Source organism: Armigeres subalbatus, chromosome 2, assembly GCF_024139115.2.
Source record: "Armigeres subalbatus isolate Guangzhou_Male chromosome 2, GZ_Asu_2, whole genome shotgun sequence".
Lineage (NCBI taxonomy): Eukaryota > Metazoa > Arthropoda > Insecta > Diptera > Culicidae > Armigeres > Armigeres subalbatus.
In genome coordinates, this window is record NC_085140.1 from 374045670 (window position 1) to 374117528 (window position 71859).

Below are 71859 nucleotides of genomic sequence, written 5' to 3' on the forward strand. Positions count from 1 at the left end.
TTCAAATATTTTCGAAATGGTCGCTCAGGATCGACTGACATGCCCCCGTGGAATGCCTCTACTATGTTGTTGATGTGTTTGTTATTGTCCAAAGATGGTCTAGTAACCTAAAACTTCGTTCGGACGTTAATTTTCGGGTAACACGATTTTTATTTTATTTTTTCGAAAAACTGGCTGCGATAAAAATACAGTTCAAATAATAGCTTAGCTTTGACTGACTACACATATCTATGGTTGCTACTCTGTGATTGACCAGAATCAGTAAAATTGCACAAATAATCAATTGAATGATAGACTGGGATTTATCAAGCATTCTCAGTGTGCAAGTTTCAGTGACTCAAATATGCTCAAATATTCAAAAGATCACGGTCACGTCCTTGTAGTCAGTTAGGAAGAGGTAAGGAATATTAGTAGGTGATTTTTGCTATTCGAAGTGTGTGTTTACTCTGTGTCTCCACAAAATCCACAGGAAGGATTATCTGTTAGTCGGTAGGCATCGTTAGGTCTGGGTCATTTTGATAAGCTATGCCAGAATGTAATTTTTATTTAACACAATTTTAATTATGATTCGGCCGCACAAAGCAGAACAAACTAACGACCTGCACACCGAGCAGGAACACGATCAACCGCGTATCAATTGATTTACTTCTCGATCGCACAAAGTACACCTAAACCAGAGCGTTCGAAGTATCGATGAACCAAGCAAGAGCAAGCCTCATCATGCATGCCCGGTGGCAAATGCAAAACGTTGAGTATCACGTTCTAAATTATCGAAACGACGCGCAGCACACGATCACAAAATCCTCCAAGCATTAATCATTTACCTATGCTGTCCATCGATGAGAGAAAAAAAATCACAGTATAAATACTCGGTGGCATATCCAAACTGTGGAGGATCGCGCTTTGGACGATCGGAATGACGCGCAGTACTCTGTACTCACTTGCCCGATGGCTACTGAGAACTATTGAAGATCGAGCTGGTTTCGACCGGAGCAAAGAGCAATACAGGCGCATGAGCCACTGAAAACCGCAATTTTCTACAGCGTAATCTCCGTGATTCAATTTTAATGTGAGGCACCTTTTAGGTTTGTAAGTCATTCTTTGTTTATAGTTCATGTTCAGGTGAAGATATTGTACATGATTATACAGTTAATATCATGATTGTAAAAGTATTCGTGGAATTCTGCACGGAACTGTTAGAATCATTTGTATATTTTTTCACCGTTAATTAGCCTCGATAACATCTATTGAACGCCAGGATTAGATCTACGAGGGTAATTATAAAAATCACCAAAATTGTGTCCAGTTCTACAGACATATATTAGACATATATTATAAGGAAATTGACGGCGTACAGCCGAATATGAAGTTGGATGTTTCGAATCTATAGGCAAAAATGGAATTATTATTGAAAATTGCATCATTGAATTTTATAGCTATTTGATTATTATTGTTAGAGCAAGATTACCGGTGGTGAGTATTAGTCGTTTGGCAGCGCAGTATTATTACTTGACACTTTACCGGTTGCTACTAAACGCGCTGCTATAACAGTAGCGCGACTGACAGGTGACCAAATTTGGTAGCGCGATGAGAGCGCTGATGCTATTTGATAAACTGTCAACTGTCAAACGTCACCGGTACGGAATACAGCAACCAAATTGAAAGCCGAAAATAGTGACCGATACGGAAACGAGTGACGAAACTAAAATAAAAGCGCTGCGCGGGTTAAAATGCTTGCGACCGATAATGATGCTCTTATGGCGGTAAGCACCAACGAGGATAATACTCGATTTAATACGGGTTTTCATTAGTCCGGTATTAAAGTTAATACTTCGAACGGTAAGCACCAAGTTCGTATTAAGCACGCAGCCATATTTTACTATGAAGGCTTTTGAGGTGGTGTGCGTATGAGAATGATGGAATCATAAAAAATGCGTGATGACTTCTGTTGTTTGTTTTTATTCATATTTCGCTTCAAAATTTATCAGAACTCCTAAATCATGGTGTAAAATCGATTTCTTTTTCCGGAAAACTTCATGTTATGGCAGTTACCATTAGTTTTGGCATGAATTCCGCAAGTTTATCAAAACAACATCCTTCAGTAATTTCCCTTGAAATTTCTTTAGGTAATTCCACCGGTATTTAATTCAGCAATTCCACCGATGATTCTGTAATTCCAGCGCAAATTCTAACAGTCGAAACAGCATTCTTCCAAGAATTCCAGAAATAATTATATATATAATTCGTCCAAGAATTTCTCTAGCAGCTCCACCAGTGATTTTTCTTTTATAAAATACCACGAATTCCTCCCGGAACTTTATGAGACCTCCACAAGGAATACCTCCCGGATCTTCAAAAGCAATTCCTCCAGAAACTTCACCGGCAATTCCTCCAAGAACTATAATAGGAAATCCTCCAGCAACTTCACCAGGAATTCCTCCAGAAACTTTAAGGACCTCCATTAAAAACTCATCCAGAAACATCACAAGGAAATCGCCCCTGAATCTCCACCAGGAATTCCTTCAACAATTTCTCCAGGAACTTCAACAAAAATGCCTCCAAAAACTCCGCACACGATTGAACAAGGATCTTTACAAGGTTTAATCCAGCATTCCCACCAGGAAGCAGTTCCACCAGCAATTTCTTCAGGAATTTCATCAGCAATTCCTGCGACAGCTTCAACAGAAATTTCCACAGGAACTCCACCAGTAATTCATCAAGGAACTTAACCAGGAATTCCCTCATATGATTCATACTAATTTTTTCAAGGAACACCAGGAATTTCTCCGGCAACTCAACAAGCAGTTCTTCCAGCAGCTGCACCAGCAATTTCCTCTGGAACTCTACCAGGACTTTATCCAGCAGCTTAAACACAGCAGGAACTTCTCTTGCAACTTTGCTACGAAATCTACCAGTAACTCCACCGGAAATTTCTCCGACAAATAAATTAAGGGTTCCTCCATTAACAACTCTTCCAAGAACGCCACAAGAACTTCCTCCAGGATCACCATAAGCAACTCCTGCAGGAACAGCCTAATCAGAAATTTCTCTAGAAGCATCAGCAGGAATTCCTCCATAAACTCCTTCCCCGCCAGGAATTCGTTTTCCCAACAGGAACTTCGTCAGGAATTTCTCCAGTAGCACAGGAAGCATCTCCAGGAACTCCACCTGATAATCTCTCAGAAATTCCATCAGGAAATCCTCCAGGAACACCACCAATAATAATTCCTGTCGGAACTCCAGCAGCACCACCAGAAATTTTTCCATGAGCTCCACTAGAATTTCCTCCAGCCGCTGAAACAGCTATTCTTCCAAGAACTCCACAAGGAATTCTTTCAGTATTCAATCAAGAAATTCTTCACTCATTCCATTAAGAATTCTTTCATTAACTTCACCATCAACTCCTTCAAGAACTGCACAAGGACTTCCTCCACGGACTCCACCAGAAATTCCTACAAGAACACCACCAAGAATTCATGCAGGCACAATAACAGCCCCACAAGCTAATCCTTCAGCAGCTGGAGGAATTCCTGGGGGAAATTCCGGAGGAATTCTTGGATTAACTTCCGGAGGAATTCTTGGCGGAACTCCCGGAGGAATTCTTGGAGGAACTTCCGGAGGAATTCTTGGAGAAACTTCCGGAGGAATTCTAGGAGGAACTTCCGGAAGAATTCCTGGAGAAATTTCCGGAGGAATTCCTGGAGGAACTTCCGGAGGAATCCCTGGAGGAACTCCCGGAGGAATCCCTGAAGGAACTTCCGGAGGAATTCCTGGAGGAACTTCCGGAGAAATTCCTGGAGGAACTTCCGGAGAAATTCCTGGAGGAACTTCAGGAGGAATTCCTGGAGGAACTTCAGGAGGAATTCCTGGAGGAACTTCAGGAGGAATTCCTGGAGGAACTTCAGGAGGAATTCCTGGAGGAACTTCCGGAGGAATTCCTGGAGGAACTTCCGGAGGAATTCCTGGAGGAACTTCCGGAGGAATTCCTGGAGGAACTTCCGGAGGAATTCCTGGAGGAACTTCCGGAGGAATTCCTGGAGGAACTTCCGGAGGAATTCCTGGAGGAACTTCCGGAGGAATTCCTGGAGGAACTTCCGGAGGAATTCCTGGAGGAACTTCCGGAGGAATTCCTGGAGGAACTTCCGGAGGAATTCCTGGAGGAACTTCCGGAGGAATTCCTGGAGGAACTTCCGGAGGAATTCCTGGAGGAACTTCCGGAGGAATTCCTGGAGGAACTTCCGGAGGAATTCCTGGAGGAACTTCCGGAGGAATTCCTGGAGGAACTTCCGGAGGAATTCCTGGAGGAACTTCCGGAGGAATTCCTGGAGGAACTTCCGGAGGAATTCCTGGAGGAACTTCCGGAGGAATTCCTGGAGGAACTTCCGGAGGAATTCCTGGAGGAACTTCCGGAGGAATTCCGGGAGGAACTTCCGGAGGAATTCCGGGAGGAACTTCCGGAGGAATTCCGGGAGGAACTTCCGGAGGAATTCCGGGAGGAATTCCGGGAGGAATTCCGGGAGGAACTTCTGGAGGAATTCCGGGAGGAACTTCCGGAGGAATTCCTGGAGGAACTTCCGGAGGAATTCCTGGAGGAACTTTCGGAGGAATTCCTGGAGGAACTTCCGGAGGAATTCCTGGAGGAACTTCCGGAGGAATTCCTGGAGGAACTTCCGGAGGAATTCCTGGATGAACTTCCGGAGGAATTCCTGGAGGAACTTCCGGAGGAATTCCTGGAGGAACTTCCGGAGGAATTCCTGGAGGAACTTCCGGAGGAATTCCTGGAGGAACTTCAGGAGGAATTCCTGGAGGAGCTTCCAGAGAAATTCCGGGAGGAACTTCCGGAGGAATTCCGGGAGGAGCTTCCGGAGGAATTCCTGGAGGAGCCTCCGGGAAAATTCCTGGAAGAACTTCTGGAGGAATTCCGGGAGGAACTCTCGGTTGAATTCTGGGAGGAACTTTCGGAGGAATTACTGGAGGAGCTTCTGGAGGAATTCCGGGAGGAACTCTCGGTTGAATTCTTGGAGGAACTTTCGGAGGAATTTCTGGAGGAGCTTTCAGAGGAATTCCTGGAGGAACTTCCGGAGGAATTCCTGGAGGAACTTCCGGAGGAATTCCTGGAGGAACTTCCGGAGGAATTCCTGGAGGAACTTCCGGAGGAATTCCTGGAGGAACTTCCGGAGGAATTCCTGGAGGAACTTCCGGAGGAATTCCTGGAGGAACTTCCGGAATAACTCCTGGAGGAACTTCCGGAGGAATTCCTGGAGGAACTTCCGGAGGAACTCCTGGAGGAATTTCCGGAGGAACTTCTGGAGGAATTCCTGGGGGAACTTCCGAGGGAACTCCTCGAGTGATTTTTGAAGGCAGTCGTGGAGGAATTTCAAAAAGAATATCAAGAATAATTCCCAATCGAACTCTTGGTGGAATTCTCGGAGGAACTCCTGCGGTTAATAACTCCTGAAGATTTTTAGAAGAAAGTTCTGGAGGAACGCCAGGAGGAATTCCTGGTGGAACTTCTGAAGGACTTTCTGGAGAAACTCCTGGAAGAACGCAAGGAGGAATTACTTGAGGAACGTCAGAAGAAATGCCAGTTGGAACTCCTGACGGAATTTTAAAAGTAACATTTGGAAGAACGCCAGGAGGAAACTCTTAAGAAAACCATGGTGGAACTTCTATGGGAACTCTTAGTGGAATTCCTGGTAGAACGCCAGTAATAATGTCTGGAGAAACTATTGGAGGAGTTCCCGGAGGAATGCCAGATAAAATTCCAGAAGGAATGCACCATCTCTTGGTGAAATTCTTGGAGGAACTCCTCGGAAATTGCTGGAGGAATTCCATAAGGATCGCCAAGAGAAAATCCTAGGAATAAATATAATATTTAAATTATAATAGAACTCTTGGTGGACTTTTTGGAGGAACTCCTGAAGATTTTTTACAATATTTTTTAAGAAATTCTCCCAAAATTTGCTCATGAGTCCGGAATATTTCTATGGACACCCCAGAAGTCTAAAACTTTCTTACGGGCTTACTAGAATTTTTCATAATTCGCGCACTTTTTTGTCAGTTGCTTCAAAGAAATCCCAAATGACTTCTACAAAATTATCAAATAATTTTTCAGAGCTCCCTAGAATTCTTGAATTAATTTCCTATGATGTGAAATTTCTCCCCGATGGAATTCCAGAAAAAGTGCTCTAGAATTATACAGATCTCTTGAAAGAATTTTCCAAAATTCCCACAGTAATTTTCCATAAATAACTTAAGAATTTCAACAGGAATTCTCACTTGAGTTACCCAGAATTCCTTCACGGGTTCCGGCAATTTATACGCACGGATTCAACAGAATCCGGATTTTTTAGAATTCCCAAACGGTTTTCCCAGAACTCGTATAACTCCCGAAAAGATTCCCTTGAATTGGTGGAGGAATTTTCAATATATCTTGCTCTTTGAAAATCAGTAATTCCCGGTAAAAGTTTAGTTCGGATGTGTGATTATAATCCATTTCTATTTTATAAACACATTCTTCAAGATTTTTATTTTTCTGATTTGAAAACTGTTTCATAAACACATCCCGGATCACTCGGGTTCTTTTCCCCCAAAGTAACATTAAATAATCCCATCAATAATGTACTCGGCTGTGGTTGTGCTGTTTTCCACGTCGTTCCGCTTTACCAGGGTGTGGTCAAAGGTTAAAATGTTCTTGTAGCAATTCTTGCCCTGGTTTTTGCGCGGCTGATCCTACCGCCACGAGCTATGTCGCCATTCCTGCCGCTGTGCAGATATGAACTCCTCCAATAAATTGCTCTTGTCGTAGCAGTGGGTGCCATTTCACGCTGCAATTGCACGATCCGAGCGTGATGCGCATCGCGTTGAACGGTTGCCACAAGTACACCACGGTACCGCACGTCTCCACCATCGGGTTCTGCTTGTAGTACTCGATCAGGTTGCACAGGGTGTTGAATTTAAGACCGAGTGATGACGCCGGTCACTTTGTCCTCTGTTCGCACCGAAAGTATAGTCGCCCGTTTTGCTCTTAGATACGTGGACCCGCACCTTTCAGCCGTTGTTTGTGCTCGATATTTTGTCCGTTCATTTTCTTCCACTGGCCCCCGTTTTCCATATATGATAGTGGACCAACTCCAACAGAGTGGTAAACCCCTTCTTACAGGCCGAAAAGGTCGCAATTGGTCTGGATCTTGAGGGTCACCTCTTTGCCTCCGTGGACGGACAATGTTGAGGCACCCGGACTCGATGACGATAACCGCGGCGAAATTGATCCATCGAATCCACACTCCAGTTAAAGCCGTTCCGCCTCGACACTTGGAACTAATGGATAATCCGAACGGGAAATTATCTCCTTAGTCCAGAAAATCAACAACGTCGGCGGATAGTTGTGAAAATTCCGGCAATAAATCACAAAAAACTTTTTAAAAATTACGATTAGTTGAGAGCGCGACGAAACAAAACTCGTAAAACTCAAATTGAAAACAAAAGCAAAACTGACATTTGCTCCACATACACATGTGTTAGTGAGAGCAAGTTAAGATTTGGCTGCCTACATACAGAAAACCTCGGATTATCTTAATACGCCAAAATCGGGGTATTAAGTGAAAATCCGAGATTAAATATGAGGATAATATGGCTTGAAGCATACCGAAATCGAGGATAATACGAGATTTGCGTATTATCCTCGTTGGATTACTATGCATGGAAGAGAGAACATTTGTTTCTCAGTGTATCACGGTAAGTTCAGAACATCTTTCCGAGCGGGCATTAGAGCATTAAAAAACTTTTTTCTTTTTCTAATTTAATTCTAAATTAATAAATACCCGCTCGGAAATATGTTCTAGACTTCTACCGTGATATCTCTGAGACAAAAAGATGAGTCTCCTAGATATTTTTCTTCGATGTCTAGAACCTGTCAGACCTCAAATCCGCCTCAAATGCAACAACCGTTTAAACCGGTGTCTACCTCAAATTTTAGACGAGTAGACCGATTGAACCGATAAAGATTTGACAGGTGTGGTCTCTTAGATTTTACCTCGATATCTTCTAGACTCGAATACCACGGGTCTTCTAGATTTCTCCTAGATGTGGGTACCAAATTGCTTCTTCTTTTTCTTTTCTCTGTTGATATTTACATAAAAATCCATGAAACACCGCATTTTTAGGAAGATATAAAACATCTCTTTATTTTTGTATATTGATAATTATGGTTAAATATAAATTGGGGAAAACTAGTTATAACTACGGTGCATAGTGGGTAATCGGATAGGAAAGAAACTGGACATGTGCATAAATCCACGGAATATCAACCAGATCCTTATCGTCGGAAAATCGGTTTCTACGTGTGATGACCTCGGTGATGACTCGGAGTGTCGTTCAGTTGTTCGGGTGTCCCCCATGGGACGGAGTGGCATGCGTAGTCAGCGTCATCACGATGGGATGGGGTAACGTTGGAGGTTGTCTCATCCCAACGGAATCGACGTTTCAAAGTCGGCATCGTGCTCTTCACTACATAGTCGCTTCCGCCAAACCGTTGCGATGGGTGTTGTCCGGGGTTTTACGAAAGGAATTACACTGTAATGTGCTGGCGTAGCGTCCAAATGTGTATCTTAAGTATCGTCCCAAGGGTTTTGCTTCCCTTGCCCTGGTTCATCACAACGAAGATCAGCTGCAAAATGAGATATGAGAAAATTAGTTCAATTCGAGTCAAGTACGAGACACTGAAGACGGCCTTACTGTTGAGGTCGAAATACGTATTTGTCAAACAAAAAACAAAATGTAAAACTTCCAAAAATGTTCGAGATGTACGGTCCGCGTGCGAAGCGAATGATAAAAATGAAAAAACATGGCGCGTGGCATTTGATCGACGAGTGCACCGGTAGATACACACACAATTGTAAATAGCCGAATGTACCATTATACGGGCCCGAGTATAAATGAATCTTGACTAAGGTGGTTTGCGTCTTTTCGAGGTAGATTCCTGTTCGCTTTTAGACATCCTTCCATGCGGGTACACTATCCATACACTACGTAATGCAAATGACCCTATTATCCACAGTACTATCTAGAATGTTTGATCATTGATTCTAACTTTGATTGGAAAACAATATAAAACAGTCATCATGTAGGTATGTATGTTCATTTGCAAAGCAAAAATAATGTACTATTGATTGCCTTGGTGTTTTGCCTTTGAAAAGAAATTCTTGCCAGTCCTAAACAAACATTATAAAAAGGATTCCGTTTCTGCAGTATCAATCAGTTCCCAAGAGAACCTCCGTTTGATTGGTTGACATTGTAGTTGGATTAAATCCGAGACTTGCCCTAAACTTTGCTGGTAATCCATGCCCATACCCATCGTCTACACCCATCATCTGAGTCCACCCTCACGAGCGGTGGATCTCTGTGCTGCCGCTTTGGGAATCGATTTGGAACGCAAGGTTTTAAATCTGTTCCAGGGGGATCATTTGAAGCCGCGGTTTCTCCAGGTACGTGAAATATTTGAAACATTGACACGGAATGAGTATGATAATTTGAATCATGTGATCGCTACCAGATGAATCCCCAGCATACGATACCGGTGCTGGACGACGATGGAACAATCGTACGAGACAGCCATGCCATCATGATTTATCTGGTGTCCAAATACGGCAAGGACGATAGCCTTTATCCGAAAGATTTTGCCAAGCAGGCCAAAGTCAATGCCGCATTGTGTTTCAACTGTGGAGTACTGTTCGCTCGTTTCCGGTTCGTAGTTGTAAGTATAGTTATGACACCGTTTTACCCTTTATTTTTTTTTATAGAAAATTGGTCAGATAGGTCATTGCGGTTCGAAGCAATTGCCAAAACACTGGTTGTCCCCAATAGTCCAACCTTAGAAAAAAAAATCTAGATCGAAAATTAAAATAAGGGAGTGCGGTAATGCATGGTAATATAAACAAAATTTAATAGGACAATTCCTGTATATGTCACCCCGGAATTCTCTTTTTATCTTTCTTATGTGCTTTTCTCATTAAACCTAAGTGATAAAATTAAAGTTTCTTTTACAAATCACTTAAATAAAGTAATTTAGAAAAAAATCTCATTGAACATATTCAAGTGCACAAGAGTACCGCTGCACAGAAAGGAAATAATGAAAACGAATCAGCGCGTAAAAAATAAAGACATGAAAATTACTGAATTCTGAACGTACATGGATCTTTTCCAACAAGTTCGCCCTGAATGTATGCAATTTCCAAAGCTTTATGACACTTTTTTGTAAAAAAGTGGAATAAAGCAATATAAATTGCATACATTTAGGCGATAATATCATTTAAATTTACACTTTTTTTGGCATTCCCTGCATGTAAATTACTTTCGTGTAAATTTCAAAAACTTTTTCTATCTGTGTGGGACACGCAGAAAAAAATATTTTAAAAACAACAATTTCTTACATAGATTCAAAAAGAACTTCACATTGTTTTGGCGGTAATAAGAATGATTGTTGTTTCAACAATCCAATATTGTTGTTTTGACAGGAGTCTCAAAAGCTTAAATTAGATGAGCTTTTTTGAAAGTTCAAATCGATAATAAAAGTATTATTGATTCAACAAGATATTTATTATTATTTTAATAAGAGTTTCATGTAGATTTTATTGTCATCTATTATTGAAATAAAAAGCAATATTCATTAGTTTTCAAAATACATTTTTTTTATTGATTTTCTATCTCATTGTTTTTTTTAGAAATACTACTTCATAAATATCATGCGCAGATGGTATCCGGAAGTGTTGACCGAAAACTAGCTATCACTTTTCCGGAAATCATCTAGGTAAACTCCTCCAGAGTAATATTTTTATCTTCAAGCGAAGCCACGGGAAGCAAGAGAACCAAGTTTTAAGGATCTGAAACAAAATAGTTGGATATGTTGTTCTTTCCTGCATTTGTTGAAATATTTTCAGTGACTTACCTTGTTAAATCAATCAGCATCGGTCACGCCTGCTCAATTCCAGCGTTCATACTTCTACGCGAGTTCTGCATTTTCTCGTCTGTTAAGTCCCTATCGATTTGTCTGATGGGACACTGTTTTTTCGGTTTTTCAATACCTAAAATAATCGCCATTAATAGGAATGGTTACAAATAAAAATATAACACAAAATATACCTCGAAATTCATATAATAGGATGATAGAAAAATTATTATGCCCTTCACATTTTGATTCACTGAGCAACTTTGTTTACCTAGTGGATCAATTGCAAATGGTCCAAATTTCTTTTAAACAAAAACCGTTGAAAGATAATATCGTAAAAATGTAAATAAAATTGAAGTTGGACATCAAAATGTCAAAGCAAAAGGATTAGTTTATTAGAACCTGAATGGTCCGTTTGTGACGCTGAACGTTAAAACGGTGTTTCATTGCATTTATCATCAAATAAGAATCATTTGACGCGTAACTTCATGGAAGTTATTGTACAGCAATCGCTAAAGACTCGCAGACGTGTTGCATTTATCAAGCTACTAGTGTTTCATATCGTCAGAACCATAATTAATACACAGAATTGTGTTTTACATGATTTTTTAACGGTCGTGTGACTTTAATGCGCCACCATAATCTACGCAATATATTCTCAAAAATCCTGAAAAGCCCATGAAAATCGTATGGTAATAACTGTATACATTTCAGATGAGCGCAAAACAGAATAATTATTATCTGTATTCAATTACGTCTTCAAAAACCTACTGAGGTTATTTTGAAATGTATTATCATTTTTATTTGAGCTTTTAAAAAAAGCTCAATCTCCATGAGTATTGTTGAAATAATAATACTTTGTCATTGATGTTATTTTAACAAATCTTGTTGAAACAATAAATTTTGTCATATTTTCAATTAAATATGGTGATTTAAAAACAACAATCGAATTTTTTGGTTCAATGTCAACAGTTTTCTGTCCGTGGAGGATTGGTATGGTTTTTGAAATACTTTGTAATGAAACTTGTATCAAAGTTTGCATGCAAGAGTTGAATGTAAAGTTCGAATTAAAAATTTGCATAGCGTTTAATGTCCAAATTTCTAACCTTATACATTGCCCACAAATAGGAACCTATTCTCATGGGTGGAAGCGACATCCCCTTGGAAAAAATTGCTCTCATGGATGCGGCCTATCAACTACTGGAGGATAGTTTAGTGGATGACTATTTAGCGAGCAATTCCCTAACCATTGGGGACCTCGGTTGTGTGGCAACGATTTCGACGGCGATGGGTCTCATTCCGATGGATCGTGACAAGTACCCAAAGATCTACGATTGGTTGGCAAAAATACAGACCCTCCCCTATTATGAGACGGCCAATGGACGTGGAGCTGTAGAGTTTCCAAATATTGTTCGCAACCTGATGGAGACAAATTCTCATGAAGCCTAATGTAACCCATTTTAAGAAGAACTGAAAAGCAATATGATTCATAAATAAATGCATTTATTCGTTGCAATCGTATTACATATTGCTAATTAATTTCCTCCTTTTTCTGCTTGAGAAAAGCCTTGGTCTCCTCCACCGGATCAGCAACCAATTCCTTATAGTACGGTATCACCGATTCCATTCGCTCCAGATAAGCGTTTGCTTTAGGATATTTCGATTCGCACAACGGCAGAGCTCCATTTAATGACATCAAACAAGTCGTAACACTTATGTCGGCTAGAGTCAATGAATCTCCAACAAGATAGTCGCCCCTTAATGCTTCTTCGAACAACTCATATGCCTGTTCGATCGCCTCAAGCCGATCGCGTGGGATCTCCTTCATACCAAGATGGTACACTGTGCTCATAGCTCCACGCAAACGTGGAAACAAAACACCCGAATCGAAGTGAAACCATGCTTGGATGCGAGCTTGAGAGATTAGGTCCTTCGGATAAAGAGCGTCATCTTTTGCGTACTTGGACACTAGATAGACCAGAATTGCATGACTCTCGTACACCGGAACACCATCGTCCACAATGGTTGGGATCGTATGAAAAGGATTCAACTTGAAAAGATAAGATTTTAGAATGAGTTTCAATGCTATGTATTGGATGATATTGGACACAACTTACATTCAGAAACTCCTCGCTCAGCTGTTCCTTCTTGAAGAGATCGACATATTTAAGTTCCAAATCTAGTCCCAGAATTTTGGACGTAATCTGGATCGCTCGGCCTCCTGGTGTACGTCGGGTTGTGTGAAGGATTATTTTGGAAGACATTTTGCTTCTGTGCTCTTCAACTGCTAACAGTGAACTAAACTTACTGGTAATGACATTGAATTGGAATAAATCATAGATAACAAATGCAAAGTTTTATTTGTGCAGAGATAAGGTAGCAGTATTATGTGTGACTATACCTTCACTTGCAGATATGTGTTAATCAAAATAATTAGAGAGTATTATGTGTAGAGTCTACGCGATAAGTTCACTAAAATCAGAGTTCCAGTTCTAGCTTCTACTTATTCCTCTACATTGTACTGACACAGTGGGCGGAAGCTACGAAAATAAGGCAGCGTTTGATTCTGAAAGAAGTTGCCTTCGAAAAAATATTCAAACGAGGTATTAAGGTGATGCTTGGTAACGACTTGGCGAGCGTGGGGCGCATTCGAGGATGGAGAGATGCAGTCTCGAACCGTGTATTGTGGCGTCAAATTGTTGATTCAGTGTTATCTATTTAGATGTAAACTAAATAAATGAATGAAGGTGATGCTATATTTACTTATTTGTAAATATGTCACTATGCAGCAAATCTAACCACTTTTTATCGGCGAAAAAATACACACGCCCCCTAGCAAAGCTTAGAACAGGTTTGGCGGCTTATCTATATTACTGAACAAAGTTATGTTCTATGATGCAGCGCAGACCAAGACCAAATAATATACACTAGGATCGCTGAATCGTAATGAAGTTAGTTAGCAGTGGTATCAGTTTTTAATGTATTGTGAATACGCGAGGAGAAGTGGATGAACGCTGTCATCAGAGGAAAAGTAGAATCACTGAAATTTAACACAGCAAGGTATAGGCAATGGAATTGAAAACAATTTTAAAAATGATAAACAGAGATTTTTTTGAAAATTATTCATTAGGCGGGATTAGAAATTTAATGAAGATTAAAAGTAGTACCATCTCCGGAATCATTTCAAGAAAAAACTTCATTGTCATTAACAATCAAATTAATTTATGTATAAAGTAGATAATCAAAATTCTAGCCTCATGCTATAAATTATTTGTAAATAAATTTCATTTTGAAATTTTGAAAATTATTTTGAAAGTTGCATCCTATACCTCGGCAGAATTCATTCTTCTGCTAGCGTATGCATTACTGAAAAATATTGAAGACAAATGAGTTATCCCATCTTCATCCTATCATAATGAATTGAGTGGAAGACAAATGAACTTATTTCTCTTATCTGAGAAAGTTTCCTGTGTAGCAGTGAAATTGCACTTGGTGTTAATTATGAAAAGGCAATATCTAATTGATTTAAAAGCTTCAAAGTCAGCTTGATATGAACAAGAACGGGGAGCTGACAAAATATCAATCAAAGCAATCATGGTATTTTGTCAGCAGTCAAAGACATGTGGTCAACCATCACGGACTGGAGTGACAGTTATCCAGCAGACTTCCACTTGCCTAGCAGCATGATAATCTCCACAATTCCCATCAGCATTCGAGAAGGATTCTCATCAGAATCCGAGAGGAATTTCCATCAGAATCCGAGAAGAATTCTCATTGGAATCTCTAAAGAATTCCTTTCAGAATCATCGAAGTATTCCATTTGGAATCCAGAAGAATTTACATTGGATTCCTTTCTTTGAAGGATACCCTTGCGAATCTGTGGAGAATTTGCTTCAGAATCTCTTGTTAATTTGCTTCGGAATTCCTCCGGAGTCATTCGAAGATTTATTTCGAAATCATTTGAAGATTCGGAATCGTTCGGAGATTTGCTTGGAATTTGTTGAAGTTTTGATTCAGAACACTTCGACGATATGCTTCAGAATCCCTTGAATATTTAATTCGGAGTCTCTCAACGTTTTGCCTCGGAATCCCTCAATGATTTGCTTCGGAATCCCTTGACGATCGGAATCTTTCTGACGATTTGCTTCGAAATCTCTTTTTTTATAGAGGGATGAAGGCAAATCTGCAAACAGACACCTGAAATTAGACTCACTAAACCCACCCAAGCAACGGAAGGTTACTTGAGTTACCCTCTTTACTAATACCCTGGTTCCCCCAGGAACTGCCTCCCAGCACCTCCCAGCATAACTTCTGGGGGATAGGCAGTACTTGATGAGGTATGAGGCTTACTTGGGTGCTTTCTCTAACATACCCTCACACCCTGACACGCTTTCTGACGCACCATATGAGTCTTACTTGGATGCTAACCACTGACATACCATGTGAGTCTAACTTGGGTGCTCAATCCCTCGACAGAATCATTCGACGATTTGCATCCGAATTCCTCGAAGATTTAGTTCGGACTCTCTCGACGATTTACTTCTGAATCATTCGACGAATTACTTTGGAATCATCCGACAATTTTCTTCGAAAGTCTTCGATAATTTGCTTCGGAATCCCTCAAAGATTTGTTTCAGAATCCCGCAACGAGTTACTTCAACATCCCTGGAGGATTCCCTCCAGAATCGTTGCAGGATTCTTTACGGAATCCCTGGAGGATCAATTTGGAGTCTTTCGACGATTTGCTTCGGGATCTCTCGACAGATGGAATCCTTCGACGATTTGCTTCTACATCCCGGAAATATTCACGTCGGATTTCCTGGAGGATTCTATTTGGAATCTCTAGAAGATTTTCATTGGAATCTCTGGAACATTCCCGTTGGAATCACTGGAACATTCCCGTAGACATCCCGGGAGGAGTTGGAATGCCTGGAGCATTTTCTTCGGACTCCCTGCAACATTCCTGTCGAAATCCATAGTGGATTTTTGAAAAGAAGTTCAAAATAAAGAAAATAGATGAAGAGGTTATAGCCCCCCTAAGCATTGGATAGTTACGCCAATGGATACACCTCAAGGAATGTCGGCTGAGAATACCGGTTGGGCTGTACAACATTCTGGGTAACTATTTCCAGAATCGAGTACTTATCTACGAAACAAAGGAAGACTTGGCTAGCGTCCCCATAACGGCAAATGCCCTTCAGATATCAATCGTGGGTCCACTACTGTGGACTTCGCCGATGACGTAACGATGACCATGTACGGAGAGTCCGTCGAAGGAATGGTTGCAATGGTTGCTGAGCTTCAAAAGTCATGTCGACTACACCTGAAAGCGCGTGTCGACGACAATAGCGGGACTATCGAGGATGATGGCGAACAGCTCTATAGGCTGTTGGCAAGCGAGGCAGTTTCAATACTGCGGTACGGAGGTCCAGTCTGGGCGTCGGTTTGAGCGCAAACTGCAACACCCGGCCCAAAAGCTGTACTCATAGGTTAATGTGCCTGAGAGTCATCAGCGCATACCGCACCGTATCTCGCCAAGCGACATGCGTTCTCACCGGTATGATGTCTATCAAACTGGTGGGCAAAGAAGACAAGAAGTGTTACGCCTTCAGAGGACCGATAATGACCGAAGGAGTATCAAGGCTGCAACAGTAGTCAAATGGCAGAGGGAGTAGGACAACTCGACTAAAGGCAAGTGGATCAACCGCCTAGTCCCAAGTGTATCGGCCTGGATTAGGAGAACTCTTGAAGAGCGGTGGTACCTGCATAGCATCAGACATGCTGCTTATCCCGCCTGTCCACGATGTCCAGATATGATAGAAACGGCTGGGCACATTCTGTTCACATGTCCCCGGTGGAAGAATGTGTCAGAACGCAGAACAGTGTAGTGCTGTCGCAAGAGTGACGAACAGGATAGAAAAAATAACTCAGAATTTGTAACGGTTTATTCCGGTGGAGTCATCATAAAATTATCAAAATAGTGAAGACGAACAAATCCCGCTAAAAACTTGGCTTTTGCGCCAATTCCTCGAAAGGAATTGCCAAGATTCATTTTAATTTGCCCAGCTTGCTAGTCGGCCACGTCGTGGTCCGAAAACCGTTATTGCGGAATCTGTTCTCCACACTTTTCAATTTAACAATCGAGCCACAATCACTTTATTCATTCCTCAAAACTATTCCGATTCAAACTATCTCACGACATTTATACACGAAATTGAGTTGACTCAGCAACTCCAAAGAACCGACCGCATTGCGCTGCGAATCAATAACAAACACTAATTTTCCGATCGCATTTACACAATTTCACTTTAACTTACGACGCCTATCGACGGGAACTTTCTGACCTCGATGTGACGAACGGCGGCTCTTTTATAGTGCATAGGTAGAGAAAATGCGCTCTACATTGCTCGGTGGCAACGTTTGAATCGTATGTATTTTTTATTTACTTGAATGAGGATGGGCAAAATTGCACTGTGGCTTAAAATTGAAATTTCTTGAAACAAAACTATTACATTCATTTTTTCCCGGGGTAAAAAAGAGAAAATTTGCTTTAGGAAATTTTATATTATTCAGTAATACTAAACCTAATCAAAAAAATTAATGCTACGAAATGGTGCTCCAAGCAAATGCCGAAGACTTTTATGCATCTGTTCCTTCGCAGAAGACTTTTTAAACTACAAAAATGCTCCAAACTAACTGTCGAAGACTTGAGTACTTCTGGTCTTTCACAGAAGATTTTTTTTGTACTGAATGCTCCGAAACTTACATCGAAGACTTTTAATGACCTGAGAATGCTTCTGATCTTTCGCAGAAGACTTTATTTTACACAAAAACCATGTTTCACCACTTTGTGAAAACTAAAAATTTCCTAAAATAACATTATTCAAAATTACACAACACTCCACCAGATGACCTTATTTAGCCTATTATGCCCCACGTTGGGCGCCAAATGTAACGGTTTATTCCGGTGGAGTCATCATAAAATTATCAAAATAGTGAAGACGAACAAATCCCGCTTAAAAACTTGGCTTTTGCGCCAATTCCTCGAAAGGAATTGCCAAGATTCATTTTAATTTGCCCAGCTTGCTAGTCGGCCACGTCGTGGTCCGAAAACCGTTATTGCGGAATCTGTTCTCCACACTTTTCAATTTAACAATCGAGCCACAATCACTTTATTCATTCCTCAAAACTATTCCGATTCAAACTATCTCACGACATTTATACACGAAATTGAGTTGACTCAGCAACTCCAAAGAACCGACCGCATTGCGCTGCGAATCAATAACAAACACTAATTTTCCGATCGCATTTACACAATTTCACTTTAACTTACGTCGGTTCCAGTTGTGCGTATGATACCACTCGCCCCTCTCAGTCACACCACATGTTGCAAAATTATTTAATTACTCTTAAAATTTCGGTTGTAGTGACAACTACAAGTCCCAACCGACTTTTGCTGACCGTTGGTGGTGGGCGGGTATGCGGTACGATGCCGAGAGCACGGCCTGCTGCGAGCTGCGATCAGCCAGATGATCAACGGCAAACGATGAGATGATCGCCCGATGCGAATCCATCCTACCCAGGCTTGGGTTTTCGGCTGCAGCTGCTGCTGGTCGATATTTGCCTATCGACGGGAACTTTCTGACCTCGATGTGACGAACGGCGGCTCTTTTATAGTGCATAGGTAGAGAAAATGCGCTCTACATTGCTCGGTGGCAACGTTTGAATCGTATGTATTTTTTATTTACTTGAATGAGGATGGGCAAAATTGCACTGTGGCTTAAAATTGAAATTTCTTGAAACAAAACTATTACAAAGTAAGAGAAAGAGGTCCTGAATACTCGCATGAGTGTTAAGCCAGCATGAGTTAACCACCAGAAATTTATATGAAGAAAAGCATCTAACGCGGGATTACTCAAAAGTAAGAACATTTCACGAAAAACTATTTGGTACCAGTTATGTAGGAAGATGTACGCAACCACGTCACCAAATATTTTTTGATGAAGGTGCTTACTTTTGAGAAATCGAACCTTAGATGCTTTTCGCCAAACTGATTTCAGAAAGTTAACTCATAGTGTATCGCTGTAAGCACGCTCAAAGTGGGTGATTCATTGGTCGTACTTGTTCCTTTACAGTGGCACAATCCCTAACGCTTATGTGGTAGCATCTACATTGTAGATTCTAGAACTGTTATTGCACAAGAAACGTGAAGGTTTCGAAATAACAACATAATTACAAAACAAAAGTGAACAATTATAACCGAACGGTCACACAATTATCCTGAACAAATTTCTCCAACGTCACAAAAGAACAGTATGATTGAAAAAAATTACGTTGAGGTAAAAAAATATATTTATTTGTTTAAACTAGAGACAAACTTTTTGCCGTATTAAAAACGCGTTATTTTAATAGATACCGCCCACTGTGCCCCATTATGTGTGCAGCAGGGCAATATGTTCTAACTATAGATTTGAATCTAAAGATGAGCAAAGGCTGAGTCGTTTTTTTTTGCCCGTGCACACGCGCATATGACGTCACAGCCCTTAACGTCAGAAGAAGATTTACCTTCGCTCATCTATATATTCCACTATCTATAGTCCTCAGAGCACCTCCACGGGAGTCCTCATCGCTATTCTAATTATAGCGCTCCCTCCCGAGTGCTATTTTAGGATAGCGCCCCATCTTCCCAATGGTGGTTTTAGGTATAGCAACTTCGTAAACATTTTGAGTTCTCACCGGGCGTTGCTAAAAGTAGTCAACATCTTGTTCAATGGCTCTACATTTCAACTGGAACTTGGCTAGCTGCTGAAATTAGTATTCTATTAGCATTTTATCAGTTATTAATTTAAAGCTTTTCTGTGCTCGCCATTGCACGAGTATGTATTTTGTGTGACAACTGACAACTATGCCCATGGAGCCTGCTGGGAGAACTGCTAAAGATTCTTAAAAGAACACAAATATTGCTGGGGAACTCCCGGAGGGATCCAAGAAGAATTTCCAAAACAAATCATTTTGATGAACGACAAAAAAGATAAAATTGCGGGAGCTTTTCTGGAGGAACTACTTGAAGAACTGAACAATTACTAAAGGAACCTTCTGAGGCATTCCTGGAAGACCTTCCCTTGGAATAACTATAATAACAAAAAAAAACATTGGAATTTTCTTTCGAGATAAATCCATGAATATTTCGGGCTCTAGCGGGCGCCGGTGCGCATCGCTCCTCATTATAGCTGATCCATTATTGTAATTATTTCTTCGCGGAGTTGAACTGGGACACTATAGTTAAAAAAATGAATATTCTCCTTGTTTTTTAATTTACGTCGAAATTGTTCTGAAAAAGAAAAAAACAGATTTTCTGCTATTTTTTATCAATACCAAAGTGACGTTTCACAAAATAGCAACCCTGTATGGAAATTTAGCAACCCAGTATTGGGCGCTAAATTTGGAGACTCACTGCTAATTATGAGTTGCGTTCTTATTTTACATTCCCGTTTATATACCTCCGGTGTAAAAGTGGGTCCCTATTAGGGGCCCGGAAATAGCGATAGGGACCCAGATGGGGACTCCCGTGGAGGTGCTCTAAATATGCGTAGTATGTCTCAGTTGTAATGATTTTCATGGGTATTTTCATCTCATGCAACAGTTAAACAACATAGCTAACTGATGCCTTCTAAAAATAGTAGGAAATCTCAATCATTTTGGTATTATTCACATTTCAAAAAAAGTTGTGATATTCTGTTGCCGGAAAATTTATGAGGCCGCCTTTTAGCCGGCAGCTCCTATGCTAAAGTTTAGACAAAGCAAGTGAATTGAACATGTCGCTTGAATTGAACGCCTAAAACACTTTCATTCAATTCACTTGAACGAAAAGTAAGTTGAACAAGTTCAACTTTTGGCAAGTCAATTAAATTCTGAGTTGTTCAATTCACTTGCCCTGTCAAAATGTAGCATTTGGGAACAACGTACCAAGCGTCTGCCAATAAGTAATTCTGGTATGGACAGTGCGTGTATACATTCTCCTTCGGAGATTTCTTTGAGGAATTCCTTTGGAAGTTTCTTTAGCAATTCCAGCGGAAATTTCTTAAGAAATTCCTTAAAAAATTCCATTCGGTTTTTTGAGAATTTCTTCTGACATTTTTTTGAGGATTTCTTTGGAAATTTTTCCTTTTGAAATTGTTTGGGCAATTATTTCATGAATCTCTGGAAAAAGGAATTCATTCAAAATTTGCCTAAGGAATTTCTTCAGAACTTCTTCCAGCAATTCCTTTAAAACATTCTCCGGGAATAATTCCGGAACTTCCTGCAGAAATTTCTTCGAAAATGCCTTCATCTTTCCGAAAGTCTTTTAGTGTTTGTTGTTTATTTTTGGATTTTTTTTAAATCCAGTAAGTAACATCGCAAACAACTTCATTTTCAATAAAATTCAAAGGATCTTCCGAAAAGAAAATCTGGAGAAATCTTTGAAGGAAATCTCGGAGGTTGTTCGAATAATCTTTTAAGGAAGTCTCTGGAGGAATATCCGAAGGAATTCAGGGCGGCATTTTTTTGATTATAAGAAATAAAATTCTGGAGGAGTTCCCAAAAAATTTTTGGAGGCGTTTTTGGAGAAATTTGTGTTGGGTTTAGTGCAGGAATCTCCAAATAAATTGTTGAAGGCATTCCCAAAAGAGAACCTGAATGGATTTTCGAAAATAATTCCTTTAAACTTTAAAAGAGTTTTTGAAGGTAAAACACTTCCCTAAAAAATTCCTAAAGGAATTTCCAGAGAAATCCATAAAGGTATTTTTGAAGAATTTCATGATGGAATTTCCGAAGGAATTCTCAAAAGAAATTACGAAGAAATTCCTAATAGAATTTCAGAGAAAATGCCTACTGATATTTCTGATGTAATTCCTAGATTTCTTCAAGAAATCTTTTTCCTTTGGAATTTTTCCCAGTAATTTATTCGCATTTCCTCCAGAGATTCCTTTGAAGATTCGTCCAGGAATTCCCTAGGAAATTGCCCAAAAAGTTCTACAAAAACTCCTCCGGAAACGAATTCCAGAAAGTTCTTCGGAAGTTCTTTCGGATATTCCTTAAAATTTACCTCAGAAATTACGTCAGAATTTTCTTCCACTTATTCCTTTGTTTAATAAAACCATAGGAAATTTGTTAAGGTTCGTTCTTTTGGGAATTCATTTGAAAATTTCGTAGGAAAATGCTTTAGGAATTTCTTCTTAGAATCCATTAGGAATTCTTTCGTAATTTCCTTAGAAATTCTTTCGGATGGACCTTCCGAAAAGCATGCGCAAATTGCTTTTGATACACGCCAAAGTTGTTTCAATTTTAAAGCCGAACAAAAATTTAGCAGTAGTTATCGCCCAATCAATTATTTTGAATGTTGAATGAATTTTGATGGCCCTTTAATGAGAATTCAATTGTTGCTGATGAGCAATTCGGTTTTCGTCATGGGCATTCAATCACTCATCAGTTATTAAAAGTATAATCCATTCGACGTTCTTACTATGCAAACTAAGGACTGCAAATGTTATTTGCCTCTACCTAATGGGATACTTCTCTTATCCCTACTGCCGTTTCATGCTGCACGTGTTTAACGGTGCTAAAGAATGCATGCATTTTTGACCATGTCTATCCATTATATGAAAATTCATATAAAATATTTCTGTAATAGAACACAACATTCAAACATGCTTAACTGCCTGTTGAAACTAACATTTCAATAGCTCACTGAATGACACAATTATTTGCGGTATCGATAGTTATCAAATATCAACAATCACTCTTTGGTAATGTGCACAGGTGAACCTTCCGGTTTCAGAATAAAAAGTCATTACTATATTATTCATGTATTAACACGATCCAATGTAACGTGTCTTCTCTTTATTCGCGATATTTACTACATCTATATCGAACAGGCGATGGAAACACACAAACATAACAATATCTCATAAATAGCCATTCTCGCTAAAAGCGCACCAGACCAGAGTAGTACGAATCAAGCACTCGCCAAGTGAGCTTCGCCGCCTTCATCGCTTCGCAAATAGTCACCATCAGCGGTCAGAATGGGTAAAGTTCAGCTCTACACCGCCAAGCTGAGTCCTCCGGGTCGTGCAGTTGAGATGACCGCCAAGGCTCTCGGGTTGGAGTTGGACATTCATCCGATAAATCTGATCGCTGGCGATCATCTGAAACCGGAGTTTGTCAAGGTACTAACCGCTTCCACCATTACTGTTGAGATGATTAACTTCACTAATTGGTTTATAAATATGACAGATGAACCCCCAGCACACGATCCCACTGATTGTCGATGGGGATGGTACGATCGTTTACGACAGTCACGCTATTATCATCTACCTGGTGAGCAAATACGGCAAGGATGATTCGCTATACCCACAGGACGCTGCAACACGCGCGAAGATCAATGCGGCACTTCACTTCGATTCGGGGGTATTGTTCGCTCGTTTTCGATTCTACTTGGTGAGTGTGATAACCTTTTGGTTCGTACTTGGGGATGAATATGTTATCAATTCTTTTTTCGCAGGAGCCAATTCTGTACTACGGAAGTCCCGATACACCGCAGGACAAGATCGACTATTTGAAGATAGGCTACCAACTGTTGAACGATACGATCGTGGATGACTACATCGTTGGCAATCAGCTGACCTTGGCGGATCTCAGCTGCATCACTAGCATTGCCTCTTACCATGCCATTTTCCCTATCGATTCGGCCCAGTTTCCTAAACTGGCCGCTTGGGTGGAACGCATGAAGAAGCTACCGTACTACAAGGGAATCAATCAGGACGGTGCTGAAGAATTGGCCGCGGTTTATCAAGATAAACTCGCTCAGAATCGTGCTGCGAAGAAGTGAGTATTGATAACTGTCTGCGCGAATAATAAATTTGTACTATGATTACATTTTGAATTGCTATTTATTTTTTCCGAATGCCGTCTGTGCAATGCACTATCATTTGCATACTAAACAATCATGACTATGTTGGTAGTAAGCCGGCATACACCAATGGTGCTAGTGCTCACAAACACCAATTGCTATAATGTTATAAACAAGTTCGGTACCACACCCACTTCTAGTAACAATAACTACAGACGATGTAAATATACATAGAACATAACGATTAAATAACGATTATATAACGATTCCGTTAGAACATAACGGAAATGAAACGATTACTTTTTTATCCAACTAATAAGTAACTTTTGTGTAATTGAAATAATATCTTACCAAAACATTACCATTGTAGTAAACTTGCCGTTGTCCGTCATTTTATAGTAAATAAGTAAGTCGTTCTAATGTTTATTTATATAGCTATTTATAGTTATATATGCTCTATCAAAGTGATTTTTAAACAAATGTAAATTCTTCGCTTAATGATCGTTTTGTTTCTTGACAAAAAATCAACTTAATTCGAATGTGTAACAATGGTTGTGTTTTCAAAACATTATAGGAAATGCAATATGTAAACTGACGAGTTAAGTATGAGACAATGAAGAATAGCTTTAGAATATGGTAATGTTGATAACGGCCAAACTAAAAACTCCCCCCAAAGAATTAGAAATTTTCCATAAAAATTGGAATATTATAAATAAATAAATAAAATAAATAAAAAATAAATAAATCAGGGTATGAACAATAAAAACCTAAATATAAAATTTGCACAAATAATGCGAAATTTCCATAAAAAATTAAGAATTTTCCACAAAACAAAAATCTAGTTCTTCATGCAAATGTTATGTTTCTGCCTATTAATAACAGATGTTCATTCTAATTGCTTATTATCGAATATGTATGATAACAATTATATGTGCACATTAAAATATGTTATCCCACCGAACTGAATCATGTTCGATGATATCGGGTGAAAATGGTAAAAGAGCCTTCAGTTGTTACCTGTTGCTACGCTCAGCTACGCTCCATCTCTGCAAATATCGAGCAAACGCATACGAATGAAATCAGGCGACGCATGTGTCGGTCGTCAAATCTCACTTGAATGAGTCTGTCGGCAGTAACCACAATCAGTCTCAGTTCATTGGTCGAAGGGTTTGTTCAACTGTCGACGTGCGCCGAATTTGTTCAGTATTCAGAGTTTGTGTGTTGATAACAGCCCAATAAATTTCGACTGTTGACTTTTGCTGGCTTAAGTAAGTAGACAACATAAACCCATGAATAAGAGTGGCATTGGGATCTCAGTTATTGTGCATCTCGTCTGCATATTCGTAAAAAAGGATTGCATGTCCGCTAAACTGATGTTGTATGCAATTTGATAATACAAATCGCATATCCTAAAAAAAAGTATAATTAAACATGCATTTTTAAAATTCAAATTGTTCAAATATATTCTAATTGAGTGGATTGGAAGCTACGGAACATTTTTTTTGGTAAAAAATGCAGTCAAATAAAGCTTACAGTACAAAAGTCTTTATTTTTTTAGATTTGCATCAATAAATTGAAATAAAGATAATCAAGTCACAAAGAACAGACAAGGATGCTCGAACAAAATTTTGTTAAAACCGTTTGTAAAGATTCAAATTGCACCTCAACAGCTTCGCCAACGCAGGCTGCCCGACATACAAACTCAATCTCACTAAGCGATGGTGTTGCTTACATTACATAAACAAGATGGGCAATTCAGAATTAAACTATCGCTAAAAAATAAAACACGTCAAATTTTTACCATATTTATCAGCATACTAGCACCGTACAACGAGGGTATAACGACATACATCAAAATGACCAGTGAAAAGTGCGTAAACGTACGAATAAAGATAAACGTCTGTTCTCTGTAATCAAATGGAAAATTGGCGAGATTTTTTTATTATTCATAAAACTAAACTCTTTTTTTTTTAAAAGATGTTCAATTTTGATAGACATAGTTAAGTTTGCCATTTTAAGGTGTTTCCAAGAGAAATTGCGAAAAACGATTCGGCTGCCGGTGGGACTTGAACCCACACTATTCCATTGAGTACACGGACGTATTGCCAATATACAACATCTGCCCTTGCGAGAAGTTGTTCCATAACCAGGTAATAATTAATGGAATAGTGTGGGAATACAAAATTTTTAACGTAAATTACGTCTAACTCGCCTACTGTTTTCACGTGAATAGTTTTCATATGAAAATTTCAATATCGTCTGAAAATGATTCAGAAAACACTGATTTAGATTTTTTTTCTAATTTTATTTGCTAATTATCTTATACATGCATTCATCTCTTTGACTAGGTGTTCCGTGTTTTCTTAACACTATCATCCTTATTTGCTATGTGTTGCGATGTTATTTTGCAACATTTGGTTCAACCAAATTTAGTTAATGTTGAAACTACCTTCCCTTGCTACGCTTTGGTAATATCTGGATAGACTGGCAATGAGAGTAGAATTGGAAACATGAGTGGTTCAAAGATTAAAAGTCCAACGACAATACAAGTTGCTTTGTGTGAACCGGAATAAAGAAGAGTTAAGAAGTTCATCATAAATTACAAATAAACCTGTAACAAACCGATCCGGCGTAGCCGAAGCCATACAAGATTGCTGATTAGGAGTAGGAGCTAAAGTAGTGATTGCACTGAAAAATTGTACTAGGTAAGATAATGTGTCATGAATTTATTGTAACTGAAATATATTTCAGCTTTAACTGGTCAATATCATACCGGATTTCTACCCTGCTGAAAGAAGTTCAGCACCCGATCACAGCTCTAAACCCTATTCGCAACACTATGTTACATTTTTAGTTATTATTAATACATTTCAATTGCCTCTGGCAGTAGGATTTTTCCTCTGGTTGAATTGAACCATGTAGAAATTATAATGTTTTCAACCTAAACTAAACTTAACCTAATGGTACATAGAGCTAATCGTTGCAATAGAAGATTGCAACGATTTTTGTCCAAAATTGAAAATTTTCTGTTGGACATTTGTTGCAATGTCTCAATATTAGAAATTCTATGAAGTTCATTGGTACTATACCACGGAGGCAGCTTCAAAATCATTTTCAAAATTTTATTTCGAATCCTCTGAAGTGCCTTCTTTCTGGTATTGCAGCAACTAGTTCATATTGGCACAGCATACAACATGGCTGGTCTAAAAATTTGTTTGTAAATCACAAGTTTATTCTTAAGACAAAGTTTTTATTTTGACGTAAACTACGTCTAAGGGGAAGACTCAGATACAGGGTGCAAAACCGAAATTTCCAAATTCGAGACCGTCACGAAATTAGGATAGATTTCAAACGCTAATAGCGTCTTTATCTTTCGATGGATTTTCGACATTTGCTTATCAATCGATTCAGAAACTCTCCAGCAATTTGCCAATTCTATTGATACTATTGATTATCAACGTTAAACTATTGAAAATGTTATTTCTTTCCAAACCGGGTGAAAAATTCAATTCCGTTCATAAATCCCCAACACGGACATCAGATTGCAGTAAGGTACGGGCCTTTTGATACACTGCTTCGTTTTCCCTGTGTATAAAAAGCCCCTTGTTTCGCGTGCGCGCGTCATTTTCATTCTGGATGTCATGGCGAGCAGACCAGGGCGTCCAGAAGCGGTCTCAGTGACAACGGCTGTCTCAGCGGTGGTGGTGCGGATGAAATTTTTTCGGTCGGTGGTGGTGGCGGTCGTGGAAGCAGCAGCACATCATTTTCATCCGTGTCCCATCTTCGGCGAATCTGGCAATCGACGGCGTTCGTTGAGCCGAATCATCGGATGGCGGTCGCGCAGCCCAGTGGCTGCTGTTAATAAGGCACATAAGTGGCAATTAATCGGTTCTTTTCAGGACCATCATTATATTTGGGAGGAAGGTTAAGTTGAAATAATTTTCCTAAAGTGCAACCGTTAGGAACTGGAAAATTCTTCGATGAAATTTTCTGGCGTAATTCGGAGTTGTATGATTTTAGTGATTGAGAATGTTGATATTAGACGAACTTTATTCATAGAACAAAGCATAATTGTTTGGCATCGGTAGCGGAATCATAGCATTAGTGCCGGTCCGAGCATAGGCTGTCATCGGAAGATTGCTACAGCAATTTATTCACTAATGTGGCGTTTGCAACGATTTGGATGTTGTCGGCACAACATGAAATTTTCCCGCGAGACTTTAACTTTGTATTTTTCCTGTTGATGATTGAAAAAGAAATCGGTTCCGAGATGAACTTTATTCAAAGCGCAACCCTAACGTCGGTAGTTGAATCCCAAGCAAGTATCGGAAAGAGACCATGCAAACAATTGATTCGCATTATGACTGAAGAAAACTGTATGGCTTGTATGGCAGTATTGATGTTTGCTACAGATTTTTTGACGTAAACTTCGTCTAAGGGGAAGACTCAGATACAGGGTTTAAAATGGAAATTTCCAAATTCGAGACTGTCACAAAAATTAGGATTTCAAACGCTAACAGCGTCTTTATCTTTCGATGGATTTTCGACATTTGCTTATCAATCGATTCGGAAACCCTTCAGCAATTTGCCAATTCTATTGATACTATTGATTATCATTAATGCTTAATTTTTTTCTACAACAAATATGATTTTGAAAAAGTATCACCGGCGCGTACTTACTCACAATCTACATGCTGATACACTTCCAGTTACATCAAACAACTGAAAACCGAAATACGCCACTCCAAAATTACGAGGTGACAATGTTAGAAAGAGACAAAAGATAGGAAAAATAACACAGTGTGTAGTGCCTCCCCGAGTCACCTTAAGGGAAGATCCTTTAATTACGTAACGCAAAAATTAAGCATTTCAAAATAACCCCCCCCCCTTCCCCCCTATATCACACTTTTTGTATGAAGCATCTAAAAATTATGTATGGGTCGTCACACTTCACCCAACCCCCCTCCCCCTCTAAGCGTTATGTAATTTGTGGACGCTCCCAAGAGCCACTTTCATTGATGGTAGCCGATCGTTAGTACTTCATATCAAATATATCATACAGGGTTCGGATTTCTCACTCACTCACGCGACAACTGATCACTCCACCATGCATTTTATCCGGATAAATTACAGTGCGATAAACTCCGGCACAAGCGATGGTGCGAAAAATTGTTATCCTCCTTCCCATGCTTCGCGAAAATCAAATGCAGCTTACTTTGCCTCTCCAAGCTGATTGAATCTGATGATGCGCCACGATAAGCAGAAGGTTCAATACAGCACTATTTCCCCTCGCTTTCAATCAATTCTTGTGGTGCCGTGGTTTTAGTGGGCGCTCTGAACATTTTATAATTGTTTCGGGTTCGAATCCCGTTGCGGTCCTAAATTTTTGTAAATATGCTTGTAAAATTTATCTGGTGAGGCGACGAGAAGGAAAAATTGTGGATTAAAATTAAATTATCCGGCGATCCGGCGCTCACGAATTTATCACCCGCCATTCTATCCGGATAAAAATGTTGTGTGAGACCTACTTCCTCACAGGGGGACCATGAAAAATCACTCTCCGTTTAACGGATTAATCGCAGGTTTTTATTCATATGAGTGAGAATTCCGAAGCCTGATATCATATCATATCATAGCATATCAAAGAATATTGTGGCCAAATTCCATAAAATTTGGTCAACAAAAACCCCCCTGACAATAATAGAACAAAACCTGCCAAAGCCGTCATTCCCCCTATTTCAGACAAGAAAATTCAATCTGAGCGCTGCTAATGTTGATGACGATGACCGCGCGACCCACACCATCGCCGGGAATAAAATTTCCGGTAGGAGCTCCGACGATGCCGAACCACTGGTAGTGGTATCACTACCACGGTCTGCTCTCCGCGACATCTCGAACGAAATGGCTCGCGCGCGCGGAAGGGCTGCTTTCTTGTAATCAATAAAGTTGAACCTGTAGCCACGCCCCTTTGGGGGGTGTGTGATGGTTACACAATATTTGCAGTCATACCGGACAACAAAGAGGCGGAACTAATGAGCCATCTTTATTGATTATAAGAAAACTGCTCTCCCGCGCGCGCGTGGCATTTCAGCACCTAAAAACCATGGATGAGTTGAATCATCGTATGTTTTCTGTATGTATGTAGAATCACTGTATGTATGGAGACTCACTGTATGTATGTAGAATCACGAGCGCGCATCAAACGGAGAAGCTGCAAAAATGTTTTCGCATGGATGACTATCTACCAATATTATAAGTCTTTCTCTGAATCGTGCTCTCGTGATTCTACTACCGACGGAAAACAATCTGCCATCACCAAGCAATTAAGTTTTACTTTGATCAAAATTCATCTCGCCTCAAGTTGTGACATAAGAGCTACTTTCATTGATGGTAGCCAATCGTTAGTAGGGGAAATTACGGCTTTGGCAGGCTTTGTTCTATTATTGTCAGTGGGTTTTCTGTAACTAATTATGCTCAAATTTGGCCAAAACATTCTTTGCATATAAAAAAATATTGTGGCCAAATTTCATAAAATTTGGCCAACAAAAACCCCCTGACAATAGAACAAATCCTGCCAAAGCCGTCATTCCCCCTACTTCATACAATGAAATTTAATCTGAGCGCTGCTAATGTTAATGACGACGACCGCGCGACCCACACCATCGCCGGGAACAAAACTTCTGGTAGGTGCTCCGCCGATGCCAAAGGTGGTACCACGGTCTGCTCTTCGCGACATCTCAAACGAAATGGCTCGCGCGCGCGAAAGAGCTGCTTTCTTGTAATCAATAAAGTTGAACCTGTAGCCACGCCCCTTTGGTGAGTGTGTGACGGTTGCACAATTTTTGCATTCATACCGGATAACAAAGAGGCGGGACTAATGAGCCATCTTGAGCCCGCGCGCGAGTTAACACATAGCGACGAACGACATTAAACTCTACAAGCAGCATCAGCACTTCTCAAGTGGGTCACGAACGCCGGGACAACGAACGCCGATAAAAACAATCACAACATTGTCGAGGGCACCGATCGATCTATGCTGAGTGGGCTCAACCGCCGCGGGACCGTCATCGCTGAAATTACATTTTGAGTTTTGAACCTTGAATAAAGTCTGTTCTGTTTTTACCATCGACCGACTCGGATCATTCTTTTAAACGAACCTCCCCGGGTAAAAAAGTTAACTGGCGCCCGAATAGGGACCTTGCCAAAAGTGGGAATTGTATAAGTTACAAGTGGTGAAAATCGTTAATTGTTAACAAGTGGAAAAAATCCTAAGTGGATATCACAAAATCCGAAAGTGGTTCAAGGAGCCAGTTCACCTGTTACAATCCGGTTCAACGAGCCCCATCACGACAACGAAAGCGAGAGCCAGGACACCGAAGCTGAGAAGCTCGATCGCTACTAGGACCCCGAGTAGCAGCACTGCAGCGGCAAAAAGGAATCACCCTGAAGTAGCTGCCTGGTTTTCCCCACCGAGCGAGGCCGCCCTAAGTTACAACCCAAAAAGTCCAGGAATTTCATCATGGTACTGGCATTAATGTAAGTAATTTTTATCATTATTATCTAAAAGTGTAAGTGACAAACCAATTGAAACCAAGAAAAAAAACATTTTTCTCCATCGTCATTACCCATAAGTGAATATCTTTATCCGATCAAGTGTGATAAAATTTTGTTCTACCGAGTGGAAACAAAACAGTGCGACGGTAGAAAACAGGGCGACGGTTTTTGATTTTTTACCTTTTGCTTTCATATGAGCAAGAAAATCCAAGTAGAAGCATAAAAGTGTTACTGTGACGAGTAGATTTTATTTCACTCTTCCTAATTGCTAGCCTCACTAATTGATTAACCATCAGTGAATACAGCTAATTTGCTTTTCAAAATATAATTGATTAAAGATCATACAGAATTCCTTCAAAAACCTAGGGTGGACATTTACTTCAGAAACATAATGGCCACCAACAACGTAGTAAATAATAACATGACTGCAGACGACTTTATCGCTATTGGTAGAGTCCCTGAATTTGTACGGTCAGTCAACTCATTCAGCGGTAATCCTACTGAATTAGTGGACTGGTTGGCCGATGTAGATTCCATTTTTCGCACTTATAATGCCAGGAACGCTACAGCTGATCAAATCAATCTCCTTCAGAGAGTGATACGGCGAAAAATTACAGGCGAAGCAGCCGACATCCTAAACGCAAATAATATTACGTGTGATTGGGATGAAATTAAAACGACACTTGTTCTCTATTATAGAGACAAACATGACGTAAAAACTCTAGATTTTGAAATGACTACAATTAAAAAACTTCCCAACGAAAACATCAGTACTTATTATAGCAGAGTAAATGATGTTTTGACCCACATAATTGCTCAAATTCATACTGATGATAAATTGAAACTTAATGCAGCAGTACACATAACATACTTTCGGGACAAAGCTCTCGACGCTTTTATTAGAGGATTGGAAAATCCTTTGAATATTTTATTAAAAAGTACAAATCCGACATCGCTCGGACAAGCATACCAATTTTGCATGGACTATTATAATATGAACTTTAGGTCTGCACCTTTCAGAAACGAGTTGGGCAACCAACCAACACCTAAACCTAATGAGCCACCAAAGATAAATATTTCCAACGCCCGATCAGGTTTACCACCTCCGCTCCCGCCAAAGTATTTCTTCAAACCAAACCAGCCTCAACCAAATCGTTTCAGATTCATGCCACCGCCGCAAAGAACATTTACTTTCGCCCCACCGCAAAGACCATTTCCCTTTGCTTCACAGCAAAGAACATACCCTTTTGCTCCGCCACAAAGAACATTTCCCCCACCGGAACCAATGGAAGTCGATCAAAGCCTACGATCGCGAAATTTAAATTATGGAAATCGCCCTCCAATGAACATGAAACGTCCTCACCCTCCTTCCCAACAACATACAAATTTCAAAAGACAAGCATATCCACTTGAGGATACATACCAAACGTTTGAAGAACAGTATGACTACTACGATTACGACCCATACTATAATTATGACACTGGATACGACTCATATTACAACGAAGAAACACAGCAAGAAACAGAAACCCAAAACATACTCGACGCCAACGTTCCGTTAAGTGACGAAAATAGTGCTGTTCAAAATGATAGTAACCTTGCATGTACCAATTTTTAGAATGGACCCCAGAGTGGTAAGTATGCCATATATAATGCTGAAAACCACTATCGGAAATTTTCCTTTTTTAATTGATACAGGCGCTAATATTAATATTATTAGTCCCAAATTAGCTTACACTTTCAAAAATGCGAAACCATATAAACTACATGCAAGAAATATTTCTAGTGCAAATGGCAACTTCAATACTTCTTCAGCAATTAATATTAATTTTTTTTCACCAAAAATTGACCATACGGCACAATTCATACTTCACAATTTTCATAACTTTTTCGAAGGAATCATCGGAACCGGCATACTAAATACATTAGGTGCAATTGTTGACTTGGCAAACAAAAATTTAACATTACAATTAGGTGAACAAAACTGACCATACCCTCCTGTCCTACATTCCCCAACGACAAGCATCGAATAGCTTAACTGTGACGACACCCGACATCTTTTACGGCGACAAAATTGAACTCGAACGTACTGACTGCAACGCGGATATACAAAGCAATAATGCATTAGACCCAACTTCATTCAGAACAGCTCATCTTTCAGAGAACCAAAACAAAGCATTGCTAAATGTACTCCAAAAGCATGACTACGCTTTTCATAAGCCTGATAATAAACTTACATGCAGCACGGTAGTTGAATGCTCTATCAACACCATCGACGATATCGCGGTTCACCAAAAGGTTTATCCATATCCAGCAGCGTATGTTGACGAAGTCAATATACAAATAAATAAACTTTTAAATGATGGGATCATTCGTCCCTCACGCTCTTCTTGGACGTCACCCGTTTGGATTGTTCCAAAGAAAACGGATGCATCGGGGATAAAAAAATTTCGTATGGTAATCGATTATCGTAAGTTAAACGAAAAAACCATATCAGACCGTTATCCCATGCCGGAAATTAATTATGTATTGGACCAATTGAAAGGCCAAAAATTTTTTACAACTCTTGATTTGGCATCTGGTTTCCACCAGATCAGAATGAAAGAGAGCGACATCGAAAAACAGCGTTTTCAATCAACAATGGCAAATATGAATTCACAAGAATGCCATTTGGATTAAAAAATGCGCCGGCTATTTTTCAACGAGCCATTGATGATGTGCTCCGTAAACACATTGGAAAAATCTGCTACGTATACATGGATGATGTAATTGTATTTGGCAGAAATTTTGAAGAAGCCTTGACTAACCTTGAAACTATTGTCAAAGCATTGAACGATGCAAATCTAAAAATTCAGCTAGATAAGTCTGAATTTTTGCATCAAGAAATCGAATTTTTGGGATATGTGATTGGATCCACAGGAATCAAGGCCAATCCCCAAAAAATCGAAGTAATTCGAAGATACCCAATTCCTAATTCGATAAAGGAATTGAGATCTTTCCTTGGCATGATGAGTTACTACAGAAGATTCGTAAAGGATTTTGCAATTGCTAAACCCCTCACGAACCTTCTAAGGGAGAGAAGAACATGAGTTCAACAAAAAAATCAAACTCGACGAAGCTGAGACAAAATGCTTCGAAAAATGAAATCAATACTATCATCTTCTGATGTGTTGGCATATCCAGACCATTCAAAGCCCTATATATTGACCACAGATGCATCAGACTTTGCGATAGGCGCTGTACTTTCACAAGGTGAAATTGGGAAAGACAGACCGATCCATTTCGCGTCACGGTCTTTAACAAGAGCAGAAGAAAAACATTCTGTTCCTGAGAAAGAAATGTTGGCCATATTTTGGGCTCTTAAAGTATTCCGATACTATTTATACGGAGCCAAATTTAAAATTTTTACAGATCATCAGCCTTTGACATTTGCATTATCACCTAAAAATACAAACACCAAATTAAAAAATATGAAATCTTATCTTGAGGAACACGATTACGAGATTGCCTATAAACCAGGTAAATCGAATGTCGTTGCGGATGCTCTTAGTCGCATCGCATGCTCTATGACTTGTACCCAACATTCAGCTGACGATAGTGATGATATGTTCATCATATCTACGGAAGCACCCATTAATGCCTTTAAACACCAGGTAATAATAAAAGAGGTCCAGACAAAATAGAAACTACTCATCCTTTCCCTAACTATACACGAATTTTAATTCATATAAACGATATTAATGAAAACTCTATATTTCAGGTTCTGAAAGAATACGTTGATCCGACCAAGTTAAACGGATTATTAACTGAGGAAAAATCATGGGTCAAATACAAGAAGTGTATAAAAACACTTTACTCAAGAAAACATGTTAAAAATCCGTTTTTCTCAAAAATTCCTCATCGACGTACCGGAAGAAGATGTTCAATGGAGAATTATTGAAAAAGAGCACTATAGAGCACACCGCGGTTTAGAGGAAAACAAAGCCCAAATCCTCAGGAAATATTATTTTCCACAATTGAATAGTAAGCTTCGAGAATTCACGAAGAACTGTCAATTGTGTCAAGAAAATAAATATGACCGTAATCCTATTCATTATCCACTTCAAAGAACCCCTATCCCGAATACACCTTTCCAAATTGTACACATTGACATAATGTTTTAGAAAAATTAATGTTCCTAACGTGCGTCGATAAATTTTCCAAGTTCGCTCAAGTCCAGCTAGTAGAATCAAGAGCAACCGTTGACATAATGCCTGCTGTAAAAGAAGTTCTCACAAAATTTAAATTACCGGAAATTGTCGTAATGGACAATGAAAAATCGTTTATTTCTGGCGAATTAACAAATTTCTTTAATGAAAACAAAATCGCTTCTTATATAGCAGCAACTGGACGAAGTGAGATGAATGGAGTAGTCGAAAGATTTCACTCCACTTTACAAGAAATTTACCGAATCACGAAGGCAGAAAATCCACGAAAAAACCAAAACAGCTTGTCGAAATGTCTTTGATTAAGTACAATTCCACTATCCATTCTTGTACTAAATTCACACCCTTTGAAATCATTATTCCAAGCTCCCAAAGTTCCAAAATTATCGAAAACGTTTACCAAAATCTGCAGAAAAAACAAAATCGAGACCTAGAATACCATAACAAAAAGCTGACTCCAAAACACATAAACGAAAACCAGGAAGCCTTTGAAAAGACAAGAAGACGGATAAAAACCGTCCCACGTTATAAAAAAATAAAAATCAAAAATGTTCACAATAGCACTATAACAACTTCTGATAACAGACGAGTCCACAAAATGACCTAAAAATTCGATACACTTAATTTCGTTTTAGATTTTTACTGTTACAACTCTTTGGAGGCGGTACTCAACAGACGATCGCCATACATAAAACGGACAAATTACCTCTTTTCCTATATGATAAAGGCCCTGGACGTATTCAAATAAGTTCTCATTACTACATCCACCACTTTAATTTGGAGTCATTCAAAATTCACATACAAGATTTAAAATTAAAATTCAAACAAATAGAAGAAAATCAGTTTACTAGTCTCATATTAGATGAATTTAACGAGTTAGATACCAACTTAAAAAATTTGTTACCAATCAGAAGAAGAAAAGATGGAATCAGTTAGGAACAGTATGGAAGTATATCGCAGGAAGCCCTGATGCTACAGATCTTAAAATTATCAATAGTTCGATTAATGGCCTTGTTAGCAACAATAATGAACAGATTAGAATAAATAGGAAATTTCATTGCAAATGAAGGAAATAGTGTATAAAACAAAAGAATCCATTGACTTGCTTAACTCAAAATCATCTGAACTATATTCTGTAAACATATTTTTGAATCTTAAATTCCTGAATGATAAATTAGATCACATTATTCAAACAATTGCTTTAGCCAAAGTAGGGATACTTAATGAAAAGGTATTGAGTCAGACAGAAGTCGAATTACTTGTTAAAGATTTAAGCAAAGAAAACTTGACTGTTTCGAACACCGCCGAAGCACTTACCTACGTCACCACATCAATAGTCACCAACGAACTCGACATCGCCCTTCTACTTAAATTACCCAAACTAGACCCGAGAGTTTTAAAAAAATCTTCGTTCTACCAACTTGGTTTAATCGTCAACAAATCCATATTTCCAACCACAATTATCTACACCATGGAACTCAATACTACATCGTAAACAGCCTACAGCCAAAGATCTTTGACGCTAAGGACGCTACACTAGATTCTACAGCCTGTGTGTCCAACTTGTTAGATGGGAAACCAGCCAAATGCGATTATCTAGCCAACCCGACGGAAGAAATCGTAGCAATCGACAACCAACATCTTATCACCAATGTGTTAGGAAATTTTACCCTACACACCAACTGTGGTTTGTCTGAAAGGAACCTGTCTGGAACTTATCTGATTTCGTTCAACAACTGTGAGGTAACGATCAACAATCAAACATTTTCGAACTACAACCAGAATATAACAGGTAAACCGATCCATGTACCGATGTATGGCATTCCCATCGAAAAACAACGTATTGTTGTTAATTTGAGCCTACATCACCTGCACAACCTGCATCTAGAAGCTAGGAAGGAGATGGAGCAAATCCGTTTGAACACTACAAGTATTCAATGGCCACATTGGACAATCTTTGGGGGATTATCATTCTCTCCCGTCATCATATGTGCTGTTCTCTTTTTGTATATCTTTCGTAACAGAAAACCAGAGGTGGAAATTCAAATGAACCAACAGAAGACGACGCCGGAGGAAACAAGGACATTTCAAATTTTGCCGCTGAGTGAAATTGTTCGTACGGAGCCTCACACTGAAGGGGACAAGTTAACACATAGCGACGAACGACATTAAACTCTACAAGCAGCATCAGCACTTCTCAAGTGGGTCACGAACGCCGGGACAACGAACGCCGATAAAACAATCACAACATTGTCGAGGGCACCGATCGATCTATGCTGAGTGGGCTCAACCGCCTCGGGACCGTCATCGCTGAAATTACATTTTGAGTTTTGAACCTTGAATAAAGTCTGTTCTGTTTTTACCATCGACCGACTCGGATCATTCTTTTAAAAGAACCTCCCCGGTAAAAAAGTTAACTCGCGCGAGGCATTTCATTTGAAATGTCGTGGAGAGCGGTTCCAGCATCGGCGGAGTTGCTGAGAGAATTAATCGGTTCTTCTCAGGGCCACCATTCTATACAAAGGAAGAGGCGAGGCGAATATTATTCAAAGAGCAAATTAGCCACTTGGCGACGCCATAATGTTGCCGTCCGTAGCAGAATCACGATTGCGCCCCGGGGGGAGATTCTATATAATATGAATTCGTATGAATGGCATCAGTGGCAGCCAAGTGAAAAATGTCGGAAGTGAATCACAAGCGTGCGTCGGAGGGAGTTGCTGGAGTAAATATATTCAACTTCTTCTTCTTCTTCTTATTGGCATTACATCTCCACACTGGGACAGAGCCGCCTCGCAGCTTAGTGTTCATTCAGCACTTCCACAGTTATTAACTGCGAGGTTTCTAAGCCAAGTTACCATTTTGCATTCGTATATCATGAGGCTAGCACGACGATACTTTTATGCCCAGGGATGTCGAGACAATTTCCAATCCGAAAATTGCCTAGACCGGCATCGGGAATCGAACCCAGCCACCCTCAGCTTTGGTCTTGCTCTGTAGCCGCGCGTCTTACCGCACGGCTAAAGAGGGCCCCTCATATGAATGGTAAATTGGTAATGTGATCGCATTTTGACGTGAACTACGGGGGAGACTCTGATACAGGGTATAAGATGAAAATTTCAAAATTGGGGACCGTCACGTAGTCATGTAAGATTTTAAAAGAAAATCTTTATCTTTTGATGGATTTTTGATATTTATATATCAAATGAATTGGAAACTCTCCACCAATTTGCAAATGTTATTGAAATTTTTGATTATCAACGTTAAACTAGTGGAAATTTCAATTCCTTCCAAACCCAGTAAAAATTCAGACCCAATCAATAATCCTGCAACCCCAACACGGACATGAGGTTGTTATAAGTTACGGTCCTTTTCGCCCATCGCTCCATTTTTTTATGCATAAAAGACTCGTGTCTCATACGCGCACGTCATTTTCGTTCGAGCATTCTCAGAGAGCGGACACGATACTTCATTTGTAGCCTTGAGCCAGCATTGGAGGCGATTGTCGGGCGGAGACAAAGGCATCCCAGCGATAGGCGGCAGTCAACGATGGTGGAGCGACGGTCGGAACGGCAGCCTCACTGGAGTGAAAATTTTGCCCGGTTGCGGTCCAAGCGACAACGGCTGCCGCGTTGATGTTGGTCGCGTCGTCAATGGTGGAGCTGCGGTATTTGCTGATAGTGAATGGAGTCATTTAAAGTAAATCAATTCTTTGGATTACCATCATTACCGTGGAAAAATGGTGTTAAGCTGAGAGGATTTTCCAAAGTGCAACAACTTGTGACCAGCACACTCTTGGCGTTCAGTAAAATCTTCTAGCAAGATTCTGAATTTGGTTATGTGCTGTCAGGGATTTCCAATGCGTACCATTGAGAAAAATAACAATGAAAAATTGGTCAATTGGAGACAAACTTCGGTTAGTTACGCAGAACTTCGGTTAGTTAGGAAATTTAAATGCAAGGATGATATCAGTAGCAGTCAGCTAAAATTTTCATTTTCTGTTAGGGATTGAATTGCACATTATCGAAGGTTAATCGGTTCTTTTTAGAACCAAAATTTTATACAAAAGAATATTAACCGAAACTAATTTTATTCAAAGTGCAAATTATTATTTGCAATAGAAATACCCAAATTAAATTAAGCTCATTCAGAATATTTTTCGAAAAATAAGAAAAAACAACAATTTAATTGATTTTTTTCAAGTGAAACCCCTAACAAATTAAACAAACAAAACTAAACTTCTCATATTATATAAAACTCGAGAATTAAAATTTGACTCAATTACATCAATATATCTGCTACTTTCAAAATGTAAATTTTAATTGTCGTATCCAACAAATTTTAAGTTTTGAATATTGCTCGACACCAGTGTTGTCTCAAAAGTAATCAAAAGAACAATTTTGTAATATTCATGAATTATGGGTCTTGCTAGGTTCTTCATTTCACCAAACGGTTTTACGTAGTTTACGTCGGGCGGTCGTGTCTTGTACACAACCCTTATGATTTTTTTGTTTATAAATGGATATAGACCCTTAATATATTTGTTACATTTAGCATGAATGCCTAGCAGAAGTCCTAAATATTTAGCTTCGCTAGACTAACTAATTGGAACCCCATTCATAGTGACGGTATGTCTACTAGAAGGTTTCAAATAAGAAGCTCTCGGCTTATGTGGGATAATTATAAGAGTTTTGGAAGAATTCGGGGAAATTTTCCATTTTTGCAAGTGAGTGGAGAAAATATCCAAACTTTTTTGCAATCTACTACAAATGACACGAAGTCTTCGCCCTTTAGCTGAGAGGCCCAAATGTGTCATGTACAAGCTCAGCCAACAAATTGGTTCACATAACCAACTTTCAGTTCTGTTTAATGTACTCTTATATGATGCAATTTGATTGCATAAAATGCATAGATTCCTTCTATGTGAACAAAAGTGGAGGCCATATACGTACAAATCAGTGTTATGGCATATAACAAGATATACGACGTATTCCGATTTCAATTTAATCAATATACAATCATGTTGGTTTTTATCAGAGATCGCATATGTTCAGTTATAAAGTTGCATAATTGGACTGTTACAACTTTAAATCTAGAATAGTAAAAAACAGTTCAAACATACATCATAATACATACATTATATTATCATAAAAAACATATTGTATTTGCAACAAAAATATTTCTTAGGTCGAAACGTAATCATTATGTGACATGCTGTTAGTTGATTATTAGTTAATGTATATATTTATGTTATAAATTTAGCCTCCAGCTTCCAGTTTCGATCCTTTGACCTTCTAGTTCACAGTCCAGAAGCTACCTGGTTCCTCCATGTGTACGCAGTTGTTAAGCAATCATTTATACCTAATGATAATATTGCGTCTGCGAATACAATCTGGAAAAGACATTCCATTACATCTTATACAACATTGTCGACAATGATTGCATAAACCAGTATATGCGATTTAATTGAACACATATATAATTTCATATTGACGTGTATAATATCATCATAATATTATCATCTATAAGAGGAGAAATACAACGTTGTCAATATAACAAAATGGCCCTCAAAGTTTGTTTTCCCTAAAACCGTGTTTATTGTATTTCTTAAGTGTTCTATAGATCGCAGTGATGTTGTGAATTTATTGTTGAGAACAAAATATAGAATAAAACGACTAATAGTACTCTCTTTCTGGTTGCTAAATTTCTATCCATTTAGTGAGTACTTAAAAACAACACCAGGCTGTTTACTATGCCTAATGACAAATAACAGTAAGTATTTATTAAGAATCTACCTTTGAAGGTTTAGTTATACATAGCTAGTACAGATGTACGAAAAAAACACAGTTCATGGAGAATGGGTGCGAAAAGGTTCCCTTAGAATTCTGGCCAATAGTACAGAAATAACTGAATGATCATTTTCATGTAGTTCTATTTCACAGACATTGACTGGGTGATTACCGATTGTTTAATGTTGAGGGATGTATTTGTATAAATCAACTACCGCTTTTGATATTTGTCTTCGAATTGTATTTGATTACAATGACAAATGTGTTCTTTTTAATATTCTTGAAAAAGAATATTTTATTGAACATTCAAGGATCAACAGAGTAAGTATATTTGAAATCATTTAAACAGAGGACTTTCACCATCAAATCTTAACGACATTGTAATCTCAGATGCACATATATGCAATTTTTCAAATATTTGCGATATATGATTCCGTTTTGAGTTTAAATTTACATATTTACAGCTTATGACATAGATTGTAATTAGATTGTACATTTGCATTATATGTAACCTTTCTTCAATTTTCCACAACTTCTGCTGGATCTATATATGATTACGATCTGATCTGCGAATATATATAATTTAATTTGTACATTCTTATACGATTGCTGGTTTGCTGGGAGACGGTCATAAGACCGGTAGTCCTCTACGGACATGAAACTTGGACCATGCTCGAGGAGGATTTGCAAGCACTCGGAGTTTTCGAGAGACGGGTACTTAAGACCATCTTTGGCGGTGAGCAAGAAGACGGTGTGTGGCGGTGAAGAATGAACCACGAGGAAGGGTACGATGGGCAGGACATGTTGCAAGAATGCCGGACAGCAATCCTGCAAAAATGGTGTTCGCTTCCGATCCGGCAGGTACGAGACGGCGTGGAACACAGCGAGCAAGGTGGGCAGACCAGGTGCAAAACGACTTGGCGAGCGTGGGGCGCATTCGAGGATGGAGAGATGCAGCCTCGAACCGTGTATTGTGGCGTCAAATTGTTGATTCAGTGTTATCTGTTTAGATGTAAACTAAATAAATGAAAATAAATGATTTTGAAAGAGTATCATCGGTGCGTGCTTACTCGCAATCTACATGCTGATACATTTACAGTTATATCTCTAAATGACTTTCTTCCGACTACCTTTTGCATAGAAAACAAACCCTAGTAAAAATCCCTACTTTCTTTGAAGTTTTGTGTGCACTAATAATACATACAATTGATAACCCTATCGTGTAGCAATCATTTTATTGATTCACCTTGATTTCTCAAAATATTATAATGCAAAAAGTATCCCTCACGTATTGGCGTTTCATTCAGCTCCAGAGACTGCTGACCGCTTTGAGAACTCGTGGGGCTTTTCTTCATAGAAATCTGCATATCCTTTCTCTTGGCATATCTTGATACATCCATAGATTATAATTCCAGAGAAAAATGTATCGTATCTGTTGATTCTGGTAAGGTGGGGTTTCAAATTGTGCCGAAACAAAACTCATCGATGTCCATTCATCGGATGCAGGTGTTTTTCCTCATATGCCTGCAACATTGAGAAACTATCTTTTTTTATCATACAAACAAAGTTTGAAAATACTTACTAATTGATACGTACGAATTATTTAAAGATATTTTTATTTGATTTTGCATGGTTACTGGGAAACAGAACTAACCGGTTTGACAAGTAAAATTCGAATAATGATCAAAACAAATCTGGGAAATGTTAATTGATCAAAGTACGCACGTGGTTTCAAGAAAACTGAGAGATCGTGGTTGAGCGAATAAATTGCGCTCAGGAGTCCATAAAGGTGCAAATTACTCAATAAAATGATCTTCCTATGCTGCGCTGTAGGATCTGTCAAAGTTAACACCGTCGTGTGTCTTCTTATTTTTACTTGGATTCGTCTATTGCAATAATAAATAGCCATTCTTCTCATAAATAATTCCATTCTTCTCATAAATAGCCATTCTCGCTGAAAGCGCACCAGACCAGAGTAGTAGGAATCAAGCACTCGCCAAGTGAGCTTCGTCGCCTTCCTCGCTTCGCAAATAGTCACCATCAACGGTCAGAATGGGTAAAGTTCAGCTCTACACCGCCAAGCTGAGTCCTCCGGGTCGTGCAGTTGAGATGACCGCCAAGTATCTTGGGTTGGAGTTGGACATTCACCCGATAAATCTGCTCGCTGGCGATCATCTGAAACCGGAGTTTGTCAAGGTACTAATCGCTTCCATCATTACTGTTACGATAATTAACTTCACCAATTGGTTTATAAATATGACAGATGAACCCCCAGCACACGATCCCACTGATTGTCGATGGGGATGGTACGATCGTTTACGACAGTCACGCTATTATCATCTACCTGGTGAGCAAATACGGCAAGGACGATTCGCTATACCCACAGGACGCTGCAACACGCGCGAAGATCAATGCGGCACTTCACTTCGATTCGGGGGTATTGTTCGCTCGTTTTCGATTCTACTTCGTGAGTGTGATAACCTTTTGGTTCGTGCTTGGAAAAGATATTTTAGTTACTAGATAAATATTGTCGCTGTCGTCGCTGTCCGGAACATCTTTTGTTGGCGAGGATATTAGAGCTAAATGTCAAAGAAGGAAAATCCATACGATTTGACAGGTATGTACCACACATGTTTCGGACAGCAGAACAAAGGGAACCGAAGCGACAATCTTTATCTAGTAACTAAAATATCTTTTGTGCTTGGGGATGAATATGTTATCAATTCTTTTTTCGCAGGAGCCAATTCTGTACTTCGGAAGTACCGATATACCGCAGGACAGGATCGACTATTTGAAGATAGGCTACCAACTGTTGAACGATATGATCGTGGATGACTACATCGTTGGTAATCAGCTGACCTTGGCGGATCTCAGCTGCATCACTAGCATTGCCTCTTACCATGCCTTTTTTCCATGCCTTTTCGATTCGGCACAGTTCCCTAAACTGGCCGCTTGGGTGGAACGCATGAAGAAGCTACCGTACTACAAGGAAATCAATCAGGACGGTGCTGAAGAATTTGCCACGGTTTGTCAAGATAAACTCGCTCAGAATCGTGCTGCGAAGAAGTGAGTATTTATAACTGTCTGCGCGAATAATAAAGTTGTACTATGATTACAATTTGAATTGCTATTTATTTTTTTCGAATGCCGTCTGTGCAATGCACTATCATTTGTATACTAAACAATCATGACTATGCCGGTAGTATAGTAAGCCGGCATACAGCAATGGTACTACCCGAATAAAAAATACAGTAGAATAACAGTACAATTTATTGTAACACTACTATTAATAACATTGAATTGGCGATAAATTATATTGTAGATGAAACCATAGAAATACATTAGAATGCATTGTTATGAACCATTTACTCAAATGTAAATGAAGTTTTCGCAATAGAATGTACGGGTTGTTAAGTATCGTAACTATACAAAATCTGAGATTTTTCCATACATTTTTCGTAAAACAATAGAGTGTATGGTTAATATATTGTTGAAATATACGAACAAAACTGTTCAAAATACAATGGATTGTATTGTATTTGTATAGTAAAACAATACGATTTTTGATTTCTCAGTTGTGACAGCTTTACTGTTCAACAATGCAATTTAAAGGGAAAAAATGCATATTAGGCGCTATGAGGCAAATATTGTTAAATAGTTTATATGCAATGTAATGAAACATTTCAAAAGTTATCAATGTATGAATCTTATGTACGAAAACGTTTCAAAAACAATTGCAAGTATTGTTACATTAGAGAAATATGTTGATGTATTGTATCCTCAGTGCATCTTCTATCAGATTGTATCTGTGCAACCATCAAGAAACAATGTATCCTATTGTATACCGTACATTGTAAGGTAATTCAATTGTTTACTCTATTGAACCAATAGTACATTTTTATCCGGGTAGTGCTCACAAACACCAATTACTATAATGTTATAAACAAGTTCGGTACCACACCCACTTCTAGTAACAACAGCTACAGATGATGTAAATCTACATCGCATTTTTAAATCAATCTGAACCTAACTGTATTGATCGGGCGCGTAGACTATGGGTAGTCGTTCAGCTACGTAATTAGGTGGTGGTTTATTTTATTTTATTTTATTTTATTGATGTATAAGGGGGCCGGGGGCCAAGTCACCGATGTGAATTTGAAATTCACATCGTCCATGATACACCAGGGACTAAAGGATAAGGCTTCACAACATCTTTACCCACGGGGTTTTAAGTTTTGCGGGATATACTGCTAGTATATCACTGCCTAAGGAGTATGGGCAGGTTGGGGATATTTTATGATGAATATTAAAGCTGTGGAGAGATGTCGGTTATAGTATTTGATTATATGATTCCAATTATAAATCACAAAGAGCTTCCCTTATATTTAGGCGGTTAAACAAATGTGTTTGTTAGTATGTCGTGTTGTATCTGAATTCTTCCAGTTAGAGTTATGTCTGATGTTACAAATTTTAGTTGTCCAGTAAGGAAACCCTTACAAATCCTTAGTCACAGAGAAACAGACGTCTCACTTAGAACAAAATCCAATCAAAATCATCGTCACGGAAACATTACCGCCCAATGCTAAATGCACTGTAGGTGGACCAGCGGCAACCAGGTGGGGGTAGTGAGCAAACGTCAAACACAAGCAAAACCGATGGAAGCGCCATCGGTAGCCGATCGACCACCTACAAAAAATTGAATCCACAGTTCAAAAGATCAACGATGGAACATGTGTAGAGTGAGACGTTTGTTTCTCTGTGCCTTAGTCCTAAATGATCAGTCTATTCGTCATTACAGTCTGCTGTTAAGGCCTGATCCAAATAGTTCTTATAAAAAGTCTCTTTCAATATTGTTCAGAGTATTCAGTGTGAGTGGTATTGTTTCGAAGTAGTTTTCTCATCAGTAACGTTTAAGTAATGTCCCCATCAAACAAAAGAAACTCAAAAAGTTTGCTCAAAATCTTAATTTTCAATCGCAAGTCAGTGTTAATACAATTATGTTGATGTGTATAGTATAGGAATTGCGATACATCTAGATAAATTTGATTGCTGACTATACTGCTGTCATACGCATATCTGTTCCATATTTGCTGGGATTCCCTATATACATGGGACAGTTATGCGTATAACGGCAGTATATTTCAAAAACACCTTTAATTAAAACGTATTTTGAATCTATTTTGAATAAACGTATTTTGAATCGTATTACAATTTGATGAACATCAATAATCGTCCAAAGTTTTGAAAATCATGTAGAAACTGAATCGAAAAGCCAAAATGGGCCACAGTTCAGAACCGTTCACCAAACAATCTTGAACAATTTGAGCCTGCAATTTTAACAACTACATATTTTGAACCTTGTTCCAAGAAAACGCCTAATACTATCTTTGTGGACTTATGACTTGCATAGCATAATCCCGTAACGCTGGTAGATCTACCACGGTTACATTGCCAGCTACAGGCAAATCCTGACCCAACGAATACCTTCCTCATTATCCAACTCCGTGGTATTTATGAGGGTGTCGCTAAGTCGGGGGCCTCTCGTTAAGTAAGTATCACATCAACACTTCCTTCCTCTCCCTAGTTACGGTGAAGATGGGCGTGGCCAGGAGTAGTAATCCTCATACTTTTGTTATTTTTGTGTAAGACTGGAATCAAGGATCACTCCCCTTCTTGATTTCTGATAGCATTCTAGATAAGGATCTCAAAAGTAAAACATGAGTATCACTAGTGTCCAATCTACGAATTACACCGTAACAATGCTAATGCTAATGTTATGACAGCCTTGCATAGCATCATCATCATCAGTAGGTAATGTTTTCAAACCATTTCGTGAGCTTCCATTTGATGATGGGCTTAAAAAGACATTGGTTGATCCTCCGCACGACCTTAGGTGGTCAAACCATTAGTCATGTAGAGAAAAGGATAGTGGATGAAAGAATCATATGGTCTATTCTCATGTACAAAGGTGGCTATGGTCTCAGTTAAACGTGACTCTATCTCTTGTTTTACTATCTAGCGCTGATCATGAATTCATTTCCTATCGGTCATTTAATGTGTTATAAGGTTATCTGTCTTTCAGAATACACTTAGTCACGTCTTTTATGTCCTTCAATCTTTCTCTACATACTCTAGTCTTATTTTTTCCTAACCCGAAAAAATTAAAAGAAAAACAGGTTTGTTTATACGTTGATCCATGCAATAAAAGTCAGAGTAAAAAAAAGATTACAGAAAAGAAATAACAAATACATTCACCGTATATAATGCAAAATAAGTAAATCTACAGTATCTACTTTTACTACTTACTGTATACTGAACTATGAACTACAATTGGTGCAATGGATGATCGTTTGCTTCCCAGTCTTTTGTGTTAGTATTTTGTTAGTTAAGACTGGTACTAGACCCTGCCGGAACCTCCGCAGCATATACTCAAGCATATGTTGTTAGATCATGCGACACCTTCTCTAAGTATTTGCATGGAGGTATGATATATCAAGTATTTAATTATTTTCTATATATTGGCAAAAATACTCGACGCGTTTCTGTTAAATTGAAATGTTACCGGGTTTAAAGTACTTACTTCAGTACTGCTTAATAGTGTAACCATACTCGGATGCAATTAAATTCATCTCGTTATCGTCTAACGGTAATGTGTTGGGTACTAATAATACTTCTATACTAGCAATGTGTACTATAAAAGAACAAATTATTTCACAATTTTAACAATATGCAGACACTTGACTTTATCAACGTTGACCCCATCATCCGTGGACAGGGTGCTACGTAATTAGGTGGTGGTTTAAACTTAATCAATTGAACATAACCAACTACAAAGCGAAATACCGGAATTGAAAAGATTACTTTTTTATCCAACAAGATTGACAGTTCGTAACATTGTATCATGTATGCACATGCTTGATAATGAAAAGAAAATCATGAGCATTGTTCTAAGTTCTACGATTCGGTATGGTATAAAGACTAACTCTTCCAGTCAATAAGTAACTTTTGTGTAATTGAAATAATACCTTACCAAAACATTACCATTGTTGTTTCGGTAAAATTAGTAAACTTGCCGTTGTCCGTTATTTTATAATAAGTAAGTACAACAGAATATAATAGTCATTTTAATGCTAATTTATATAGGGTCGCCATAGTTAAGAACAACTATTCTTTTAAATATAAATAAAAGGCATATGGGAGGTGTTCAGATGGTGGGAGGTGTATATATGTCATGCGGAAGGTTTCGATTCCTGCTCCTTAGAACCAATAATGTGTAAACCCAAGGGGCAACCAACTCTAAACTTTGCGATAGTATTACTCATTGTTCCGCAATAGTATTTCTTGGTATTTCTAGTATCCATATTTTTCCTCAAACAAAGATACGGGTGCTAGTTCGGTTGTTATGGCGTTTCCCAACTAGGAGGGCAAAACAAGATTATAACATGATTGTAACAACATCAGATATTTATAACAACCTTTGATATAATCGTGTTATGATAAATTATTATCACATTTTTTCTTAACAAAATTATAACAGAATTAGTTATGTTTCATTGTTTAACAACATCCTGAACCAAGTTTATAACAGCCTATGTTAGAAAAACTGTTGAACTCAGTAACACAATATGATAAAAATTTGTTATTCTCTCCTGTTTGGGTTGTTAGTTAAATGAAACACAGTGCTCCTCCGTTTTGGAAACGCCTCATTCCTACCTCACACAAATTCTTGAAAAGTTTCAAACCGTATTTTATATTTCTAATGCCATGAAACCAGACCGGGAGGCTCAAAGATAGTCCAAAAAATATTAGTAAAGAAACAGTTGCTCAGGGAGACGGAAAGGAGACGGAAATCATGTGTTGCATAAAACAGGGTGGACTGTTCTGACTGGGTGGCGATGTGTTTCATGCTTTCCCAACCAGACTCCTTCGATCATTTTAACATAGATGCGACGTAGTTTTTCGCTAGTATTTGTTAATATATCTGGATACTGTCAAAAGAGTTGGTTACCCCTTGTGTAAACCGCTTTAAAATTCATGATAGTACCCTAAATTGCTTAATCCATAATAGTAACGCATGTACCAGTTGTGGCACTATTCTTAATTTTGGTTCCTATTATGGAAATCATTTTTTATAATTATGGTTTGTTCGATTTGGAGAAGATAAAAGGTGTTATCGTGTCATATGAATGTGATGGACCACTTGGTGTATAATGCACTAGTGCAGCAGCCCTCAACTATAGCCACAACTGGTACATCTAGTTTATAGTTCGATATGGCTATCTGCACTTAGTTTTCAATCGATCATGTGGCCCTTATAAAGCAAGCTTCTGCATATCAAATCAATGTTAACGATTCGTATACTCTTCCTATATGTTACCCAGTGTGAAATTATTGTAATTTGCTTTAGTAGATCCCTTATTGCAAGACATGTTCAAAACGCACTCTTACCCCACCGGTGGGGTAAGAGTGCGCATCGGGTGGGGTAAGAGTACGCATTTTTCCAATCATGTATTTTAAGTATATATTAACAAAAATAAGAGTAAATAACATTTAATTGATGTTTATTGAAAGTATATTATAGAATGTTTAAAGATTACGTAACTCTGAAAGGGGGAGGGGTCCTAGAAATATGAACTTTCATACGAAAAAACTTTGTTTTTTATTATATACAAAAAAAAAAACTACAGAAGTAAAAATACACGAGGTTTCTCGTAGCTTGAAGAAAGGAATTTTCTCTAAAGAAAGATCACTAAAATTTGAGCATTTCATATCCCCTCCTACACTTTTTGTATGAATCCTCTAAAAATTCCATGAATCGTTATACATCTCCCAACCCTCCCAGCTCAGCGTTGCGTCATTTAGATGAAATTGTGTTTTCGGACTATGTTGAGGTGTAAAACAATACCAAATACAATTTTATTATTTCGTTTCAGTGCTTTGTTCGCTAAGTCCTTTCTAACACCAAATTACTTATCTTTAAAGGGAAAATTTGTGATAATTTTCGATTTCTGTCCCTTTTTTCTTTGTTGTGGACCTTTACGCTGTGGAACTAGTCTTATTTCGGCCGGAGATACGGGTTTGACAACAGAACTTAAAGGTTCACATGCGTACCCCACCCGTTACTGCGTACTTTTACCCCACAGCTCCAAAATGTATTCAGTTAATGGTTTTGACTTCTTGGAAAACCAACTGAATTAATGTTCTGCACCACAAAGTACTCTATATAATAGGTTATCGAAATGGTACCATGTTCACCTGATTATACGTATAGATGGTATTGGAATACTAGTTGCGAAAACACAATTATTTTTAGCAAAATGACCAGAAAATTAACTATCTTCATATCTCCCTTGTTGTTTATTCAAATCGTTTACAATTACACATGAAAATAGTTGGTCAGAATACATATCAAACTGATGCAGTGCTGCTGGTATATCTTTTTTTTTATAACTTCAAAAAATCGAAAACGTACTCTTGCCCCACGCGCACTCTTGCCCCACTCTACTCTATGCTTTATTAAAGTGATTTACAAACAAATGTATGTTCTTTGCTGAATGATCGTTTTGTTTCTTGACAAAAAATCAACTAACTTCGAATGTGTAACAATGGTTGTATTTTCAAAACATTATAGGAAATGTAATATTTAAACTGTCGAGTTAAATATGAGACAATGAAGAATAGGTTTAGAATATGATAATATGTATTGATAACGACTAAAATAAAAACTTCCCCTAAAGAATTACCAATTATTATTAACCACAAAATAATGCAAAATTTCCATAAACAATTCAAAATTTTCCACAAAACAAAAATAAATTCGCACTTTTAAAAGTAAAATTTGCAATTATATAAGAAGAATTTTCCATAAAGAAATCAAAATGTTCCAGCTAAAGAAATACAAAGTTTTCTTAAATAAATCAATATTAGCAATAAACAATTACAAAATTTTACACAAAAAAAATATTTTTTCCCATAAAAAATTTAAAAAATTCCAACTAAATTATCAATAAAGAGCAATAAAAATATGATAATTTCCTTTAAAAAATATAAAAAGCTACAAAACAGCATTTTTCTATAGAAATTTTATGAAAATTTCTTATTGTTTTATTGCTCTTTATTGAGTATTTTGTGGAAATTTTTGAATTGTTTATGGAAAAAAATATTTATTTCCTGGAACATTTGTAATTATTTATTGCTGATATTGATTTATTTATGGAAATTTTGTATATTCTCCATGGAACATTTTTATTTCATTATGGAAAAAAATCTTTGAAAAGTGCTAATTTATCTATGTTCTGTGGAAAATTCTCAATTGCTTATGGAAATTTTGCATTATTTGTGAAAATGTTATAGTTATTCGTTGCTCACACCCTGATTTATTTATTGGCAACTTCCTAACTTTTTATGGAAAATATCCAATTCCTTTTGGAAATTTTATTGTGCTGCCTATTGATAACAGATGTTCATTCTAATTGTTTATCGTCGAATATGTATGATAACAATTATATGTACATATTAAAATATTTGATCCCACTCCCACCGAACCGAATCATGCTCGATGATATCGGGGAGAGCATTCAGTTGTTACCGTTCCCGCATAGAAATAAAGTGTAGACTGAATGGGTAAAATTATAAGTTTTCCATTCGGCATGTGATCATTATAAGCTGTACGATTCATGTACAATAATATCATTAATATTTTATCGACCTAATCATATATAATTATTGACAGATCATACATGTGATAGTGATGATTACCAGAATGGGAAATGAAAAATAATCTGTGGGAAAAAATCATACATGATATAATTTCATTACCCGACTGCATACAATGAAGTTTTTCCGAGGTTTTTGATTTTCAGTGTAATAAATTTGTGTGACATTTTGCCAAAACAGTTTTCTTTCGATGCCGGTGAAGATCTTGCAGGGGAACCCAAAACTTAAACAGCCAATGCATGTAAGTAGTAGCTTTATTATATCTATATAAAAGGAAAGGGAATCTTTTATTAAATTTCTCCCATTTATGTTTATTTCCAGAATCATCGAGTTTCATCGAATACGCGGGAAGACTTAACAGTAATTTCACCGCCTAGTATGCCGGTAATACACCACTTCGAAGAGCGCTTGTGAATCTTGGGAAGGTAAGAATCTGTAACAACCTTCGGTGTTCCGCGTGTAGAACTTTAAGACTCAGAAACGGCAAGCAGAACGGAAACGTCTGCGTACGTTTTGACTGTTTTCGCATGGAAATACTTTCTAAACATACGCAAACGTATCCATTTTACTTGGTTCTTATCGTCGATCTAAAGCATTGATTGAACAGTATGCTAAAGATTGTGTCAGGATGCCGGATGGAGATTTCCGCACGAAGGATACGAGTTGCGTTGCGTTTGACAGAAATCTATCAAACGCATCCTTGCATTGCGGCATGACCTATCGCTTCCAATTATTGGACCGATGTCAGTTGGTAGTGATTGGTCCCTTAGATGTTATCCATACCTCCATTCTGCTAATAATCTTTAGTATATCTTAAATAACTTTTTAGTAGGTACTTCACGTGAGAGCAAGAGTGGTGCATATCTTGAAAAACAAAAGAATGTTAAGAATAGATATCCATCAGCTGCGCCCCAGACTGCGACTAAACAGACCAATTGAAATTTATGTACAGTATTATTTCATCTGCCACTAAATCAGTCGAATTTGTACTCCTATTATGGTAGAACAAGAAGAAAGCATTATCGCGAATATATCATGATTCATGATTCCCATTATATTCCCACTAAATGGATTAATTCTTTAAATATAATTCACAGGTAAAGTTGTTAACTGTACATCCGTACACTAAAATGATCCTGAAAACGCGTATCAAAGTATCCCACCTTCCACCTTCGATAATGGAGGAGACCGTGACAAGATCATCCGTTCACTGTAGGTACTATTAGACGAATATTGTTCTTGACTGCTATTAATGAATTCCTCAATTATTTTGAGAAAATATATAAATAATCTTAAAAGATCGTACACTCAGGAAAATCGACACATACTTTATGGCAAAAATCCATGTATTTTGAAATATGCATATCATGTGTCGGCACATACTTAATTGCATTTAAATTCACACATGGATACTATGACCCACATGGATAGTATGTGTAAACACTCATGCAATGCATGTGGGCGCATGGAATATATGTGTCGAAACTATGGAATCCATTTCGCTACCCCATTGCAAAAATCCATGTGAACTCATGAATATAATGCGGACTTTTCTGTGAGTGTAGAGAAGCTATATAAGGCAATAAACGAAAATAAATGAAAATAATAGAACATATTTATAGTGTTGGCTTATTATTGACTTTTTAACTGAAAAAGAACGCAAATGTAAAATTTACACCATAGAGAGTGGTTAAATAATATACATAGTATAATACAGTAATCGTATAATTAAATGATTATCGTACAGCGTTTGATTTGGATTAACAGTCGAATCGTCAAAAATCGTACTATTGATCGTTTTTGTAGAATATTATCAAACACCGAATGATCGCATGAAACAAAATTGAAGATAAACTAATTATTCATGGTAAAATTGCTTTGCAAAAATACATGGAAAAGTTGATGCTTTTGAATGGTAACGATACTTAACAACCCATTCAATGTATCATCCAAAACCCAAATCTTATAAGGGCTATCGTAAATATCATTCATGCTATAATTAACGTACGGTTTTTCGTATGATTGCATAAGACATTCAACAATAATTTTCTATACTTCAAAAACGATAAGTTGAAAAATAGTTGTATAATTTCATTTTATTCGGGTTGTTACCTGTTGCTACACTGAGAGCAGCTTTACAGTTAAAAATACTATATTGTAGGGTTAAATTGAAAACACAACGCCACTAAATTTGTGCAGACTACTTGTTCTGCTCATCCTAAAATCATAATGCTGTCAATTTTACCATGGGCAAAAACCAAAATATAGGAGTAGAAATAACTATGTTTCATGGTGTTTTCAAAATTATTTTTATTGTGGTAAACAGATAAGTGTAGTTATTTTATCAAGAATTTTGTAGTAATTTTGAAAACATTAAATTTTTGTCTCAACAAAGAATGCATGGTGAGATTATTCATTTCAATATTGTTTCACAATAAATAAAAATATTAAAAGATTGATTGATATTTTTTTTATTTCATCGAAAAACTTCAACTTAATGATATTTACATAAAGTATTTCTTAAGCCTAATGTAACTATGCCCTTGCTGTTCGTAGATGTGAATTGGGGGTCCATCAAAACAGTTTACATTGAATATGTAAAATACCGGCTCATCATTGATCACTTTAAAGGAGGCCAAATGCTGTGAGTATGATTCAACACTCCATTGCTGACATGTAACAAATAATTCATTCTTATGAACTAGTAAATCTTTAATTTCAAACAACATGACTGATTTCATATTCATTGATGATTTAGTTAGAACTGACCGACTTTGTATTCCACGCCTTTGCTGGTAATAGTACATGAAGCTTCGAAATTTGCGGTTAATAATTCATTTGTTATTGCAAGATGTGAAAAATATGGTAAATTTATCAACCTTAGCCTTACTGCATTTTTGTAGCAAAGTGCGTCTTTGAAATTGTTCAAACTTTTGATGTCGTTCATGAAAATCAATCTGGCTTTGGTACAAAGCGTTAAACATATATTGCGCCTAGATGTTATATTCCTGCAGTATTTCTTGAAAACCTGATGGAATGCTTCGAAACGAAAACTCCAGGTATACCGGGGTGGTCCAATTTTCCTTATTATGTCTGGGTAGTGAAGCAGTATGTGATACTTTGGTTTTAAATGTGTTGCAAATATTTTTTTGTACAAAGTATGATGGTAAACTATTTGCTCTTGTAAAGTAGTGAGAATTTGTTCGTTGAACTGAGGAAGCAAAATTATATCTATTAATTCAACCAAAGACAAAACGAAATCCCAAACTTCGTTATTTTCAGGCATTAGATCACCGAAAATCAAAGGGAAATAGTGTACGAAATATAGCATTTCTCTTGCTGTCATTTTAAAATTGGTTGATTTAATCTGTTCTTTGGTGATATACTTGAACGTGTTCCTTTTCTCTGTTTCTTTGCAATCAAACTTCTGTATCTTATAGTTAATTGTTTGCAATGGGATGTGCATTTTCTCCATCATGTGCAATAGAACTAATGACATGTCGTAGTTACAAATACCGTGTGAAAAAAAGTCGTGCATTAAATCGACACTAGTGAATTTCGCTACATGATAATATTCCAACTTATTGAAAGCAGATTCTTCTTTTATACCAGATTCTTTGAAATTCAACTGAACATCAGTTTCATACTTTTCTATAGTTCGATAACAATTTGGATCAAGTTTTAGCATTTTTTGGCAATCATATTTATTCATAGTGCAAAACCTACAGAACAGCATAGAATTAAATGATGTTGCGTACCCCATTAAAGTGTTGATCCCTGTTGTCTCCTAGTATAGCCATTAGTACAAAATACGCACGAATAGTTTTTCCATCTATATTCAATTCAATGCCGTTTTGCTCCAGGTCAATTAGTACATCAATCAATTCTTTCAAAGCAACAGATGGACCCAACTTTGCCATATCAGATGCTTTAACAAAACCAGCAACGAATAAATTTTCTAATCGTGCTAAGAAGTGAGGAGGTATTGTTGGAAAGTTATAGTATAGTCCTGTAACTTTGTGGGTTCCGGAGTGAGCACCAATAGCATCATTCATCTCTACTTCATCAGAGTATAGGAAATACGGTATAACACATCTGTCTTTAAATGATTGTTTCACATGTCTCCATAAAGTACCGTTGACAATATTTGTAATATTTTCTCTGTCTTCTAGCAACCTAATATGATTAATCGTGTCATTAAAAATATTCCCACTCTCGAAAAACAGTTTGAACTGATGCTTAATTGGCATAAGGCAGCCTTTCGAAGTAATGTTTCCATCACTATTTTTGTAATTGACAGTTTGTAATGAATCGTTTAATTGGATATTTTGCAATGTCGTATTTAGTTTTTGCTCGGAGCTTATGAACTGAAATGGTTGATAAATATCCTCGATTAGCTCATTGATGTCTTTGTTATTAACTAAAGGACATATTTTAATTAGAGTATCGCAAATCGGTCTCACGATTTGTTCGGTAATACTTTTTTGTAGATCTATAACATCTTTTCTCGTGAAATTTGGCTTACTGTGTAAACTTAGCGAAAAGTTTAAAAACGTGTCTCTTAACTTATTTCTTAAATCTAAAATATCTGTGTCTTCTAAGCTAATTTTCTCCATCTCTTCATTTTCATTTACGTTATGATCAGCTTCTGCCCTGATTGGAATTTGCACTTGGGTCACATTTTCTTCTGTGATGTCTGGAGCGGTCATATTTTCGACATGAGGCGTGGCGTTACCAAGATCGCTGTCACCATCGGGGTCATTGGACTCGAATAAACCGGCGTGGTTGGAAATGACATGTCGCTTAAAACGATGTAGATTCTGGTACGAAGTCGAGGGCACACATGCTGTACAGGTATACTTGAAGATGGTAGGTGTGCCATGATGAATTGTTAAGTGTTTGAAGAAACTTTGCAGAGAGTTGGACGTAATATGGCACAGATGACAGTTCATGTTGATGATTCTCAGCCTTCCAAATATGCGAGAAGCTACAGCAGTTGACTATTTCTCGACTTTCGCGAGCTGTCGATGTTGTAGAATTGTTTAGCAACGAAGTACCAGAATAGTTCGCAACTTTCGTGAAAGTTGTAGTTCAGAACAAACTTCAGCTTAACTACCAAATCGATACAGCGGAGGAATGAAGGTAACTTGAACTGCAAACGCGATGTTACAACATAGAAGGCAACATTTTTTTCCGCATTACCGATCACGAACATGCGTGGAGAAAATTCAGCTTCTTCTTCTTTCAGCTCGTTACGTAGCTCTTCCACTATTTCCTGAAACTCTCGTTCGGTTTTGCATCTCTGTTTGTGCTTGCAGAATCGATGGTAACTTCCGACCCGATGTTCGCACCGACTTAACGATTGCGTGAAATATTGTGCAGCAAATGAAGTTTTTAGTATCTGAAATATATATTAAAAAAAAAGTTTTGTATATAACATAATTGATTTTATTATCTTTATTGGAGAAAACAAAATTGATTTGTTTAAACGCTTTATCAATTCAATATGGATATATTTAACGCACGACTGACTATCATATGAAAGTACCATCACTTCCATCTATATTTATTTAGAATTCATCACTATCTCTTAAATAGAAGCAAGACATTATTCAACAGTCGCGATATATCGTGGCCCCGTTTTCACGAATGCTGTTGAAGTTAAAGCATGGTTAGTCAAATACTTATTTTAGTTCAGACATGTTAAGTATGCATACTTAAGAAAATGTAGAGAAGCCTACACTGAGATAAATGATGCGGTAATGATAAACATAAACTTGTATTAGATAATACTATATTCGAATTCAGTGGAAATAAATACTAATTTAGTTAAAATCACTGAAAATGTTGTGAAAAATACTATGTACTAAAGAAATTTGTCATAGTATTTTTTAGAGTGCACTCGTGTCAAAATAAAAACAAACAGTTCATGTATTTTACTACGGTGAATTTGCTTTTTTGTTATGATAAATATGGTTGTAGTAAAAACAAATTAGAATCTATAGTAATTTAAAAAACATTGTGTTTTCCGTCGGAAACAGTCGAAACAGTAGATACAAGACACTTTTGTTTAGTCACCATTTTGTGTTTTGAATCAGTCAGTCCTGTTTATTCGTGTGCTCCTGTTTGCTTCAAAATATGGCCGAAAAGAACAAATCTGCAGAAATAATCGTCGATAAAGCTTTGAATGAAGCTCTGGAGGATTCGGAAGAGCTGATTGAAGGTAATTGCATAGCTCAAAAACAATAAACGGCCTAAAACATGACTAAACATTTTAGAGGACGACGAAAACCCAGAGCTTGAAGAGCTCATCGTGAAAAAATGGGGATTGGATGTTTCGGTGTATTCCATTTTGATCGGTAAGTCATCGTTTGATTTCGGACGTATATGCCCAAAAAAAATTTTAAATCATTAGTGTTATTAGCTAAAGAAACTGCATATTTCATTATCTTAGAAGTTTTGTGTGAGCTTATGTTAAGTCCCAAGCCAAAATAGCGAAAGGGCGGTGAAAACAGCTTAATTTTACAAAAATATACGGGCTTAAGCCCCAAAAGCAAATCAGCGGAACACTTTAACCGAGACCTAAAACCCCCTACGCAATCCAGTGGAACGGCAACGAAAACATCAGAATTTGACAATAAAGGCTCCCACGCAATACAGCAGAACGACGATGGAAACGTAAAAATTGTCGAATCTGCCGTTTCCGTCGTCGTTCCGCTGTATTGCGCGGGGGCAATCTTTATTGTCAAATTCTGCTGTTTCCGTTGTCGTTTCACTCGATTGTGTGTGGGGGGGTTACTGCCGCTAACCGCAAGTCGAGCACATCTGTATATGGCCGCCCATATACAGATGTGCTCGACTTGCGGTTAGCGGCAGTTTAGATCTCGGTTAAAGTGTCTCCATGTTTGTGCAGGATAGGAAGAAACAGAGCTGATACGTTGAAAATTCTGTTTGTTTGCATTATGCAAACAAGTGAACAGTGTTTCAAAAAACTTTGCAGCAATGAAGAAATTTGGTGCAAAAACAATTTAAAACATTTATACGTAAAGTTTAAAAACATCATAACTGCCATCATCTTCTTCTATGACTTTACATTCCAACTGGAAGTTGGCCTGCTTTTCATTCCCTTCATTCCCTCAGTTATTATTTAAAAACATTTCTATACCCATGATTGCATGAGTATGTATCTTGTGCGACGAGTTCGATGGATACACGCACAGGGTTTCGAGAATATTTCCCACCCGAAAACATCCTTGAACGGAACTAGAATCTAACTCATAGTAATGAACTGCTTTTTAATTTTTTATACGGGCTTAATTCTTCCCCATTAATTTGATCATTAATAAAACTCATGCACACAGGTGCATACCTACCTGTCGTATTTTGAAATTATAAACACCGCTGCATGTGCGCCTTACTGTCAAAAAAATTGTTGTCATTCTCAGTTCATTCCAATCTTCAACATTTGGAGTAAGTTTCCTTCGTTCTCTAGTTATTCTGCTGTAGTCGAATAATTGTAAGTACAAACACTGATAGTTAATAATACTACTAATATCTACCTACAGTTTACATATTTTTAACATTTTAGTGGTTCGGAAAGATATCTTGTGCGAGACGGATTTTTAGCAACGAGATCAGCTCTACAAAATCCTCTGTTTTCTTCACCATAACAAATCAACAATTAGAGGATTTTTTGATGCAACATTGCAGTCGCCAAACCACTCGTGCCGATCTTTCTTTGGAGCCAACATCCTAGCCACTAAATGTAAGCTGATTACTAAAATATTTCCGCAAGGGCTTTTTTTTATATAAAGCTATCCATTGGGGAAGACGTAGGGTGAAGCCAGAGTAAACGCAACGGCGCGATGCGACGCGACGCGACAGTGCAATTTAACAGTTCATTGTGGTTCATTGTTAATAATTGACGTGAGTCGCGTCGCATCGCACGTCGCGTTTACTCTGGCGGGCACTGTATAGGTCATTTGATGGAAGTTTCATTCACAGCGGAACATACAATCCAGCAATCTGAAAATGAGCGTAACGTGTATCTGTTTTGCCGCAATCGTCTGATACGGTATTTATGCAGTTTCAAGTCTAGCTAAGACGTACCCTTCAGTAATTCTTGCATGATAGATTGAACTTAATATAGTTTTAGTAAGATTGTTTGCAGGGCAGAAGATAAGACCATTTTTGTACTGCTTTGAGTGAGGGAATTTTCAACCTTTCAACTAGAATCGTATAGCATCTATTAACATCTTCCACATCCCCTAGAACAATAGGTACATAAATAAAACACCAAAGTACGCGAAGTTTTCGTGCCAAACAATATTCGAAACCCTGACTGAATTTGTCCAATAGGAGACTTCCTACAACAAGTCTATAATAAGAAATATTGACATTTGATAATACAAGTACCAAATGAATATAAGGTAAACGCTTATTTCCAGCAGACAATAATTCTGTATATGGATCTAGTTTTGGCTTATAGGGTAACGGCAACAATAGTGCAGATATTAGCAAAGCCAACAAAGATTTGTTTCATTCATTTAATTTATTTAGCTTACATCAAAACAGATAACACTGAATCAAACATTTGATGCCATAATATACGGTTCGAGACCGTATCTCTGCATCTTCAAATGTGCCCCACGCTCACCAAGTCGTTCTGCACCTGGTCAGCCCAAGTCGTCTCGTACTTGCCGGATCGGAAGTGAACACCATCTTTGCAGAGTTGCGGTCCGACATTCTTGTAATATGCCCTGCCCATCGTACCTTTCCGGTTTTAGCAACCTTCTGGATAATGGATTCACCATAGAACTGAGTGAGCTCGTGGTTCATCCTTCGCCGTCACACACCATCTTCTTGAACACCCCCAAAAATGGCCCTAAGCATCCGTATCTCAAATTCTCTGAGGGTTTGTAAGTCCTCCTCGAGCATGGTCCAAGTTCCTTAGAGGACTACCGGTCTTATGGGCGTTTGGTACATGACTCATTTGGTGGGTGGTGAATCTTTTTTGACCACAGTTCTGGAGCCCGTATTAAGTTCAAATTCTACAGATGTGCCTTCGACACATATAAATGAATCGCGTGTTTTGAGCGTGCTTATAGCGGCACACTAGGAGTTAACTTTCTGAAATCAGTATGGCGAAAGGTATCTAAGGTTTCTCAAAATTAAGCACCTTAATCGAAAAAATATTTGGTAGGCGTAGTAGCGGACACCATCCTTCATAACTGGTACCAAATAGCTTTTCATGAAAAGTTTCTAATTTTGAGAAAACCCGCGTTAGATGTCTTTCGCCATACAAATTTCTGGCGGTTAACTGGTTCATTGACTGGATCTGTTGAAAATCGTACCCGGCTGTTACATCCGGCTCTCTAAATGACACTTTCTAGCGCAATGTTGAACAACAGGCACGACAGTCCATTACCTTGCCTTAATCCTCTGCGGTATATACAGTCGTATGCATTTTTAAATCGACAAACATATGGTGCGTTGTGACCTGGTATTCACGACATTTTGGAGGATTTGCCATACAGTAAAGATCTGGTCCGGTGTCGAGTGGCTGTCAACAAAACCGGCATGATAATAATAAGTTAACTTCCCATAAACTCATTTACTATTACTGACAGACGACCGAAGATAATCTGGGATATCACTTTGTAGGCAACATCGCTCGGTGATCGCTCGAAAGTTCGCCCATTTCAGTTTGCCGCCTTTTTTTGTAAATGGGATATATGACCCCTTCCTGTTCATTTTTCCAGATTCTGACAATCAGTTTGTGCAGTAGCAAATATTCAACGTGTTAAATCTTTTGTCTGTGATGGTTGTGAATCCGATTATGAAACTTGTTATCATCTGGTATGTAACTGCCCAGTTTATGCGCAACTATGTTTCCAAATATTTGGTAAACACTTACTAAATGAAATTGATGACTACAGAAACCGTTCATAACCCGTTGTGGTAAGGAGCTATGAGCTTTTGTACGTGTTGTATACGTTGAATGCCCTCTTCAAGGGTCCCTTTCCCAAACTTCACATTCTCTCCCATCTATATTCCTTTCCTTTTTATTCACTTCCTTTTCCGTCAGGTGCGTGATGTGAAAGGCTGTGAAGGCGATGACACAAATCTCCCGAATTGAGGTGAACGTGCCCCTGGAGCCGACGTTCTGATACCTGATGAGCAGGAGGTCGTGTGTTCAATCTTAATTCTTTCTATGTTTCACGTTCTTCCAATATGATTTCTTTTGTTGAACTTTCACACCAACAATTCCCAAAATCTCCCGCGGTATCTAGAGCACCTAGAGCGATCTAGAGAGATCGTAGGCTTCTCTACATTTTCTTAAGTATGCATACTTAACATGTCTGAACTAAAATAAGTATTTGACTAACCATGCTTTAACTTCAACAGCATTCGTGAAAACGGGGCCACGATATATCGCGACTGTTGAATAATGTCTTGCTTCTATTTAAGAGATAGTGATGAATTCTAAATAAATATAGATGGAAGTGATGGTACTTTCATATGATAGTCAGTCGTGCGTTAAATATATCCATATTGAATTGATAAAGCGTTTAAACAAATCAATTTTGTTTTCTCCAATAAAGATAATAAAATCAATTATGTTATATATAAAACTTTTTTTTTTTTAATATATATTTCAGATACTAAAAACTTCATTTGCTGCACAATATTTCACGCAATCGTTAAGCCGGTGCGAACATCGGGACGGAAGTTACCATCGATTCTGCAAGCACAAACAGAGATGCAAAACCGAACGAGAGTTTCAGGAAATAGTGGAAGAGCTACGTAACGAGCTGAAAGAAGAAGAAGCTGAATTTTCTCCACGCATGTTCGTGATCGGTAATGCGGAAAAAAATGTTGCCTTCTATGTTGTAACATCGCGTTTGCAGTTCAAGTTACCTTCATTCCTCCGCTGTATCGATTTGGTAGTTAAGCTGAAGTTTGTTCTGAACTACAACTTTCACGAAAGTTGCGAACTATTCTGGTACTTCGTTGCTAAACAATTCTACAACATCGACAGCTCGCGAAAGTCGAGAAATAGTCAACTGCTGTAGCTTCTCGCATATTTGGAAGGCTGAGAATCATCAACATGAACTGTCATCTGTGCCATATTACGTCCAACTCTCTGCAAAGTTTCTTCAAACACTTAACAATTCATCATGGCACACCTACCATCTTCAAGTATACCTGTACAGCATGTGTGCCCTCGACTTCGTACCAGAATCTACATCGTTTTAAGCGACATGTCATTTCCAACCACGCCGGTTTATTCGAGTCGAATGACCCTGATGGTGACAGCGATCCTGGTTACGCCACACCTCATGTTGAAAATATGACCGCTCCAGACATCACAGAAGAAAATGTGACCCAAGTGCAAATTCCAATCAGGGCAGAAGCTGATCATAACGTAAATGAAAATGAAGAGATGGAGAAAATTAGCTTAGAAGACACAGATATTTTAGATTTAAGAAATAAGTTAAGAGACACGTTTTTAAACTTTTCGCTAAGTTTACACAGTAAGCCAAATTTCACGAGAAAAGATGTTATAGATCTACAAAAAAGTATTACCGAACAAATCGTGAGACCGATTTGCGATACTCTAATTAAAATATGTCCTTTAGTTAATAACAAAGACATCAATGAGCTAATCGAGGATATTTATCAACCATTTCAGTTCATAAGCTCCGAGCAAAAACTAAATACGACATTGCAAAATATCCAATTAAACGATTCATTACAAACTGTCAATTACAAAAATAGTGATGGAAACATTACTGAAAGGCTGCCTTATGCCAATTAAGCATCAGTTCAAACTGTTTTTCGAGAGTGGGAATATTTTAATGACACGATTAATCATATTAGGTTGCTAGAAGACAGAGAAAATATTACAAATATTGTCAACGGTACTTTATGGAGACATGTGAAACAATCATTTAAAGACAGATGTGTTATACCGTATTTCCTATACTCTGATGAAGTAGAGATGAATGATGCTATTGGTGCTCACTCCGGAACCCACAAAGTTACAGGACTATACTATAACTTTCCAACAATACCTCCTCACTTCTTAGCACGATTAGAAAATTTATTCGTTGCTGGTTTTGTTAAAGCATCTGATATGGCAAAGTTGGGTCCATCTGTTGCTTTGAAAGAATTGATTGATGTACTAATTGACCTGGAGCAAAACGGCATTGAATTGAATATAGATGGAAAAACTATTCGTGCGTATTTTGTACTAATGGCTATACTAGGAGACAACTTAGGGATCAACACTTTAATGGGGTACGCAACATCATTTAATTCTATGCTGTTCTGTAGGTTTTGCACTATGAATAAATATGATTGCCAAAAAATGCTAAAACTTGATCCAAATTGTTATCGAACTATAGAAAAGTATGAAACTGATGTTCAGTTGAATTTCAAAGAATCTGGTATAAAAGAAGAATCTGCTTTCAATAAGTTGGAATATTATCATGTAGCGAAATTCACTAGTGTCGATTTAATGCACGACTTTTTTTCACACGGTATTTGTAACTACGACATGTCATTAGTTCTATTGCACATGATGGAGAAAATGCACATCCATTGCAAACAATTAACTATAAGATACAGAAGTTTGATTGCAAAGAAACAGAGAAAAGGAACACGTTCAAGTATATCACCAAAGAACAGATTAAATCAACCAATTTTAAAATGACAGCAAGAGAAATGCTATATTTCGTACACTATTTCCCTTTGATTTTCGGTGATCTAATGCCTGAAAATAACGAAGTTTGGGATTTCGTTTTGTCTTTGGTTGAATTAATAGATATAATTTTGCTTCCTCAGTTCAACGAACAAATTCTCACTACTTTACAAGAGCAAATAGTTTACCATCATACTTTGTACAAAAAAATATTTGCAACACATTTAAAACCAAAGTATCACATACTGCTTCACTACCCAGACATAATAAGGAAAATTGGACCACCCCGGTATACCTGGAGTTTTCGTTTCGAAGCATTCCATCAGGTTTTCAAGAAATACTGCAGGAATATAACATCTAGGCGCAATATATGTTTAACGCTTTGTACCAAAGCCAGATTGATTTTCATGAACGACATCAAAAGTTTGAACAATTTCAAAGACGCACTTTGCTACAAAAATGCAGTAAGGCTAAGGTTGATAAATTTACCATATTTTTCACATCTTGCAATAACAAATGAATTATTAACCGCAAATTTCGAAGCTTCATGTACTATTACCAGCAAAGGCGTGGAATACAAAGTCGGTCAGTTCCTAACTAAATCATCAATGAATATGAAATCAGTCATGTTGTTTGAAATTAAAGATTTACTAGTTCATAAGAATGAATTATTTGTTACATGTCAGCAATGGAGTGTTGAATCATACTCACAGCATTTGGCCTCCTTTAAAGTGATCAATGATGAGCCGGTATTTTACATATTCAATGTAAACTGTTTTGATGGACCCCCAATTCACATCTACGAACAGCAAGGGCATAGTTACATTAGGCTTAAGAAATACTTTATGTAAATATCATTAAGTTGAAGTTTTTCGATGAAATAAAAAATATCAATCAATCTTTTAATATTTTTATTTATTGTGAAACAATATTGAAATGAATAATCTCACCATGCATTCTTTGTTGAGACAAAATTTAATGTTTTCAAAATTACTACAAAATTCTTGATAAAATAACTACACTTATCTGTTTACCACAATAAAATAATTTTGAAAACACCATGAAACATAGTTATTTCTACTCCTATATTTTGGTTTTTGCCCATGGTAAAATTGACAGCATTATGATTTTAGGATGAGCAGAACAAGTAGTCTGCACAAATTTAGTGGCGTTGTGTTTTCAATTTAACCCTACAATATAGTATTTTTAACTGTAAAGCTGCTCTCAGTGTACGATCTCTCTAGATCGCTCTAGGTGCTCTAGATACCGCGGAGATTTTGGGAATTGTTGGTGTGAAAGTTCAACAAAAGAAATCATATTGGAAGAACGTGAAACATAGAAAGAATTAAGATTGAACACACGACCTCCTGCTCATCAGGTATCAGAACGTCGGCTCCAGGGGCACGTTCACCTAAATTCGGGAGATTTGTGCCATCGCCTTCACAGCCTTTCTCATCACGCACCTGACGGAAAAGGAAGTGAATAAAAAGGAAAGGAATATGGATGGGAAAAAAATGGGAAGTTTGGGAAAGGGACCCTTGAAGAGGGCATTCAACGTATACAACACGTACAAAAGCTCATAGCTCCTTACCACAACGGGTTATGAACGGTTTCTGTAGTCATCAATTTCATTTAGTAAGTGTTTACCAAATATTTGGAAACACAGTTGCGCATAAACTGGGCAGTTACATACCAGATGATAACAAGTTTCATAATCGGATTCACAACCATCACAGACAAAAGATTTAACACGTTGAATATTTGCTACTGCACAAACTGATTGTCAGAATCTGGAAAAATGAACAGGAAGGGGTCATATATCCCATTTACAAAAAAAGGGGGCAAACTGAAATGGGCGAACTTTCGAGCGATCACCGAGCGATGTTGCCTACAAAGTGATATCCCAGATTATCTTCGGTCGTCTGTCAGTAATAGTAAATGAGTTTATGGGAAGTTAACTTATTATTATCATGCCGGTTTTGTTGACAGCCACTCGACACCGGACCAGATCTTTACTGTATGGCAAATCCTCCAAAAATGTCGTGAATACCAGGTCACAACGCACCATATGTTTGTCGATTTAAAAAATGCATTCGACTGTATATACCGCAGAGGATTAAGGCAAGGTAATGGACTGTCGTGCCTGTTGTTCAACATTGCGCTAGAAAGTGTCATTTAGAGAGCCGGATGTAACAGCCGGGTACGATTTTCAACAGATCCAGTCAATGAACCAGTTAACCGCCAGAAATTTGTATGGCGAAAGACATCTAACGCGGGTTTTCTCAAAATTAGAAACTTTTCATGAAAAGCTATTTGGTACCAGTTATGAAGGATGGTGTCCGCTACTACGCCTACCAAATATTTTTCGATTAAGGTGCTTAATTTTGAGAAACCTTAGATACCTTTCGCCATACTGATTTCAGAAAGTTAACTCCTAGTGTGCCGCTATAAGCATGCTCAAAACACGCGATTCATTTATATGTGTCGAAGGCACATCTGTGGAATTTGAACTTAATACGGGCTCCAGAACTGTGGTCAAAAAGATTCACCACCCACCAAATGAGTCATGTACCAAACGCCCATAAGACCGGTAGTCCTCTAAGGAACTTGGACCATGCTCGAGGAGGACTTACAAACCCTCAGAGAATTTGAGATACGGATGCTTAGGGCCATTTTGGGGGTGTTCAAGAAGCTGGTGTGTGACGGCGAAGGATGAACCACGAGCTCACTCAGTTCTATGGTGAATCCATTATCCAGAAGGTTGCTAAAACCGGAAAGGTACGATGGGCAGGGCATATTACAAGAATGTCGGACCGCAACTCTGCAAAGATGGTGTTCACTTCCGATCCGGCAAGTACGAGACGACTTGGGCTGACCAGGTGCAGAACGACTTGGTGAGCGTGGGGCACATTTGAAGATGCAGAGATACGGTCTCGAACCGTATATTATGGCATCAAATGTTTGATTCAGTGTTATCTGTTTTGATGTAAGCTAAATAAATTAAATGAATGAAACAAATCTTTGTTGGCTTTGCTAATATCTGCACTATTGTTGCCGTTACCCTATAAGCCAAAACTAGATCAATATACAGAATTATTGTCTGCTGGAAATAAGCGTTTACCTTATATTAATTTGGTACTTGTATTATCAAATGTCAATATTTCTTATTATAGACTTGTTGTAGGAAGTCTCCTATTGGACAAATTCAGTCAGGGTTTCAAATATTGTTTGGCACGAAAACTTCGCGTACTTTGGTGTTTTATTTATGTACCTATTGTTCTAGGGGGATGTGGAAGATGTTAATAGATGCTACACGATTCTAGTTGAAAGGTTGAAAATTCCCTCACTCAAAGCAGTACAAAAAATGGTCTTATCTTCTGCCCTGCAACAATCTTACTAAAACTATATTAAGTTCAATCTATCATGCAAGAATTACTGAAGGGTACGTCTTAGCTAGACTTGAAACTGCATAAATACCGTATCAGACGATTGCGGCAAAACAGATACACGTTACGCTCATTTTCAGATTGCTGGATTGTATGTTCCGCTGTGAATGAAACTTCCATCAAATGACCTATACAGTGCCCGCCAGAGTAAACGCGACGTGCGATGCGACGCGACTCACGTCAATTATTAACAATGAACCACAATGAACTGTTAAATTGCACTGTCGCGTCGCGTCGCATCGCGCCGTTGCTTTTACTCTGGCTTCACCCTACGTCTTCCCCAATGGATAGCTTTATTTAAAAAAAAAAAGCCCTTGCGGAAATATTTTAGTAATCAGCTTACATTTAGTGGCTAGGATGTTGGCTCCAAAAAAAGATCGGCACGAGTGGTTTGGCGACTGCAATGTTGCATCAAAAAATCCTCTAATTGTTGATTTGTTATGGTGAAGAAAACAGAGGATTTTGTAGAGCTGATCTCGTTGCTAAAAATCCGTCTCGCACAAGATATCTTTCCGAACCACTAAAATGTTAAAAATATGTAAACTGTAGGTAGATATTAGTAGTATTATTAACTATCAGTGTTTGTACTTACAATTATTCGACTACAGCAGAATAACTAGAGAACGAAGGAAACTTACTCCAAATGTTGAAGATTGGAATGAACTGAGAATGACAACATTTTTTTGACAGTAAGGCGCACATGCAGCGGTGTTTATAATTTCAAAATACGACAGGTAGGTATGCACCTGTGTGCATGAGTTTTATTAATGATCAAATTAATGGGAAGAATTAAGCCCGTATAAAAATTAAAAAGCAGTTCATTACTATGAGTTAGATTCTAGTTCCGTTCAAGGATGTTTTCGGTGGGAAATATTCTCGAAACCCTGTGCGTGTATCCATCGAACTCGTCGCACAAGATACATACTCATGCAATCATGGGTATAGAAATGTTTTAAATAATAACTGAGGGAATGAAGGGAATGAAAAGCAGGCCAACTTCCAGTTGGAATGTAAAGTCATAGAAGAAGATGATGGCAGTTATGATGTTTTTAAACTTTACGTATAAATGTTTTAAATTGTTTTTGCACCAAATTTCTTCATTGCTGCAAAGTTTTTTGAAACACTGTTCACTTGTTTGCATAATGCAAACAAACAGAATTTTCAACGTATCAGCTCTGTTTCTTCCTATCCTGCACAAACATGGAGACACTTTAACCGAGATCTAAACTGCCGCTAACCGCAAGTCGAGCACATCTGTATATGGGCGGCCATATACAGATGTGCTCGACTTGCGGTTAGCGGCAGTAACCCCACACACACAATCGAGTGAAACGACAACGGAAGCAGCAGAATTTGACAATAAAGATTGCCCCCGCGCAATACAGCGGAACGACGACGGAAACGGCAGATTCGACAATTTTTACGTTTCCATCGTCGTTCTGCTGTATTGCGTGGGAGCCTTTATTGTCAAATTCTGATGTTTTCGTTGCCGTTCCACTGGATTGCGTAGGGGGTTTTAGGTCTCGGTTAAAGTGTTCCGCTGATTTGCTTTTGGGGCTTAAGCCCGTATATTTTTGTAAAATTAAGCTGTTTTCACCGCCCTTTCGCTATTTTGGCTTGGGACTTAACATAAGCTCACACAAACTTCTAAGATAATGAAATATGCAGTTTCTTTAGCTAATAACACTAATGATTTAAAATTTTTTTTGGGCATATACGTCCGAAATCAAACGATGACTTACCGATCAAAATGGAATACACCGAAACATCCAATCCCCATTTTTTTCACGATGAGCTCCTCAAGCTCTGGGTTTTCGTCGTCCTCTAAAATGTTTAGTCATGTTTTAGGCCGTTTATTGTTTTTTGAGCTATGCAATTACCTTCAATCAGCTCTTCCGAATCCTCCAGAGCTTCATTCAAAGCTTTATCGACGATTATTTCTGCAGATTTGTTCTTTTCGGCCATATTTTGGAAGCAAACAGGAGCACACGAATAAACGGGACTGACTGATTCAAAACACAAAATGGTGACTAAACAAAAAGTGTCTTGTATCTACTGTTTCGACTGTTTCCGACGGAAAACACAATGTTTTTTAAATTACTATAGATTCAAATTTGTTTTTACTACAACCATATTTATCATAACAAAAAAGCAAATTCACCGTAGTAAAATACATGAACTGTTTGTTTTTATTTTGACACGAGTGCACTCTAAAAAATACTATGACAAATTTCTTTAGTACATAGTATTTTTCACAACATTTTCAGTGATTTTAACTAAATTAGTATTTATTTCCACTGAATTCGAATATAGTATTATCTAATACAAGTTTATGTTTATCATTACCGCATCATTTATCTCAGTGTACGCTCCATCTCTGCAAATATTGAGCAAACGCATACGAATGAAATCAGACGACGCATGTGTCGGTCGTCAAATCTCACTTGAATGAGTCTGTCGGCAGTAACCATAACCAGTCTCAGTTCATTGGTCGAAGGGTTTGTTCAACTGTCGACGTGCGCCGAATTTGTTCAGTATTCAAAGTTTGTGTGTTGATAACAGCCTAATAAATTTCGACTGTTGACTTTTGCTGGCTTAAGTAAGTAGACAACATGAATACATGAATAAGAGTGGCATCAGGATCTCAGTTATTGTGCATCACGTCTGCATATTCGTAAAAAAGGATTGCATGTCCGCTAAACTGATATTGTATGCAATTTGATAATGCAAATTAAATTAAACATGCCTTTTGAAAATTCAAACTGTTCAAATATATTCTAATTGAGTGGATTGGAAGCTACGGGACTTTTTTTTGTAAAAATTGCAGTCAAGTAAAGCTTAAAGTACAAAAGTCTTTATTTTTAGAGTTTTGCATCAATAAATTAAAATAACTTACGATAATCAAGTCACAGAGAACAGACATGGATGCTTGAACAAAATTTTGTTAAAACCGTGTGTAAAGATTCAAATTACACAACAACAGCTTCGCCAAGGTGATCAGAGTCAAAGCCAGCATGAGTTCAGGCAAAATTTTCAAAACGACTTATCTGCTTTAGTAAACAAAGATTCAAACGACGATTTGACGAATCTGATAGCATTCCCACGCAAACCAACACCGTCAATAGGTATTCCGCTACCTGTTGGGCAACTTTTTTAGGTTTTCAAAAATTGTTATTTTTTCAGTAGTTTTATTTACACATGAATATTAATGAATATTATTTCCTTCAGAGTTTCGAAAACTTTGAAACCAAATTCACAACCAACAGTAAAGGATGGATCACAATAACGCGTCGCGCTGGGCGTTGAAGTCAACTTTTTGTACTAAAACGCAACGCCAATGAACGTGACGTATTCACGCCCACAATGCAACGTTCGCTTTGTGCGTTTATTTTACAACAATAATGATTCAAACAATAGTGGATTTAAAAATGCATGTTTTATTGAACAGATATTTTAAAATAAAGTGAGACAATTATTAACGTACTTAGTGTTCAAAAATCTCAAAAATTCTGCATTCTTCCATAAATTTTAGAAAACTTCCTAAACTAAGAAAACATCTGATTTTCTAAACAAATCCTCTCTGAAATAATATTTATTATACAATAGGCAGAA

The 71859-nt window shown here is 38.0% G+C and overlaps 6 protein-coding genes and 3 long non-coding RNA genes across 10 annotated transcripts in view; 6 read left to right on the plus strand and 3 right to left on the minus strand.

The window, feature by feature from the left end:
• The first annotated feature begins 9298 nt into the window (after window positions 1-9298).
• Window positions 9299-12478, plus strand: LOC134213096 (glutathione S-transferase 1-like). The gene is made up of 3 exons (XM_062691699.1): window positions 9299-9485; window positions 9554-9754; window positions 12074-12478. Exons 1-3 carry the CDS (start codon window positions 9342-9344, stop codon window positions 12392-12394), a joined length of 666 nt encoding a protein of 221 aa, XP_062547683.1. The 5' UTR covers window positions 9299-9341; the 3' UTR covers window positions 12395-12478.
• On the minus strand, window positions 10682-11214 carry LOC134213097 (uncharacterized). Its single transcript, XR_009979400.1, has 3 exons — window positions 11140-11214; window positions 10946-11081; window positions 10682-10880 (listed from the first exon to the last, which is right to left on the minus strand). It is a non-coding gene; the product is annotated as an uncharacterized LOC134213097 (long non-coding RNA).
• LOC134213095 (glutathione S-transferase 1-like) lies at window positions 12427-18283 on the minus strand. 2 transcript variants are annotated; one of them, XM_062691697.1, is made up of 3 exons: window positions 18279-18283; window positions 13063-13252; window positions 12427-12995 (listed from the first exon to the last, which is right to left on the minus strand). In XM_062691697.1, the coding sequence occupies exons 2-3, from the start codon at window positions 13207-13209 to the stop codon at window positions 12477-12479; spliced, it is 666 nt and encodes a 221-aa protein (XP_062547681.1). In that variant the 5' UTR covers window positions 13210-13252; window positions 18279-18283; the 3' UTR covers window positions 12427-12476. The 2 variants fall into 2 exon arrangements, with proteins under 2 accessions (XP_062547681.1, XP_062547680.1); XM_062691696.1 differs by lacking the exon at window positions 18279-18283 and adding an exon at window positions 13347-13734.
• Window positions 18284-22911: 4628 nt separating this feature from the next.
• On the plus strand, window positions 22912-23860 carry LOC134213093 (glutathione S-transferase 1-like). Its single transcript, XM_062691694.1, has 3 exons — window positions 22912-23151; window positions 23219-23422; window positions 23487-23860. The coding sequence occupies exons 1-3, from the start codon at window positions 23008-23010 to the stop codon at window positions 23811-23813; spliced, it is 675 nt and encodes a 224-aa protein (XP_062547678.1). The 5' UTR covers window positions 22912-23007; the 3' UTR covers window positions 23814-23860.
• A 1107-nt stretch (window positions 23861-24967) lies between these two features.
• Window positions 24968-44497, plus strand: LOC134213098 (glutathione S-transferase 1-like). The gene is made up of 4 exons (XM_062691700.1): window positions 24968-25102; window positions 43325-43575; window positions 43643-43846; window positions 44117-44497. The coding sequence occupies exons 2-4, from the start codon at window positions 43432-43434 to the stop codon at window positions 44447-44449; spliced, it is 681 nt and encodes a 226-aa protein (XP_062547684.1). The 5' UTR covers window positions 24968-25102; window positions 43325-43431; the 3' UTR covers window positions 44450-44497.
• Window positions 44498-52288: 7791 nt separating this feature from the next.
• On the plus strand, window positions 52289-53568 carry LOC134217250 (uncharacterized). Its single transcript, XR_009980962.1, has 3 exons — window positions 52289-52336; window positions 52417-52520; window positions 53193-53568. It is a non-coding gene; the product is annotated as an uncharacterized LOC134217250 (long non-coding RNA).
• Window positions 53569-55835: 2267 nt separating this feature from the next.
• Window positions 55836-68911, minus strand: LOC134210123 (uncharacterized). Its single transcript, XM_062686149.1, has 3 exons — window positions 68840-68911; window positions 68591-68767; window positions 55836-57496 (listed from the first exon to the last, which is right to left on the minus strand). The coding sequence occupies exon 3, from the start codon at window positions 57045-57047 to the stop codon at window positions 55836-55838; it is 1212 nt and encodes a 403-aa protein (XP_062542133.1). The 5' UTR covers window positions 57048-57496; window positions 68591-68767; window positions 68840-68911.
• LOC134217251 (uncharacterized) lies at window positions 59540-62861 on the plus strand. The gene is made up of 3 exons (XR_009980963.1): window positions 59540-59611; window positions 59684-59860; window positions 62757-62861. It is a non-coding gene; the product is annotated as an uncharacterized LOC134217251 (long non-coding RNA).
• A 1802-nt stretch (window positions 68912-70713) lies between the features above and the next one.
• The window catches only part of LOC134213099 (glutathione S-transferase E14-like), a 29475-nt gene continuing 28329 nt past the window's right edge, over window positions 70714-71859 (plus strand). The window contains exon 1 of the mRNA XM_062691701.1: window positions 70714-70846. The gene's annotated coding sequence lies outside the window, so the exon portion shown is untranslated. The remainder of the gene's footprint in view (window positions 70847-71859) is intronic.

What these genes read in the sequence shown, in the direction of transcription:
- LOC134213096 (XM_062691699.1), top strand. Translation starts at nt 9,342, where the DNA reads ATGCCCATACCCATCGTCTACACCCATCATCTGAGTCCACCCTCACGA. An exon ending in TGAAGCCGCGGTTTCTCCAG is followed by an intron (nt 9,486 to 9,553) that starts GTACGTGAAATA and finishes GATCGCTACCAG; the next exon opens with ATGAATCCCCAGCATACGAT. An exon ending in CTCGTTTCCGGTTCGTAGTT is followed by an intron (nt 9,755 to 12,073) that starts GTAAGTATAGTT and finishes GCCCACAAATAG; the next exon opens with GAACCTATTCTCATGGGTGG.
- LOC134213095 (XM_062691697.1), bottom strand. Translation starts at nt 13,209, where the DNA reads ATGTCTTCCAAAATAATCCTTCACACAACCCGACGTACACCAGGAGGC. An exon ending in TGAGCGAGGAGTTTCTGAAT is followed by an intron (nt 12,996 to 13,062) that starts GTAAGTTGTGTC and finishes TATCTTTTCAAG; the next exon opens with TTGAATCCTTTTCATACGAT.
- LOC134213093 (XM_062691694.1), top strand. Translation starts at nt 23,008, where the DNA reads ATGGGTAAAGTTCAGCTCTACACCGCCAAGCTGAGTCCTCCGGGTCGT. An exon ending in TGAAACCGGAGTTTGTCAAG is followed by an intron (nt 23,152 to 23,218) that starts GTACTAACCGCT and finishes TAAATATGACAG; the next exon opens with ATGAACCCCCAGCACACGAT. An exon ending in CTCGTTTTCGATTCTACTTG is followed by an intron (nt 23,423 to 23,486) that starts GTGAGTGTGATA and finishes CTTTTTTCGCAG; the next exon opens with GAGCCAATTCTGTACTACGG.
- LOC134213098 (XM_062691700.1), top strand. Translation starts at nt 43,432, where the DNA reads ATGGGTAAAGTTCAGCTCTACACCGCCAAGCTGAGTCCTCCGGGTCGT. An exon ending in TGAAACCGGAGTTTGTCAAG is followed by an intron (nt 43,576 to 43,642) that starts GTACTAATCGCT and finishes TAAATATGACAG; the next exon opens with ATGAACCCCCAGCACACGAT. An exon ending in CTCGTTTTCGATTCTACTTC is followed by an intron (nt 43,847 to 44,116) that starts GTGAGTGTGATA and finishes CTTTTTTCGCAG; the next exon opens with GAGCCAATTCTGTACTTCGG.
- LOC134210123 (XM_062686149.1), bottom strand. Translation starts at nt 57,047, where the DNA reads ATGAACTGTCATCTGTGCCATATTACGTCCAACTCTCTGCAAAGTTTC.